Genomic DNA, 60,948 nt, shown 5'->3' with positions numbered 1-60,948 from the left:
ACAAATTTTGGCTAGTGTAAAGATTCCTGGAATTTGAATAATTAATTAAAGATAGAAGAAAATATCACCTTTGTAATCTTAATTCATGAACTCACATACAAAAAACTATGGGTTTATTCTCTACATATTTAGAATGATGAAATCTCTCCAGTTCCAATGAATGAAGGAAAACTCATCTCTTTTGGCTTCAGTGCCTGGCACTGAAATGCCTACTTAATAAACGTTTGATGAGTAAATGACTGTTTTTGACAGTAGCCAGGCGCTTACAGCAAAAAATGAGGTAATGCAGTGCATTGTGAAGAACATAGGAGGAAACAGATCTGGGTTCCTGTCCTAGATGTGTCACAAACTAGTGGTGTGACCTTAGGTAAGTAATTTGACCTTCCTGAGCTTCAACTTCCTTCATGTAAATATGGATGTTTGAGATGACCTTGAATGGCCTTCTAGCTCCAAAACACTACAGTTCTAAATCTTAAAACTGCCTGTTGTACTTTGGACTTTAGCCTTGTGTCTCTCCCTCCTGTTTAGCCTATAAAACTTTTGTATTTGCAATTATATGTAGTTGCCTCTGGAACTAAATCTACTAAGCGGTTCAGTATGCTAAGGCAAAGCAGAAGAAAGATAGTAGCCTTGAGGGCTCACAAATAAAAGACTTGAGCAAGTGTAGGAAATAAGAGAAGTAGAAGGGAAAAAGTGTCTCAGTAGTTCAGACTAATGAAGTCTCCACATAGCAGGCTTTCTCTACAGGTAACAGTAAGTTTTATTTATGACTGATTAACAGCGATTGATTTATAAAAGGCTTCCCTTCCAAAGAGAGCACCAGGATGCTTTATTTCCTAATTGGATAGTGGCTTTGCACATAAATAAAGGGAGAATCCCGGCCACCGGTTGGGAAGACACTTTGACATGGCAGGTTTCTTCTTGTCTCTGCCCTGATTTACTGTATGACCTTGGACAAGTAATTTATCTTCCCCCAAACAAGTTTCCCTAATTATAAAACGGAAATACAAACACTTGCTGCTGTCACTGAGGATTAATGAGCAAGGTGAATGTCTTCAAGCTGCCAGAGGGGAAAAAGCTGTATATAACGAAGCAAAGAACCCCTCGGTAACACTGTTGGACTTTTCACACAACTGGGGAAAGGAAAAAACCACAGCACTAAAAAAACCCTGCAGCTTTCAGTTTCACAGTCTAAAAACAAAAAGCGCTCCCCTCTTACAACCAGACCAATTTTTCCTGCACGTTACCCAGCACACGCTGGAGACGAGGAAGTTTCCTGGCTGGAAGACAGGCGCTGAATTTATTCCTCCAGGGTTCTGGCCCTTCCTCTATCGTGAACAGTGACATCTTTGGGGTGGGGTGGGTGGGCAAATTGGTGTTTCGGTGCCTCCATTTCCTCTTCTGTAAGATGCTGGATAATAATACGGCTTGCCATATATAAGGAGATATGTGTAGGTGCCTGGCGTATGGTAAATTACAAATAAATAACCTGCTGTAACTTCTGTTCTTAGCAGCATAGTTCAAACTGCTGGAGTATTTTCCTCCTAAAAGTCAAAGGTCCTTATGAAACAGTGTCGGGGTACAAAGGTAAACCTGCTGTAAACATTTGTATTTTAAAAGGGGGCCGGGGAACTAATATAAAGCCTTGAAGCTCACTTCTTTGGCTGAGTAAGTTTGTGGGGAGGGGTGCTTGAACAACTCGTTAAAATTAGGCCGCGCGATCGCTAGGGGGCACTGTGAGCCTGCTTTGGCGAGAGAGAGACGGCGAGCTGCGCCGGGCGGAAAGGGCTTGGTGCGTTCAGCACCTAAGCGCGCAGGAGAAACGCAACCTAGCAGAGCCGGCGACTCTAGGTCGAGCTCCGTCAGGCGAGATCCGGGCGACCAAGCGGGGGTGGGGGACGGGCTACATGCAGCCCCACAGCTCTTCGCGCTCGACTCCCCACGCCCACTAGGCTCCTTCCTGGCAGATCCTTCCTGGCAACTGTTCTTAATGTGTTATCCGCGAGTTCGGAGGCTTGGGAACCCGGCCCACCCTCTCCCCCTGCCCCCAGCTATAGACAATATTTTGGGTGCACCTAGGTGGGTTGTTTTGCCCGCCCAAAGGGCCAAAACTGTCATTTGATTCTTTAAGGGCTCTACGTCCCCAAAGGTGTTCAGCTCTTTTGATTTAGGAAAGAGGATCCCCTCCCTGCCCTGAAGGCTAAATGAGCAGGTCTGGAAACGACAGTGAAATCATCGTTGTCCACCTCCAGGGTCGGGGCTAGCGGCTGGCACGCCCCACGGCGACTCCAGGAAAAGTGTCCAGTTCAGGTCCTGAAATGGCTCAGGTGCGAAACGCCCTTCCGCGAAAAGAGTGGAGGCAGTGAACCTGCCCCACTGAGTACCTAGACCAAAATTCCCTTAGGCCCAAGAAGAGGTCAAGACACTTAGGGAAACTCGGGCGAGGCACTCGGCGGTTCCACCTGCTCCTCGGGTCCCCGCCCCAGGCGCCTGTTCAGGCATTGGGCACGAAAGGGAAAATCGGTAGATTGTGTTCTTCCCTAGAGAGAAAGTGTGGCGGGCGGAGGTCCGTGCGTCTCCTCTAACGCGAGCTGGGTGCTGGTGTATCGATGTCCACGCGATCCCGGGGCGGGAGGCGTAAGCTCTGCTCCCCAGGCTCCTGGACTGAACGCCTCGAAGTGTCGCCCTGGCGGGCAGAGCACCCGGAGAGGCAGGGCAGAATGCTGGGGGCGGGGGGGAACCGGAAAGAAAGCACAGTGGAGACGAGGGTGAGAGGACCCGGCAGAAAGTCGCCGGGGTGGGGAGGGCGGGGCGGCAGGGAATGCGCCAGCCGAGGGGAAATTTCGTACAACCCGTCCCAAACTTTCGCAGACCCGGGGGCCTAGGAAGGGAGAGCCAGGCAGAAGCACCAGGCTCTCCCGCCGCCCAGAGTGCCCAGCTGCAGCGAGGAGGGGCCGCACGCAGCGCCGGCTGGAAACGGGCGGTCTCCGCGTCGCGCCCACCCGCCGAGCCAAAGCGCCGCGGCCGGGCGCCGAGCGGCCGTCCCTGGGAGAAGCCAGAACGCCGGGCTCCGGCCTGCGCGCGGGCTCCGAGCAAGGGGGATCCAACGCGGATCGCAAAAGGAGAAGGGAAACTTGACCTCACAGCCTCGCCCAGCCTGGGGAAGTGCCCGTGGGCGGCCGGCGAGCGCGCAGGCTGCAGCCAGAGAGGTTCGGGAAGAAGTGAGCGCAGAGATTTCCACGAGCTAGAGAAAGCGGATTAAAAACAAATGTGAAAAGCAGTCCAAGGCATCCGCGGGAGCCCGGCAGTTTAGAAGACACCCCCTCCCGGCTAGGAGGACGACAGTGACTCGCACTCGCGAAGACGAGGCGCTCCTGGGCGGCTGCGGATCTGCGCCGAATAGCTGCCTCCGCAGCGCGGGGCGCGCGTTCAGACGCCAACGGCGGCGGCCAGAAACTGAGATGCGGCGCGCAGCCCCAGGACGGTCCGGGCTGCGGAAAGTCCTGGGCGGCGCGACGCGCCACTGACCTCGCGCGGGTCCGAGGGGTGTGCCCGGGCCCCGCCCGCCCGCCTCCGCCCCCTCGCGCGCCCGCCGCGCGCCCCTCCCCGCGGCGGCGGCGGCGGCGGCGGCGGCGGAGAATCTAAGGGCGGCGCGGCGCGGCTCCCCCAGCCGCCAGTGCCTGCGAGCTCCAGGCTGCTTGGGGAATTCACTTTGCCGCTTTTCCGCTTCTCCCTCTTCAGGCTTCTGATGGCTTTCTATTTCCGACCCTATCCTTTTCTTTAAAAGGAAAACTTCACTGAGATTTTTTCTTTCCCTTTGGAGGAGAGGATTAAAAGTTCTCAGAACTGGTGCCGCCCGTGCCGCTCGGGCGCTGGGACGCCGTTTGCCGGCGGGGGTTCCAGTCCCACCATGTGCACCAACATAGTTTACGAGTGGCTGAAAGCGCTGCAGCTCCCGCAGTACGCGGAGTCCTTCGTGGATAACGGCTACGATGACCTGGAGGTGTGCAAGCAGATCGGGGACCCGGACCTGGACGCCATCGGGGTGCTGGCGCCCGCGCACCGGCGCCGCATCCTGGAGGCCGTGCGCCGGCTGCGGGAGCAGGACGCCGCCGCCGCCGGCCTCTACTTCACGCTGGAGCCGCAGCCGCCGCCCGCGCCACCCGGGCCGCCCGCGGTCGCCGTACCCACTCGCCGCCGGGGGGAGCCTTGCGGCGGCCAGGCCCAGGGCCCCCGCGGGGACCCCCGCAGCCAGACGACCGCCCCTCGCGGCAGGGAGCTGGTGAGCTACCCGAAACTGAAGCTGAAGATCATGATCAGGGATAAGCTCGTCCGCGACGGCATCCACCTGAGCAAGCCCCCGTACTCCCGCAAGGTAAGGAGGCGGCGTGGGCGCGCGGCGGGAGGGACGCGGCCCGGCCGCTCCTGCCCAGGCTTGGCAGCCCGTTTTTCCCAGGAAACGACGGGAGGCGAGGAGGCTCTGGGTATTTGGGATTCTCTTCTGGGTTCTTTCCGTGTTCGCTCTTTTATTCCTTGCTTCCCGGTGCCACCAACGGTTGATAAGACAGGATCCCTCACCCAGGTGTTACTTGTAAACTAGGACCAAGTGTCCGCGTAGTCTCGGTCAGGAACTGGGCGCGCGGTGCTTCTCCAGGAACACAGGACAGTCATGGTACCCTCCGTGGGAGTGTTTGTGTCTGAAGGTACCAGAAGACTGGTTAAAACCCACATTGTTCTCGATCTTTCTTTTTCTCACCTTTTTGAGAAGCTCCCAAGGGAAACTGGCCGACTCTTCTTCAAAGAGTGAGAAATGATACCCTGTTGCTTTCAATTCCATAAAGTCGAATCCCAGCTGCAAATTTGAAAAGTGAACGACTGACATGAGCAGTCTAGGGGAAAAGTTAACAAAACACAAGTCAGTCCGCTTGGGATAAATTCCTTCAGCTTAAGTATAGGGAGGTAATGGATGCTAAGGACATTGGTGGTAATGGGGTCACTGAGGGCGTGCTGCTGAGTTCTGTGCTGGGTCACCGGTTTGGTTGATTATTAATCCAGATGAGATGAAGCAGGTACAGCTGTGACTTCTAGAAAGCCTGAGTGGATTCGCATGTCGGAAAGGAGAGCACAACACAAGGAAGTGAGATTTTCCGTCACCAGTGAGGACTTCCCTGGGGAGAAGCTGGGAGAGTATGGCAGCTGATCTGTGAGAAAGGCTGAACTGTGGATTTGGGCCTTTAGTAATTAACTACAGAAAGTCTTAATTTCTTACAAGAGCTCGACCACCAGCTGAGTCTGTTCAGTTCAGGCTTCTGCAGCCATCCAGGTAGAGGGTCCTGACTTGAAAGGGAGAGGTAAACAGTACATGTAATCCTCAGGCTTGCCTGGAGTTGCCCAGGAAAAGGAGCACCTCAGCGGGAAATTCAAGACATAGAGAGAAGCCCAGCGGAAAATGACGGCAAGGATGCTGTAGCTGGAGGGGAGTAGACACAGCACTGCAACAGAGACATGCGGATAATCCAAATGTTGTGTGCTTGTCTGGGGCACTTGCATTGCTTTATAGTCTTAAGTTACGGTCATAATGTCTGGACTTAAGGAAGTTCAAGAGAAAACTTTGTAAAAAGTAGATAAAAATATCTAGGGAAGGTGAGAATAGAAAGTTTAATAGTATCCATAGGTTATCTTGTAAGACAGGCAACTGAGATAACCTGCTTAAGAGTACAAATTTGTTTTATAAGAACTATATAAAGAGGGCAAGTCCGGAGGACAGTTTGCCTCAAGTTAAACACATGTTCCAGTTACCCACTCTGACTGTGTTTCTGATATGTGCCCCAAACAGGGCGATGAAGTGGAGAACAGTTTTCCCAGGCAGGTAGAGTTGGAGATATGTGTAGTGTGTATACAGTGACTCTGACATCAGTGTAAAATAAAGGCTAATTCCTGGAGATGGCAGGTCAAAGGAGTTCAAGGCCAGTCAGACTTTTGTGATTACATCCTGGGAAGTGAGGCGGGCTTAGGCTGAGAGAGTGTGAGCTCCTGGGCACATGGTGAGGGCAGAGGTCAAGTCCTGGCCAGAAAGGGATGCCGAGAACAAGTTAATATCACTAGGGCTTGCTTCTTCTTCAGGAGAAGAGCTGGGTACAGGGCTGGGAGGGTAGAGGAGAGTGTGGGCTGCAGGTGGGGATGATGTAACACATTTTGATTCTGATGCTTAAAAAGGCCTCGATATCAAAGTCAGAAGCTGAAAAGGATAAGTGGAAGAGGATTCTAAGGACATGAATGTCTGGGCATTGGCTTTGGACTGTGCATTCTTGCCTAGATCAGTGTGTGAAATGGTAGTGCATTTGAGTAAGTGCAATTTATTGAAGAAAATTTCGACTTACATTGTAGTACTATTTGCTTGTGTAAATAATAATTTCTGTCAACTTCTATATAAGTCCCATAACAATAATGTTTGATAGTAAAAATATACCCTCATTCACTTTCTATACATATGTAATTTCTCAGACTGATGAAGAATAAAATGGGGCCAGAAGTGTTTTTGTACCTCCTTCATTGATGCTCCAAGTGGGGACCAAAAAAATGGAGCTGACGAATTTAAGTGTAAAAAAAATTCTGTCACTTCATATATTTGTTACAAGAAAAACACACACTGAAATAGAAACTAAAGTGCAATTAACGTACCCCAAACTGAGCATGCACATGTATAGTGCCAGGTCATGTTAGTTTTTTCTGAATTTGTTGCTTAGGTATCTATTGCTTCTTAAATTTTGGATTTTAAATGATCTAAGACGTTTTCTACAACAGTGTTAGGACTATTTTTTAAAAAAAAAAATAAATAATTTAATTAATTTATTTATTTTTGGCTGCATTGGGTCTCTGTTGCTGCGTGCAGGCTTTCTCTAGTTTCAGCGAGCAGGGGCTACTCTTCGTTGCAGTGCGCGGGCTTCTTATTGCGGTGGCTTCTCTTGTTGCGGAGCCTGGGCTCTAGGCACGCGGGCTTCAGTAGTTGCTGCACGCGGGCTCAGTAGTTGTGCCTCACGGGCTCTAGAGCACAGGCTCAATAGTTGTGGCGCACGGGCTTAGTTGCTCCGCGGCATGTGGGATCTTCCCGGACCACGGCTTGAACCCGTGTCCCCTGCAGTGGCAGGCGGATTCTTAACCAGTGCGCCACCAGGGAAGCCCAGGACTCTTCTTTAAAGTGTGATCCACTTTTTAACTTCTCCATATTCCTTGGCTCTGTCATGATCAGAACACAGTGTTCATTCTGTGCATTTGGAATTCTGCTTGTTAGAGAGGGCTCACATCTCCTTTATAGTCTTTGCATGGCTGATCCTTGTAATTTTTTTGTACTTTGGTGAGACTATTAGATGGTTTGAAATCAGATTTTACGTCGGGTGATCAAGGCAGGAATAGTGAATCTTTACAGAGGAAAGTAAGTTGAGGAATTTTCCCAGGAATTACTTGAAAGGACTGCAGGATTGTGGTATTTGCCCCAATAACAGTTAATGTTACCAGAAATTGTGCTGCAGTGCTGTGTTCATTGTCTTATCAACCGTTGCCACTTTCCTCTTTTAGGTGAGTTAAAATGTAAGAAAATCGGGCTTCCCTGGTGGCGCAGTGGTTGAGAGTCCGCCTGCCGATGCAGGGGACACGGGTTTGTGCCCCGGTCTGAGAAGATCCCACATGCCGCGGAGCGGCTGGGCCCGTGAGCCATGGCCGCTGAGCCTGCGCGTCCGGATTCTGTGCTCCGCAACGGGAGAGGCCACAACAGTGGGAGGCCCGCGTACCACAAAAAAAAAAAAAAAAAAAAAAAAGGAAGTTTCTCTTTGTACCAAGGCAATCCAGCTTTGGAAAACCAGGAGCTTGGAAAGAGCACTGCTTGAAATCTAAAAACATTGGATGAATCCCTCTTCTGCCCTGTAGCTTCTCCGACTGCTGTGGTTTCTACCTTGATGAAGTGGGGATATGTTTTCACAAAATAAGGATTAGGAAAAACTTTGTGTACATGTTCTCAATACTTTACCAAGCTTCTCTATGCTGAGGCTCTGCCAGGCTCCAGGTTACTGTGATCGGCAGGGTGCCGGAGCCCTGCCTTCAAGGAACTTGGGATCTAGCGGGGAAGACATAAAATGGAATGAACAGCAATGATAAAGTATAGTGATTGCTTCCAACCCAGTTTGCAGGGAGGGGGGATCATGGCAGACTTTCTAGAACTGGCCTTTGGTGTGAGAACTGAAGGATGGAGGGTTTAGCCTGAAGGAGAGGAGGGTCCTAAGGGAACAAGTGTTCTAGGTATAGAGAACAGTGTGTGCAAAGGGCCAGGAAGGGAAGAAGTGCAGCAGGGCACCGGGAGTTTAAAGGAATTCAGTCTGGCTGGAGCACAGAATGCTTGGAAGAAGTGGCAAGAGATGGCGAGACAGGCAGGGGCTGGTCCTGGATGGCCTTGGAGTAATATGTAGGCGTTGGAGTGTATCTCGAGAGGGGAGCTATTGATGGATCCTGACCAGAGATAGGGGAAATGATTAGGACGAGGTTGCAGTGTCAGGAGAGATTTGCTGGCAGCCTGGACTGCGTGGCGACAGGCTGGGAGGTGCCATGGAGGTAACTGAGGGGTAGAATTGCCAGAACTGGATGATCGTTTGGATGACAGGGATGAGAGAGGAGAGAGGATGGGATGACGTTTAGATTTCAGATTTAGGATTGTGATGCCCTTTCCTGAGCAGGAGACCCAGGAGAAGAGCAAGTTTGGAAACAGAGATGTTGCCTTCAGGTTTAAATATACTGATGCCAGAGGCATATTTGAACATATTTGTCTAGTTGGCAGTTGGAAATACAGTTGTGGAGCAGCGGAGAGATGCTGGGACAAAAGATACAGATTTGGGAGTAGTCTGCACATTGAAGCCACAAATATGAGTGATCGGTAGAGGGAGAAGGGAGAAGGGACCAGGACAGACCTCGGGGAACACCAGGATTTGGGAGATGGGCAGAGGACGAAGAACCTTCGAGGGAGGCAGAAAGCGTGAGTCAGTGGAAGCAGTGACGCTTCAGGGAGGAGGGACTGGTCAGGAGGTCAGAGACCCATCAAGCAGGACAAGCACTAGATGTATCCATGCCATGGGAAGTAGCAGCCATGCCAGTGGGGACCTCTGAAATAGCAGGTTCAAGTGCTGGACCAATGAGAGGACGTGGAAACAGGGAGCATAGACAACTTTTTTTTTAAGGTTTAATTTTTTTTAAAGAGCAGTTTTAGGTTTGCAGAAAAATTGAGAGGATGGTCCAGAGAGTTCCTATATACCCCTGCCCCACACATGCATGGTGTTCTCACTCCCACCAGAAGTGAGACATTTGTTACAATTGATGAACCTACCTGGGTACATTATAATCACCTAAAGTTCATAGCTTACATTAGGGGGTCACTCTTGGTGGTGTGCATTCTTTTTTTTTTTTTTTTTTTTTTTTTTTTTTTGTGGTACGCGGGCCTCTCACTGTTGCGGCCTCTCCCGTTGCGGAGCACGGGCTCTAGACGCACAGGCTCAGCGGCCATGGCTCACGGGCCCAGCCACTCCGCGGCATGTGGGATCTTCCCGGACCGGGGCACGAACCCGTGTCCCTGCATCGGCAGGCGGACTCTCAACCACTGTGCCACCAGGGAAGCCGGGTGGTGTGCATTCTTGACTTTGAACAGATGTATAATGAATGACATGTAGCCATCATTATGGTGTCATGCAGAGTATATTCATTGCCCTAAAAATCCTCTGTGCTGTGCCCGTTCATTCTTCTTTTCCCCCAACTCCTGGCAAGCAATGATTTTTTTGTTCTCTCCACAGTATTGCCTTTTCTAGAACGTCACATATTTGGAAAGGCTACATAGTATATAACCTTTTCAGATTGGTTTCTTTCACTTGGTGATAGGCGTTTATTATTCCTTTGTGTCTTTTCATGGCTTGATAGCTCATTTGTTTTTAGCGCTGAGTAATAGTCCATTGTCTGGATGTACTATAGGCAACTTTTTAATGAGGTCAGACTGAGAAGAGAGAACTATAGCTGGAGGAAGAAGGGAGAATTTGAGTCAAGGGAAGAGTTTTGTGAATAAGTTTTTTTTTTTTTTAAGGATGAGAGAAGCTACAGCATGTCTAAGTGTTGGTGGGAGGGAGCCAGAGAGAGGGAGCAGATGAAGATGTGGGAGAAGGGAGACCACCCAAGAGATCAAGGAGGTGGGAGGGAATTGTGTCCAGAGCACTGGAAAAAAAAGGGGGGACACACTTCCAGTGGGGGGGATGCCTTCTCCATGACAGAGGGGTGGAGAGGAAGGACGGATGAGGAGACTGGGAACTTTGTGGGGATGGCATTGAAGAGCCATCATTTCCCTGTCTGCTCACATGATACCAGTGAGGGGGGAGTTGGAGAGATGAGAGGTTTACGGAGCGTATTGTGTTAATATACAAATACTAGGTATTATGCATCTGGTGTTTATAGCTATGCCTAAATGTAAACATTATACAGTAATGCTTGTAGGATGTATATAGCTATACGTGAATAGAAAGTACCATCACCATTCCTGTGTTTGCACTGCAGGTTACAAGCTATGTGTGATGTTGTATTGCGGCCTATGTTTGGCAGTGCTTGTGCATGGGGGTTGTGGTAGATGTGGATTGTATGAGACTGTAAAAGTATCCTGTTTTCTAGCAGACTTGGAAAAGCGGAAGGCAGGCTCTAGGGTAGATGGTGGATGGGGAGGGTGTATAGACTTCTTCACTGGAAAATATCTCCTTGCCACACACTACCAAGTAGAGCTGAGTTAATATAATGTTATTTAACAATGCTGTAGGAGTGTTAAGCATCATTCACGCCTCAGTGTGAATTTAATTACTGTAAGTAATAAGACTCTCATGGTAATAGGGTTATTCATGGATTTGGGGGAGAGATGGCTTGGGATGGAGGTGTTTGGAGAGACAGGTGGCATGAGGGCTTCTGTTTTTTGGGGCCAGGGTGAAGGATATAGAAAAAATATTTAGAAAGGAAAGAGAGAGGTTGGCAGAGAATATGCTACATTCTTTGGAGTTGTGCCTTGGGTCCTGGCAGAAGCTGAAATGACAGTAAATATTCCTTCTCCCAAGAATTCCTCTGCCTTCATGGTGCTATCATTGTTTATTTTCAGTCTGTTGTTTAACTTATTCATGTAGTATCATGGGAGACATGACAACTTCTACAAACTTATTTTAGAAAATGACTCTTATAACCAAGTTTGTGGATATTAGCAGGCATTGAGCAAACAACATTTGCCAGATGGGTAGCCTGGCTCCTGTCACCCCGTACCTGTCCTTGCTTGTACATTTCAGCCACCATCATAGTGGTCATGTCTTGGCTGTGTACTGTTGGCCCAGGTCTTACTCCTGATAATAGGGGGATTTGGTAATTAATCAGCAGTACATTTTTAGTACAAGTGATACCCAGTCATTTCTGCAGGCCTGAGGATACAATAATGAAAATTATTTGTAAAAACTTCAAAAATTAGATTTTCAAAATTCAGTTGTAATGTTCAAAACTGTCACCTGGTAGTGAGAGATTGACATATATACTATTGATACTGTGTATAAAATAGATGACTAATGAGAACCTACTGTATAGCACAGGGAACTCTACTCAGTGCTCTGTGGTGATCTAAATGGGAAGGAAATCCAAAAAAGAGGGGATATATATATATATATATATATATATATATATATATATATATATATATGTATGTATGTATATATATATGTATAGCTGACTCACTTTGCTGTACAGTAGAAACTAACACAACATTGTAAAGCAAATATACTGCAACGAAAATTTTTTAAAAAACGGAAGATAAAAAAGAGCAAAAAAAGAGAGAGGTTAAGCAACCTGCCCAAGGTCATACAACTTGCCCAAGGTCACACTCTTAACTACTGCCTCTGTGGATGGGAAGAAAAATACAGCTATTCCTTCTTGGTATGTATTATTACTTTCATATTTTTATTAAAATTAAAAAGGTGAAAAAAAAAAAAGAAAGCTCTTTTCTCTGCACTGGCATCTCCAGTCTTAAAGGGGTCTCAGTTGTGCTTCTTCTTCCTTCCTCACTGTTCAATGAAAAAAAGATGCTCAAGGCAGCGTTAGCAGTACTAAGGGCAGCCTCATGAACCTTGTCTGCTCTTAGGTAGTTGTCTAACGCATGCCATGAAAAATAAGAAAGAAATTTTGATTAAAAAGCACATTTTTTCAGATTATGTAAGTAATTAGATTCCAGTTCACCAGAAATATGTTCTGAAATGAATTTTCTTGAAGTAAGGTAAGTCAGATGACACGGACTCAACCAACGCTGGTGCTTGAAATTAACAAGGGATATCCTAAGGTATTTGGAAGAACATTGACCATGGTAAGGGAAAGTACACCCAGGACCATGATCGGTATAACTTTTCAAGGTTATAGTCTGTGCAGAGCTAGAAACAGCATCGAGTCCTTAGCTATAGCTAAGGCTTATTATACTGTTGCTAGCACTTGAGTTAAAAAGTTTTTAACAGTTATTTTCTAAGTTTTATGAAAAATGCTATTTCAGTCTGCTGATTTGAACTTGAGGACGCCTGGGAGAAGTAGGAAGGGAATCCTTGTTTTCAGTCAATATAAAAAGTATTAAGGGCAAATAATTGTGGATCATGCCAAAAGGCATTAAGCATACAATCCGTTTTACATAGAGACTCAGTGACATCTAATAGTTTAAAGAGATTTCATTACTGCTTCTAATTGAAATAAATGGTCTGATGAGCTCTTAAAACCTTACTGTTATGTTTCCATAAACTTATAAATACAAACAAAATAAGACCTACTTCATTTGGAACATGTCCAAAAGATGAGGAAAACAATCAGCATGTATTCTTTAACAAAATCCAAATTTTAAGATATTTTCCCTAGAGCATACCATAATTTTATGATAAGACTAGAAGTGTACCTGTTGTACTTGACACCCATATTTTTTAACACCCTACCTCTATTTGACAAAACTATTTTAAGTAAAAGTCATGGAATAATACACAGCAATTATTTTCTTGATTTCTTCTGTAGTTTTAAACAGTTAACAGTTAAAATAAGGAATATATTTCAGTTTAAAAAAATTCAAATTTAGTAAAAACATTTCATCTATAAAATAGAATTTGCACTTAACCAAACTAACATATTGCACCTTGTGGTTTGTACTCTGTTTCACTGTTTTGAGTTTTCAACACATATAAAAACTCTAAGTGGTCATAAGTATAATGGAATTGAACTAACTCAAGTTTCACGTTTTTCTGTTTTGTTTTTACAAATCACGATGCTATCATTGTTTATCTTCAATCTACAATTTAACTTATTCATGTAGTACCATGGGAGAGACATGACAACTTTTACAAACTTATTTTATTTATTTTTAAGTTTTTTTTTTTAATTAATTAATTTACTTTTGGCTGTGTTAGGTCTTCGTTGCTGCACCCGGGCTTTCTTTAGTTGCAGCGAGCGGTGGCTACTCTTCGTTGTGGTGTACCAGCTTCTCATTGCAGTGGCTTCTCTTGTTGCAGAGCATGGGCTCTAGGCGCACGGGCTTCAGTAGTTGTGACACACAGGCTCAGTAGTTGTGGCTCGTGGGCTCTAGAGCGCCGGCTCAGTAGTTGTGGTGCACAGGCTTAGTTGCTCCACGGCATGTGGGATCTTCCTGGACCAGGGATTGAACCCGTGTCCCCTGCATTGGCAGGAGGATTCTTAACAACTGCACCACCAGGGAAGTCCTACAAACTTATTTTAGAAAGGACTCTTATAACCAAGTTTGTGGGTTGGTGCCAACCATATAACCAGGAGTTCTGTGAATTAACTCCCAGGTAGAACACAATGCCTATAAAAGCACAGGTAATAAAAGATGCTAATTTGAAGCGAATGTAAATGCCATTGAAACTCGACAGTAACTGTGACAGCTAGAAGTTAGGCCAACAAAAGGATTTTTTCAGGGAGAAGTGTTTTATCACTGACATTGTTTAGAGTTTCTATAGGTCTTGTTAATAATTAAAAATTTCCTTTTGTTTTAAGGACCCCTTCTTTGCCTGCCCTTTCTCTCTGCCCTGTCCTTGGAAGACATAAGGAAATGTGATCTTTTTAGTTTAAGAAACATTATTTCGGGGCTTCCCAGGTGGCGCAGTGGTTGAGAGTCCGCCTGCCGATTCAGGGGGCGCGGGTTCGTGCCCCGGTCCGGGAGGATCCCGCGTGCCACGGAGTGGCTGGGCCCGTGAGCCATGGCCTCTGAGCCTGCGCGTCCGGAGCCTGTGCTGCGCAACGGGAGAGGCCACAACAGTGAGAGGCCCACGTACCGCAAAAAAAAAAAAAAAAAAAAAAAAGGAAAGGTTATTTCTTCTGTAAAATAATGCCAGTATTTATCTCAAAAGGTTGTAGTATGAATTAAATGGGATAATATTTATGAGGTTGTTTGGTAAATTCTAAAAGAACTTTACAAATTTGAAGTGTTCTTACCGATAGTGAATAAATCATTGTTTCTAATACAATTTTGAAAACATTTCTGGGTGAAAAGTAAATATACTGAATTGAGAAAATTTGGAGAACACTGAGGCAGACTGAGAAGAAATTTAAAATGGTCTGTTTTACAGTTTCTAACACTACAGCGTATTTCTTTAAAAATCACCTATGAATTAGAATTTCTGTCTTGTACACATGCATAAATCTGGTATTGGATAAGAGTAAGGATAAGGCTAGTCCTATGTTGGCAGATATCATTTGAAAAATGATTTTAATGCTAAGACATATTCCATCTTAGTTTAACACCATAATTAATTTAACCATTTTCTTATTGGGTTGAAACCTCACCCATGTTATTATTGATTATTTTAATTTCTTCATAATTTGAAAATGTCATGTTTGAGAAATAGTATTTCATCATTCTTTGAATGACATTTCTTAGATTATTGATTTACATAATTACATGTTTGTGGCTTTTATAATTATGTATTGCTTGTTCACTGTGCTTGCCTGTTTTTTCTGTTGGTCTTAGACCATTTCCAGTTGCTTGGCAAGAGCTCTTTATATATTAAGGAAAATAATCATTGTTGCATAGAGGTTGCACTTTTCAGAGTGTGGTTTACCTTAGATTTTAATGATTTATTTTTGGATGTCCAAAATTTAAAAACTCCTATGTATTCCACATTATCAATAATTTTAGTTGTTTCTTCCAGACTGGAGGAATATAGAGGGTACAGACTTAGATAGAATTGAAGTTACATTCTTTTTTACCATTTACTTGGACAAATTATTTAATCTTTCTAAAACTGAGTTGTCTCATCTATAAATGAGTATAATATTACCTACTTCTTAAGGGTGTTGAATCAGAGAGACTGTATATGAAAAGTGCCTCAAAGAATAACTGACAGTAACTCCTCAAAACATCTGGCTAATCTTTGTCGTATAATACAAAATCTTGTGATTATGAAGTTATTCTCAATATGAAGACCTATCTTAAACTATTAGTTCATGTCCTTATGATTCTGTTGAGGCTAAATATTCTTTCCATAATTTCAAAAAGCTCTTTAAGTAACAACAACATACATAATTTGTCTGTTATAATAATTGAAAATATTTTACTCAATTTACCATTTGCCTTTTAGGTTTTCCTTTCTCTTTTTTTAAATTATTTTTTATCGGAGAATGGTTGCTTTATACTGTTGTGTTAGCCTCCACTGTACAACAAAATGAATCAGCCATACATATACAGATATCCCCTCCCTTTTGGACTTCCCTACCACTTAGTTTACCACAGTGCATTAGGTAGAGTTCCCTGTGCTAGACAGTATGTTCCCATCAGCTGTCTATTTTATACATAGTACCAATAATGTATATGTGTCAATCCTAGCCTCCCAATTCCTCCCACCCCATCCCTTTCCCCCTTGGTATCCATACATTTGTTCTCTATGTCTGTGTCTCTATTTCTGCTTGCAAATAAGATCATCTATACCATTTTTCTAGATTCCACATATATGCTTTATTATATGAGATTTGCTTTTCTCTTTCTGATTTACTTCACTGTGTATGACACTCTCTAGGTCCACCCACGTCTCTACAAATGACCCAATTTCATTCCTTTTTATGGCTGAGTAATACTCCATTGTATATATGTACCACATCTTTATGCATTCATCTGTCGATGGACACTTAGGTTGCTTCCATGTCCTGGCTATTGTAAATAGTGCTGCAGTGAACATTGTGGTACATGACTCTTTCTGAATTGTGGTTTTCTCAGAGTATATGCCCAGTAGTGGGATTGCTGGGTTGTATGGTAGTTCTATTTTCAGTCTTTTAAGGAACCTCCATTCTGTTCTCCATAGTGGCTGTATCAATTTACATTCCTACCAACAGTGCAAGAGGGTTCCCTTTTCTCCACACGCTCTCCAGCATTTATTGTTTGTAGATTTTTTTGAAGATGGCCATTCTGACTGGTATGAGATGATGACTCATTGTAGTTTTGATTTGCATTTCTCTAATAATTAGTGATGTTGAGCATCTTTTCATGTGTTTGTTGGCCATCTGTATGTCTTCTTTGGAGAAATGTCTAAGTCTTCTGCCCATTTTTTGATTGGATTGTTTGTTATTTAGATATTGTGCTGTATGAGCTGTTTGTATATTTTGGAGATTAATTCTTTGTCAGTTGCTTTGCCTGCAAATATTTTCTCCCATTCTGAGGGTTGTCTTTTCATCTTGTTTATGGTTTCCTTTGCTGTGCAAAAGCTTTTACGTTTCATTAGGTCCCATTTGTTTATTTTTGTTTTTATTTCCATTTCTCTAGGAGGTGGGTCAAAAAGGATCTTGCTGTGATTAATGTCAAAGAGTGTTCTGCCTATGTTTTCCTCTAAGAGTTTTATAGTGTCTGGCCTTATATTTAGGTCTTTAATCCATTTTGAGTTTGTTTTTGTGTCTGGTGTTAGGGAGTGTTCTAATTTCATTCTTTTACATGTAGCTGCCCATTTCTCCCAGCACCACTTATTGAAGAGACTGTCTTTTCTCCCTTGTATATTTTTGCCTCCTTTGTCATAGCTTAGGTGACCACAGGTGCGTGGGTTTATCTCTGGGCTTTCTATCCTGTATCATTGACCTATATTTCTGTTTTTGTGCCAGTACTATACTGTCTTGATTACTGTAGCTTTGTAGTATAGCATGAAGTCAGGGAGCCTGGTTCCTCCAGCTCCGTTTTTCTTTCTCAAGATTGCTTTGGGGACTTCCCTCGTGGCACAGTGGTTAAGAATCCACCTGCCAATGCAGGGGACACAGTTTCGATCCCTGGTCCGAGAAGGTCCCACATGCCGCGGAGCAACTAAGCCTGTGCACCACAACTACTGAGCTTGTGCTCTAGAGCCTGCGAGCCACAACTACTGAGCCCGCATACCACAACTACTGAAGCCCGCACACCTAGAGCCTGTGCTGGGCAACAAGCGAAGGCACCACGATGAGAAGCCCGCACGCTGCAACGAAGAGTAGCCCCCACTTGACACACTGGAGAAAGCCCGTGCTCAGTAATGAAGACCCAATGCAGCCATAAACAAATAATATAATTAAAAGATTTAAACAACCTAATCTTACACCTAAAGCAACTAGAGAAAAAGAACAAACAAAACCCTAAGTTAGTAGAAGGAAAGAAATAATAAAGATCGGAGCAGAAATAAATGAAATAAAAACAAAGAAAACAATAGCAAAGATCAATAAAACTGAAAGCTCGTTCTTTGGGAAGATAAACAAAATTGATAAACCTTTAGCCAGACTCATCAAGAAAAAAAATGGAGAGGACTCAAATCAATTTAAAAAAAAATTGCTTTGGCTATTTGGGGTCTTTTGTGTTTCCATACAAATTGTTAAATTTTTTGTTCTAGTTCTATGAAAAATGCCATTGGTAATTTGATAGGAATTGTACCTTTTTGTTTAATGGAGAAGTATAATCAATCTATTTTTGTGGTCACTTTTATTCTTATAATAAATCCCTTCTTTAGTCCAGGATCAGTTAATATTTATCTATATCTCCAATTAATTTATTTGGTTTTAGGTTTACATTTAACTCTAATTCATCTAAAATTTATTTTGGGACATGATATAAGATGGAGTTCTAATGTTATATGTAATCATACACAGGTGATAATTTTATCACCTACTTACAAGAATTACAGCTTTTATTTCTGTGTTCTGGTCCTACTGCATTGGCTAGGATTTATGTAGCATTGTTAAATAATAGTGATAATTAGATGTTCTTGTCTTATTCCAAATTTTAATGGACATGCTACAAGTATTTTGTTATTATTCTGCCATCGGCTCTCAGCTTAAGATATTCTTCATGATGTTGAAAAGCATCTTTGTTTTCCTAATTTTGTAGACATTTTTATTGGGAATGGATATTTGATTCTATTAAATATCTTTGTAGCAACTTAAAAATAATTGAAAGTCTTTTTCTTCCTGGGCCTAATGTTGTGATGTACTGCATGAACAAATTTCCTAATATGAAACCATCCTTAAGTGTTCTCTTTTGAAGCAACCTGAGTGTGAGACGAGGAATTTTGTGATCTTACTCCCAGATTATTGTGACATTCTTTTACATTACATAGCTTTTCTTTCATGAACGATGTTTGACATTTACCTTCAGTTTGGTAACTACTATGGCAGTTATTGTCATGATATTATTACAGTTGACTTCCTGCCAATAGCTTTTTGGAAGTTGCCGTCTCTGTCTAGACAAGCAAGAGAGGGAGTGACAGCAGTGAGACGTGGGGACCAGCCCCGCTCTTGCTCAAAAGACAACAGCCACATAGTCGTGGGTAACGATTTAATTTTCTCGTTTTGCAGACATTTTGTTTTTGAACCAGAGGGCAGAGACTCTGTGGGGGGTGCGGGGTTAACTTGAATCTTTATTGATTTTACTGTTTTCACAGCCAAAATGGGCTTTTTTTCCCTCCTAAGTATAGTTCGGGAAATTGCTCCCAGATTCTAGAATTATATTCTTCTCCTTCATCCTCCCACTCTTCCACTCCCCCCACCCCCTTGTACTCCCTCATCAACTAGTCTGCTCCCTTCCTGCCCTCACCCTACCCAAGGCCTGTTGGTGGAAAATACAGATGGGGGCTGCTTGCCAGATGCCATGTTAAACTGAAAACCCTTATAAAAGAAATTGAAGTGGCGTTCATTTTAATTTGAATGTTTGGCTTTGCATAGAAACAATAGCCCAATTGTAACAAAGATGAAGTTGGAAAACTCTGTAAGAAATATTGTTACAACAAATCCTTGATTACATTTAAACATGTGTTGACAGGTCAAAAAGAATTACTTTTTTAAAAGGTCATTGAAGCAAGGATTAAAGATGGGGTACAGGAATGGTATGTTTCTGGAAGAAATACCTACCTCAGGTGCTGAATTCAGCTCAGTGTGTAGAAATGGATGCACCCAACGCTTTCCAAACTGGCCATCAATCACGCAATAAATATATAGGCACTTTAAAGTAACCATATATCAATGCAGAATGGAACACTGCTGGATTAGGAAGTGCTCCTTTGGGAAACTCTTGATTGACAAAAGTAATACTGCATTAAGTAGCAGCAATATTTTCATGGCCAGAAAGTAATAAAGCAGTAGATAATCTTTATGAAGAGGAAAATATTTTACATAAAATACCATTGAGCAATTCTTAGGGCTTGCTAACTACAAGATCCATTTAAGGTGAAAAATAGCTCTACCTAAATGTGAAAGAAAAAAACGATAATTCAGTGAATTGTTAATTGCATCCAAGTTCAGTGCTCTAGTCACTGTCATTGATAAGGCATCTAAAGAAAAGAGGGGATTCGTTGCTATCTGGGATTGCACGAACCCCCTGTATCTCTGGCTTGCACAGTAGGAGAAAAATTCAGGATATGCATGTTGCATCCATTATAGATTAGAGTGGAGCCAGAGGGTATGCAAAATAATTTACTCTTTTGAGACCTACTTCATTACGGAGAGGTGGTGGAGAGTTGGAGTTAGGTTGATGACATTAACTTTGAGTTTTATTGTTGTGTCATTTTATTTATTTATTTGCAGTACGTGGGCCTCTCACTGTTGTGGCCTTTCCCGTTGCAGAGCACAGGCTCCGGCACCCAGGCTCAGTGGCCATGGCTCACGGGCCCAGCCGCTCCGCGGCATGTGGGATCTTCCCGGGCCAGGGCACGAACCTGTGTCCCCTACATCGGCAGGTGGACTCTCAACCACTGCGCCACCAGGGAAGCCCTTTATTTACTTTTTAATAAATTTATTTATTTTATCTATGTTTATTTTTGGCTGCACTGGGTCTTCATTGCGGTGCGCAGGCTTCTCATTGCAGTGGCTGGCTTTTCTTGTTGCGGAGCATGGGCTCTAGGAGCATGGGCTTCAGTTGCTGTGGCTCTCAGACTCTAGAGTGCAGGCTCAGTAGTTGTGGCTCACGGGCTTAGTTGCTCCACGGCCTGTGGGATCTTCCCGGACCAGGGCTCGAACCCGTGCCCCCTGCATTGGCAAGCGGACTCTTAACCACTGCGCCACCAAACCTGTGCCCACTGCATTGGCAGGCGGACTCTTAACCACTGCGCCACCAGCGAAGCCCCTTGCTGTGTCATTTTAAATCAGAGTCTTCACCGCCACTTCTTGGCACAGCAGTTTAGGCCCTATGTTTATCTCTGTTAATATGGTTCCTTGTATTGATATACTTACCTTGAAAATGGGGGTGAATTGAATCTTCTGATGGTTTATTAAAACATTGTGACAGTGACCTGCTTGACCTGCTGAGGCATATTCGTCCTGCTCCCTGACAGGAAGCATGATCTTCTTTGTTATCCCCAAGATTGCTGTTTTGGGATGAACATGCTAAAGTACATTAAGAGTGGTTTGTAGGGCAACGGGGAGAGGGATGGTGTTCTTTTGAAAGCAGGCAAATTGAAAAAGCAAGAGCTTCCTAGAGTAGGGAACTCACCCTGTAGTCTGAACATCTTTCACTGTACTTTGATTTCATTCACTGTGAAATTTAGACTTATTCTTGATTCAATCTTATATGAATTATTTATGGATATGTCTGATTTTCCTCTTCGCATCAGGGGAGGGTTTCTCTTCTTCCTTGAACCACCTCCCTCGTGCAGGATAATAATAGTGAAAACAGTCTATATTAATTGTTAAGAGTGCTTTATCACATTATTTCATTCAATCCTCATCACAGGTCTCTGAGGAAGATGCTTTTTTTGCTATCCTTGTTTTATAGGTGGGAAAAATGAGGCATAGTTGTGGGGTAGGGAGTGGATATGTCCTAGAGATTTTTACTTTATTTTTAAAATTTAATAGCATACTAGTAAGTGTAAATTTCACAGACTTACGGTAGAATGAATCCATATTTCGTGTTTGATTTAAGATAAGGAGAATTCCTCCATTCTTTCCACATGCAGTACAAATACTGATTGGCAAGAGGAGATTGGAAAGAAAGTCATATATAAATTAAATCACACCAGTTTGGTGACAGAAGTCCTGTTAATCTTGAGCATCCACTGATGAAGTGAGTAGCCATCATTAACTATGTATGATTGTTACTGTGGTACATACTCTGCAAAGCAAATATTGGTCTTCTTTGGTTCTGCTTTTCAGGAGTTTTTGCTGAATTAATGTCTTCGCTAATAAATATATAACTTGTGATTTTAGTTTAAGATAAGTTCTTAAGATCAGGGCTTTTCTTCTTTTAGACAAAGTGGAGAATAGTATTGGAAGCAGGCATTTAATCAAATGATTCTTTTCTTTCTTGGAACACTTCTTGAAGTTAATTTGAGTTGCTTTCTTAGCCTCCAGCACAGTTTTTGAATATCCATAATGGCATATTTGGTGTTTGAGGTGGGATTTGGAAACAGTTGAAAGTCATTTTGGTAAACAAGTTAGTTAGTGGGTAGTCCTATTTTAGTCCCAAATACCAAACAGTCAAATAAAAAATAAAACAAAACAAAAATGTGACTATCATGAGAAGTCTGATTTTCTTAGAACTGTGCATTTTTCAGGAGAAACGATTTATTAATATCTTGATCATGTACATAGCCCTAGTGTTGTAATAAGCATTGTCTCCCAACAAAAAGTATTTTTTAAAAATTTCTTATTTAAAAATGTTTAAAAAAATTTAATTTTATTGGGTTATAGTTGATTTACAATGTTGTGTTAGTTTCTGGTGTACAGCAAAGTATTTCAGTTATACATATATGTATATATTCATTCTTTTTTAGATTTTTTTCTCATATAGGTTATCACAGAATATTGAGTAGAGGTCCCTGTGCTATACAGTAGCTCTTTGTTGGTTATTTATCTTATATATAGTAGTGTGTGTATGTTCATCTCAAGCTCCTGATTTATCCCTCCCCCCACGTTTCCCTTTTGGTAACTCTAAGTTTGTTTACGATATCAGTAAGTCTGTTTCTGTTTTGTAAATGAGTTCATTTGTATCATTTTTTTTAAATTAGATTCCACATATGAGTGATATCATATGCTATTTGTCTTTCTCTGTTTGACTTCATTTAGTATGATAATCTCTAGGTCTATCCATGTTGCTACAAATGACATTATTTCATTCTTTTTTATGGCTAATATTCCACTGTTCATATGTGCCACATCTTTATTCATTCCTCTGTCGACGGACATTTAGGTTGCTTCCATGTCTTGGCTATTGTAAATAGTCCGAAAGGATACATGCACCCCAATGTTCATTGCAGCACTATTTACAAAAATTACTTTTAAAGATACCTTTTGGGGTCATATGTAAGTCTTGATTTATTTGCTTAAAAAATCTATTTAATCATTTGTAATAAGTATCCCCTTTGCTTAGGTTCATGTGTTTTAATGGTCTTATTTTGCAATTGAAATTAAGAATAGATATTTGAAATTGAGTAGCAATTATAAACTTGGAGAAGCAGGCTGTCTTCTAGGCCTTAATTATAAAAGAGGGAATTAGCCTCTTCTGAAGAATTAGTTGACATATTCAATTCCAGTACTCAGCCCATGTTACATCTTTGAACACTGTGTGTGTCTTAATGGGAATATTCCTAGGATACCTTCATATCATTTGAGTCTGGAAAAAGACTCACATGCTGAATATGAGGCTTAATTTTGTTGGAAAGAAGGAAAGGAAAGTTTCAAAATAATGAGAAAGCCTTTGGTTATACTGTAAAGTCCTATAGGATCATTAACTTGTTTTAAATAATATTTAACTCTAGAGTTCTGCTTTCATTTAAGGTGTAGAAAGCCACAGGAAGATGCTGCTCCCACATTAACCATGAGAAAAAGGTGGATAATGTAGAGTATTGTGCCTATTTTTGGTCCCATCAGAGACCTGAGTTCTAAAGGTAGTCAGATGATCTAAATTCCAAGGAGAGAAGGGACACATCATTGTTTTGTCTTTAGCAGGGCCCGAGAAGGTGGGTTAGCAGCCATCAAAGCAGATGTGAAGACAACAAGTAAAATTTTTGTGAATTTTTAACAGCTAGTATGGGCTAGCATGACAATTTTAAATTGTCAGGAACCCCAGATACAAAGAGGGTCTGTATCTATCAGTACTTACCACTTTATACCATAGGCCTTCAACTCAGTACTCATGAGAAAGAATGAGTGGGGCAGGAAACCAGAGGAAGCTTGTCAGTGGTGCAGGCATGTAGGTGATGACAAACTCTACCCCTCGGAGACAGGCACAAAATCCACCAGTGTCCCAGAACTTCTGTCATAGGACACAAAAGCTGTCATAGGCAGGGGATGGGCAAGAAACCTGCCCAAACCTGGATCCAGGCAAAGTTTGGCACATTGTTGGAATAGGGGTAGAAAATATACTGTCTCAGCCCTGCACTGATGCTGGATAAATCCCATCAGCTGGGGAGGAGCAGGCTTGGATTCATGATCCACTGATCCACCAGTGGTGCAAGGTAGAGACTGGCTGTCATTCATAGGTAGAAGAGGAAAGGATGCTGAGAAAGCCTCACTTCTGAAGCTCAGGTGCACAAGGTCTGTCAAAGACAGAGGCTGCAGCAGGAGAATAAAGAAAACTCCTTTGACCCCACCATGTATTGCTGTGGAACAGGAACACTAAGAAGAACCCTCTGTTACCCCAGATCTCACATTAAACATAAGGTGGCTGGAATCCACTGCTAGAAGAGTTCATAGTTTTTGCTGTACCAAAAGTTACTATAGCATCAACAAAACACACACCCACCTCAGTACTCTTAGATTAACTCAAGCACTCACAATAATAGCCTGACAACAGAAGAGATATGCCCATTCCAGAAGTAGATTCATTTACCTCAGTCTCAGCTGCTTTTCTGTATACAGTGTTTTGTATTTAATCAAAATCTATGAGATATGCAGAATAAAAAGGGAAAAGAAAATTAACCTACCAAGAGAAAAAGCAGTCAATAGAACCAGACCGAGGAATGACCAGGATGTTGCAACTATCAGATAGAAACTTAAAAAATGGCTATTAATTATAAAAAATATACCACAGTAATGTAAGATGTTAAAAACGGGGAAGCGGGTATGGGGTTATATGGGAACTCTTTGTACTATCTTCTCCATTTTTCTGTAAATCTGAAAGTTCTAAAAATAAAGTTTATTAAAAACTATATTGTTAAGGAATACATTTAAAATATATTATTAAGGAAATAAAAGTTCAAGCCAGAGACTGAGAGAAAGAATTTGCAAAGTGCCTGTCTGATTAAAGAAAGAACTCTAACAACTCAGCAGTAAGAAAATCATTTCAACAGGAAAATGGACAAACATTTTGACCTTCACCAAACAAGATTTATGGATTGCAATTATGCACATGAAAAGATGCTCAACATCATTAGTCATTAGAGAAATGCAGATTAAAACCACAGTGAGAGGCCATTAGAATGGCTAGACTTAAAAAGCCTGTCAAAACCAAGTGCTGTTTAGAATATAAAGCAAGTAGAACTCGCATACGTTTCTGTTGAGAATGCAGGATGGTCCAGCCTCTTTGGAAAACTGTTTGGCAGTTTCTTATGAAGGTATGTGTAAGCTTACCATACAGCCAAGCAGCCCCACTCATAGCTCTCTACCCAAGAGACATTAAACGTATGTCCATACAAAGACCTATGCATGAATATACATGGAAGCTTTACTTAAAATAGCCCCAAACTGGAAACAACCCAAATCTTCATCTACTTGTGAATGGATAAACAGATTGTCATATACCCATACTGTGAGATACTACCAAGCAAGAAAAAGGAACAAATTACAGGTACTTGGCAATAACATGGATGAACCTCAGAAGACTTCTGCAAGATGAAAGATGCCAGATACAGAAGACTACATAGTGTACGATTCCATTTGTGTGATATTCTAGAAAAGACAAAACTATAGTGACAGAAAAAAGATCAGTGATTGCCGTGGGCTGGGCATGACTGCAAAAGGGCACGTGGAAAATTTTTGAGATGATGAAAATGTTATATATTTTATTGTGGTTGTGATTTCATGACTGTATACATCTGTCAAAACTCATTGAGCCAAATAGACAAAAAGGGTAAATTATTGTATGCAAATTATATTTCAACAAACTTGTCCAAAGACACTATTAAACCATAGACGAACATACAGTAAGTTCTCAGAAAATAATTTAAAATGTAATTTTAAGAACTTTTGGTACTTTCTGTCTACAATAATGCTGTGCTATGTGAGGGGCCTTGAACAAGTTACTTCACTTCTTGGGTCCTTATTTTCCTTATCTATAAAATGGGATAGTCCTACATACCTTATATGAATTTTTTGTGAGCATTTAAATAATACTCATAAAGGACTTAGAAAAATTCCCAGAACATAGTAAGTACTCAAATAATGTTATTTCTGTGCTGCTTTAGCTTCTGTGTCTAATAGGGGACTGAAAACTTAGATGTCCATGTGTTGTTGATAACCTGAAGTAAGGATTTAGAGAAACATTACTATCGTTAACTGAAAAAAATGTGCAACCTAAAAGTTGAGGGTTATGTTTTACTTGATGGACTTACTGAGGACTTAAACCCCAGATATAGCCTCTCAGATAGCTCTGAGGGACTGTTCCAAAGAGGTAAGAGCGGACCCAGGATATATAGGAATTTTTGCCAAAAAAAACCCAACAAAAAACCCCAAAACCCACATAGTCAGAACATCAAAAGATTACTGTTAACTAAAGAAAAAAGAGACATCTCAAGTTAATGAGTTTAATGCTTTTCTATGTATGGGAAGATGCAGGAGTCTGAGCTTACTGAAATTATTCCTTTGATGTGCACCTTAACTATCTAGGGCCAGTATCCTGTTTTTCTCCACCCTGAGTTCCCCTCAGGTGCACCATCAGGGGCGGCTGCAGTGGCTGACGACTTGATGGCTGTAACATCCTTTGTTTACTGAAGTGGCAGGTGACATTCTTTGTCCACACAATTTTACTTCAAAACTGATGTTTGCAGGGCCCTCCCTGGTGGCGCAAGTGGTTGAGAGTCCGCCTGCCGATGCAGGGGATGCGGGTTCGTGCCCCGGTCTGGGAGGATCCCATATGCCGTGGAGCGGCTGGGCCCGTGAGCCATGGCCGCTGAGCCTGCGCGTCCGGAGCCTGCGCGTCCGGAGCCTGTGCTCCGCGACGGGGGAGGCCACAACAGTGAGAGGCCCGCATACCGCAAAAAAAAAAAAAAAAAAAAAAAACTGATGTTTGCTTGTGCTATTGCACAGACTTATTTCTGCATTCATTTGAAATTTTTTAACTGGGCACTCTCTCTCTGTTAGACACTGTTTGTCTTGAAGAATAAGACTCAGTCCGTGTCCTCAAGAACTTATTGTGAAAACAGACCACTCAGTAGGGGATTACAATGCTTTGACTGGGATGAGTACTATGAGTAGGCATGGGAGCCTGTTATGGGACTCTATGGAGTGGGTATCTGATCTGGAAAGCGGGAAGATTTTATGGAGGAGGTGATGATGTGGCTGACCCCTGATGCAAGCTGGTCATCAGTTGCCTGTTTGGGAGTGGAAATACATTTTTAAAGGCCCATGGAACACTGATACAGAAGGAAAAGAAACTTAAAAAACAGAACTGGATCTGTATAAATAGTATTTGACCTTTTAGTAAAATCAGTTGATATCCAAAGTTTAGGTAGCTAGAGGTTACAAGGGATCAAATTCTGACTTTTCCCATTTGTGACATGGCATTGTTGTTCGTCACTATGGAATTGTCACATTTAAACCACAACCATCAAATTCCTGAAGAGAGCAGTCAAGGTTTTTAAACTGAGGCGTGAAACATGGTGGTAGGTTCCTGCATGGACAAAATCATCTGAAGCCTGTGTCTCAAAGCCTGATGGTGAGAGAGACATCTGTCAGCCTGTGTTAGAGAAGCACTGGTTATTGTTAATGTCCCTGAATATGCTTTAGAAGGATCAGTCTGTTGATATGCTTACCTACAGGTAGAAAAACACAACTAAGAAAGCCAGTATGCCATCTGAAAAGCTAGACGGTTTATGATAGTGATAAGCAGCAATTTCTAAACCGATCTTAGGTTCCAGCAAACAGGTACAGGTCCAACCTTTGGGCCATTATCCTTGGATTACCACAGAGACCATACCTGGCTGGCTTTTGTCATTTTGTTAGTGTCACCTACACACCACACTCTAGATGGCCTGCTAGAGATGAATTCCTGGGGCAGAGTCCAGGCATCATGAAGTGGGCTGTGGCAGTTCAGCTCAAAAAAAGTAAAAATATTTGCAGAGGGAATGGGCAACAGTGTTTTGCAGAGAAAACATTGTAAACCTAGAAATTTGGGGGCCTAGATTTGGTGAGTTTCATATTTTTGTTTAGTTCTGTACCTTAGCATATTACTGATTATTGATTACTGATTACTGATTATTGTTCATTAATATTTTAAAACTAATTGACGTTCAGAAAATATTTTTTGAACACCAAGAATGTGCAAAGCACTGTTAGGTGTTATGTGGGGAATTCAAAGGTAACTAAAGTATAAATTAAACTCTAATGGAATTTATAATCTAGAGGACGATCTATATGGATATATCTGTATCTGTATTGATATCTATGTACACACACAAATACATCCACAAATCCATACATAGTAAATATGTATATATGTAAGTATACATAATATTTCAGTATGATATGAATACCAAAATGAAATATAAACAGAATTTTGGGGGGTACCAAAGAGAAAGCTGTCCATTTTGATTGGAGGTTGGGAGGATCTTTGGAGAGTAAATGGTAGGTTTCACTAGGCAGAGCCACAGTGGGGACTAGGGACTGGAAACTGAGGGAAATAGACTGTCCATTTTATAACTTGTCCATTTTATAAACTTTTGAATATTCAGCACCTTGCTACACAACATTTGTTGAATGAATGCATGCATGAAACATCATCACCAAAATTTCAGAGTAAGGAGGGGAATAATGTAAATTGGTGAGTGGTCCACCATGGGTGGTGCTCAGCTAGGGGCCAGTGTTTATATGGTATAGGGTGCAGCTTAGTGCTGGGCTGGGTTTTTGAGGGACTTTGCTATAGTGCTAAGGAGTTCAGAATTTATTCTGCTGCCTGGGACCTGTCAGATACGTTTGACCTGGAGAGTTACCTAAACTTATTTATTTTACAGAGCTCCTTCATGCTTTCACCATTCTTGGTTTTCTTTCCTGTTATCTCCTCAGGAGTTCTGAATCTCTTTATCCACAAGCACTCAGTTTATTGGGCTCCACCCTACCCCTATCATTGGGGCTTTGTTTTAAAAGACTATCTCCGACATTGCTCTAATGGTAATCAATTAATTTTCCTATTTTATTGGTCAAAAGCATGTAATTCAGGAACAAGGTATTCCTGCAGAGGTTGAACATGGATTTAACTGCTGACGGTATTAGTTGGCTGGGACCGCCATAACCAAACGGCATAGGCTGGGTAGTTTAAGCAACGGAAATTTATTTTCTCACAGTTCTGGAGGCTGGAAGTCCAAGATCAAGGTGTGGACAGGGCTGGTTTCATTCTGAGGACTCTCTCCTTGGCTTGCAGATGGCCATCTTCTCACTGGGTCCTCACATGGTCTCCTCTCTGTTTGTTGTCTGTGTCCTAATCTTCTAATCTCCTCTTCTTATAAGGACACCAGTCAATCATATTGGATGATGGCCCACCCATATGACCTTATTATACCGTAATTACCTCTTAAAGGCCCTATCTCCAATACAGTCACATTCTGGAATACCGGGGGTTAGGACTACAACACGTAAATTTTGGACGGGACACAGTTCAACCCATAACACTGACCTAAGGAGTTATATCCGTACTCTACCACCTGACAGGAAATCATACTGTTGGGGTTTAAGGCCATTTGTGTCACATGTGGTTGGGATCTAAGCTTGAATCTAACTAAGTAAGTGGCTAGTTGCTCAGAAGCTGATGGAACTCGACTGTTGCCTAGTGAAAGTGATCCCTTCCGAAGTGCTCAGTCTCTACCAAATCCAGAAGCAGTCCACATTATAATAGTTTTAAGTAAGTTTGGACAGGATGAACATAAATCCAGAGCACAGTTGTACGACATTTACTAGAGAATCACCAACTAAGCAAGTGCTAAACAGTATAGTTGATGAGATGAGTCAAGTCAGGTGTACTGGACTCCCTCATTTTTGATCTGTGTGACCTCAGGCAGGTGGCTGACTCTTTCTCTGCCACTCTTTCCTTATCTATAAATCAAAGATAATGCTTCCTACCTCATAGGATTGTTCTGAAAGGTTAAAGGAGAAAATGTAGGTCAAGTATTTAGCACAGTGCTTGGTACATGGCACTCAGAAAGTTAACTAATCTAATATCTATTCAATGTTAGCTGCTATTAAAGGTGAAAATGGTGGATCTATTCATAGGCATGTTAGCAATAGAACTATATCAAAATATTAGTCTTTGTAGCCATATTTATACAAATAGCAGAAATAATTTTTTATGTTTTATATATTTTAAAAATATAAATATTGTTCTGATACCCTTATTAAATAAATGTACTTCTTATTCTTGTGTACACTATAGTATTATTGAAAAATAACTTTCCTTGGCCTTAATCCAACAATTTGAGTGATACCAATTTGGATGTAACTTAGGTGGATTTATCTTCTAGAACTGAACATTGGATTCTGTTAATAGTATAAACTTTAATTGTCTTAAGGGGTATAGATACAAATAAGTTATTTCTTTGTGTTGTTAAGATACACAAAACAATTGGACACCATTATCATTTCATTACAGATAATGTCATAGGAAGCCTTCCAGGAGGTTTGCATAAAGGAAGGGTGGCACTCGTAGAAAATGCTGAATAAACTCATCAGTAATGATTTTCTTGGACTTTTGTACTTTCTGCCTACTTCTTCCCACCTTGAGTAAAGCAGTTTATTATTAATGCTTTTCATACCACTTATGTTGCTAGTCCTATACTTGTTTTAGAACATTTTGAAATATCCAATAAAAATGAGTCAGGCACTTATAAATACTTTGTAATATATGGCTGTTTTGAATATTATCATAAAATAATTATTTCAGAGGTTGCCCAGTTTATACAATACAAATGATAACTGAGATACTTAAGATCTGTATTGCGTGTTTAAAAGAATAAGGTTAGTGGGAAAGGTTCGTTAGTTTTAGAGACGGGTTGAAAGGACATTTAAAAATATTGTCAACAGTTGGGATGCTTCAGCATCTTTTCTTTTGGTGACCTTTCTTTTTTCTTTAAAGTGGATTAGTCTTTACTACATATGGTGATGGTACGTTTCTAATATTTAGGTTCTGCTTTAAAAAAAAAAAAAACCTACAAGCAGAACTATCCAGCAAACATATGAAGAGGTTCTGCCACAGGAATGGAAATATTTGCTGTTTGTGTTTGGGATTTCTCTTTAGTAATAATTAACTTTTGCTTTTATACTATAAATGCGACCTGGACAGGAATCACTTCAATATTAGTGGAGAAATGTTTTTTGGTGATATGGTTAGTTACTACCATGTTGTAGCCATGTGTGCGCACACAGGTGCACATTTTTCTTGTTGGCATTTACTTTGGAGCAGGGCCTGTGGGCAGTGTGCAGGAGGCAGGTGCAGACAGCTGTTTATGAGTGATAGGGCATGTCAATTCTCATTTCCTTCTGCAGAGAAGTGCAAAGTGAAGCAGCCCACGGTGCCCTCTGGGGCTAGCCCACTCCTTCCTTTAGCTGGCATCCTGGAGACATGCCATCCAGCCCCTACCCCCGCCTTCTCAACCACAGCTGGCTTGTAGTTTTTGTTTTTGCTTTGTTTTGTTTTTTAAATCTTTGTGGTGATTGTTGAGGATTGTGAAATTAATTTAATAAGCAGAACAACCAGTGAGAAGCAGACTTTACAGAGGATTGGCTGTAAACGCTAAGAATCAGCAAATAAAAGGCAGAGAGCTGGGATGCAGAGTGGCTTGGGGTGGAGTTAAGGAACTAGTGAGATGCGTGGCCAGGCCACTATTTCCCAAACACTGGGAGAAAAGTCCTGGGTTCTGAGCCCTGGGCATTTTGCATAATCAGCCGTCTATGCAATTTCTGTCATCGGATGTCTTAATCTGTTTTTCTTAGAACTATCAAATTGTGTTACAGAGATCCAGGTTAATCCAGGTTACCCTCTGAACTTGACCTACTTTCACTTAGAATTAGCCTTGTTTAAAATTGTAAACTACTGTCATGACTATGGCACATTAAACAGTTGTTCTGTTTATAAAACATATGCCTTTTTTCCTACTGTAGATCCCTTCTGGCTTGAGAAATCTCTATAACAAAACCAGAATATGTATTTCAATTACCCCAGGACATTTAAACTTTCAAGGATTTAAAAATAATAGTTTTTTTTTTTTCCTTTTCAAATTTGGAGATCAAAGAGGTTCTTTAGGCTCTAAAACTCTCAATTAATTTTTGTTCTAATGTTTTAGAAAAAACACTTTAATCTTGTTTATGTGAATAAAGTCCAGTCCACATGAAATCTACACTCAAGTCATAATAGTCAGTTATGATTATGTAAATTGTAGAAGTGAATTTGGCTCAGCATTTAAAATATTCTGCCTGGGCCTCCCTGGTGGCGCAAGTGGTTGAGAGTCCGCCTGCCGATGCAGGGGATACGGGTTCGTGCCCCGGTCTGGGAGGATCCCATATGCCGCGGAACAGCTGGGCCCGTGAGCCATGGCCGCTGGGCCTGCGCGTCCGGAGCCTGCACGTCCGGAGCCTGTGCTCCGCAACGGGGGAGGCCACAACAGTGAGAGGCCCGCATACCGCAAAAAAAAATAAAAAAAATAAATAAATAAAATATTCTGCCTGAAATTACAGTATTTAATTGTAATCTTAGATGATTAGCAGGATAATTGCTGTTTTAAGTCTTTTTCGTTCTGTGAGATGTGAAGGCAGGCCCGTGTCTTATTTACTTCTTCAGGCCCAAGGCCGGATACCATGCCTAGTGCTTGGCAGGCACCCACTCAATGGAATGTGCACCAAGAGGACACCTGCCTCCATTTTCATCTTGCTCATTAATTTAAACAAACATAGCAACCGACATTCATGTCAGAACTATACTCTTATAATATGGGTTGGCTTCCAATACAAGAGTTCAGCCAAAATCAACAGAAGCATTCTATGAGAATCAGTTGGGTATTATGGAATTACAATAAGGGGTATTACAGAGTTTATCTTTTTGTAAATTGTGTGCTACACATCATTTATATCAGTAAAATTTATAATATATTTATGAACATGTATGTATGTATACATTTTTCCCCCTGGGGAGCCGGTTATTAAATATTAACAGCACTCCACTGAGGAGGCCTTATTATTAGAGTTACTTATAAGATTTTGGATAGTCAAGGTTAACTTAATTTCTTCTGAGCTGAGAGTTTACACACCTGCCATGCAGCCTAGTCCCAGGAATGGTCAGGCCTTGGGCAGGGTAAGAGTCCCGCAGCTCTGCCAGAGGCGAGGCAGGCAAGTTCAGAGCTCAGACTCCAACATAGGGACCCAGGCCCACACATCCATGGAACCCAGGGGTGGAGCCAGTTCTTTTGGAGATGAGGTTTATCAAATTGAGAGGACCCTTTTTAAGAAACAAAATACACAATTAGGTAAAAGGCCTGAGAAAAGCCCGGGTAAGAAGCCTCGAGGCTTCTACTTCATGGTATACCTGCCTTTGATCAAGCAAAGGGAACATTTTAGAGATCAGGCAAAGCTTTCAGGCTGAGATCAGGAAGATAGAAAATAGGACTGCAAGACAGGTTACACAGGAAGCTCAGTGGTGGCAGAAGACAGTGAGAGACTTACTGCAAATCCAGAAGGGTGAGTATCCTGTATTAGAGGATCAGAATCAATAGGGTGTGTGCATGTGGGGTGTGTGTGTGTGTGTGTGTGTGTGTGTGTGTGTGTGTGTGTGTGTAGGTTTAGAGAGAGAGAAGGAGGCAGTGAGAATGATTTATTTTAAGAAATTGGCTCATGTGATTGTGGGTGCTGGTGTGTCTAAATCTGCAGGGCAGGCTGGAGACTCAGGGAAGAATTGATGTTATGGTCTTGAGTCCAAAGTCAGTCTGAAGGCAGAATTTCTTCATTCTTGGGGGACTTCAGGCTTTTCTCTTAAGGCTTTCACCTGATTGGATGAGACCCACCGACATTGTACAAGAAAAGCTGCTTTATTATCTATTGTTAAACACATCTAAGAAATATCTTCACAGCAACATCTAGACTGTTTTGGGGCACCATTGCCAAACCACACTGACACAGAAAATTAATCATCACAAGCCCCAGTGCAAGTTCTCAACCTGGACCACAACAAGGGGTGGGGGAGGGCAGGTCACCTCCTGCCACAGCAGGACATGGCCTGCTACACCTAGAATGCAGCAGAATGACCACAAGTGGAATATGGGGGTCCAATCCCTGCTTTGCCATTGGCTACTTTAGTTTGGGGTCCTGAGGGAGGTGAGCCCTTTAGCCTTTCCAGCCTGCGTTTTCTTCTATATCAAATGAAAACATTTGTAGAGGCATGCCACGTCAGAGGTGAAAGGCCTGGGGTTTTCAATTTTTTTTTTCTTATAGTACTTTAAAAAAAAATGATTTATTTATTTTTGGCTGTGTTGGGTCTTCGTTGCTGCGTGCAGGCTTTCTCTAGTTGCGGTGAGCGGGGGCTGCTCTTTGTTGCAGTGCGCGGGCTTCTCACTGCAGTGGTTTCTCTTGCTGCGGAGCATGGGCTCTAGGCACTCAGGCTCCGTTGTTGTAGCCCGTGGGCTTCAGTAGTTGTGACGCATGACCTTAGTTGCTCCGCGGCACGTGGGATCTTCCCGGACCAGGGCTTGAACCTGTGTCCTCTGCATTGGCAGGTGGATTCTTAACTACTGCGCCACCAGGGAAGCCCTATGATGCCTTTTTTGAAGCAAAAATCTCATAAGGAATTCCCAAACAGAGTTAAAGGGAGATTGTCTGAATGAACAGTTAGGGCAAGGACTAAGAGTCAGATAACAAACACACAGCAGGCTGGGGAGTTCAGTGGTTTGAGGATCACTGATCCCTGTCATTCTAACCCTGCTTTCCCATCCCTGTTTTCTAAACCACTGAATCAATGTCCCAAGCTTGTGGAATGGCAAAATCAAGATTTGAAGTCACATTCCTTCTGGATGCAAAATTATTTTCTCTGTTTGAAAGCTGTGTCATTTGGCCTGACTTGCATTGATTTGCTTAATGAAACACATGTATACATTCTGACATCTAGAAACATTTTTATGGTTTCAAATGAGAACATCCTCTGTTCACTCCTCTGGAGAAAGTTCTAGTGAGAGCAAGGTCAGAATTATAGAACTTAGTTGAACTTATCTAGAAGTGAGAAAATTTTAATTAAAAAAAATTTTAGCCGTCTGTTTTGCCACTTGTGTGCTTGATTTGCTTGGAGCCAAATCAGATATAATGACCAGAATATACAATATTTAGGTCTAAATAACTTGAGAAAGAACATCTAGTCCTAAAATTATGAAACTCTTGAGTGTTGAGAATTATGGACAATTTTAAAAAATACTTCAGCACTAAGGCATAATTTCTGTTGATGAGCTTATAGTTGATAAGAAAAGACAGAAATTTGTGAAATGTTAAATGCATAGCTTAAGGCAGCAAAGATGGGAAAGCAGGATGGCTGCTAAGTGAACTAAGAGTTTAGAATAAGGAGAATGAATTCTTCAGGATGGGGTGATCTGGGAATTTATAACATAAAGGATGGAGTTTGAGTCAGGTTTAGATATGAGTCGGCAGGAGGAGAGGAGGCGTTCCAGGAGAACATAATAAAATATAAACTACAAATAGAATTACCATATGACCCAGCAATCCCACTACTGGGCATATACCCTGAGAAAACCATAATTCAAAGAGTCATGTACCAAAATGTTCATTGCAGCTCTATTTACAATAGCCAGGACATGGAAGCAACCTAAGTGTCCATCGACAGATAAATGGATAAAGAAGATGTGGCACATATATACAATGGAATATTACTCAGCCATAAAAAGGAACGAAATTGAGTTATTTTTAGTGAGGTGGATGGACCTAGAGTCTGTCATACAGAGAGAAGTAAGTCAGAAAGAGAGAGACAAATACAGTATGCTAACACATATATATGGAATTTAAGAAAAAAATGTAATGAAGAACCTAGAGGTAAGATGGGAATAAAGACACAGACCTACTAGAGAATGGACTTGAGGATATGGGGAGGGGGAAGGGTAAGCTGGGACGAAATGAGAGAGTGGCATGGACATATATACACTACCAAATGTAAAATAGATAGCTAGTGGGAAGCAGCCACATAGCACAGGGAGATCAGCTGGGTGCTTTGTGACCACCTAGAGGGGCGGGATAGGGAGGGTGGGAGGGAGGGAGATGCAAGAGGGAGGGGATATGGGAACATATGTATATGTATAACTGATTCACTTTGTTATAAAACAGAAACTAAAATATACTGCATTAATAAAGGGTAATAAATATGAAAAAATGTGTATATAAGCAAACACATATAAGCAGTGGGCAAGGACTGTTCAAGGGAGAGCAAGATCCTCTCTTTTGAAAGGTAGTAGAAAAGTATATTCAAAAATAAGATACTCAAAGGAGATTAAGGCCCTTCAGATGCCAGTACACTGTGAATAGAAAATTATAGCACATATAATTTATAAAAGCGCTTTCTGTGGTGGCACATCCTCATTGAAAGAAAATTGTTGGTCTTTCAGGGCTGTAACATCTATTGTGGACTTCAGGCAAATTAGTAGGAGTTAGTATATAGGAAATTTAATTTTAATAGAATGATTACACTGCATACTCAGCCATGTGATGTAAATAGTAAATACTGTATCTACATAGATACATACATTCATGTGAACTCCAGCATTTACGGAATATAGTTAAGAGGGAGTTATTAGATCATTAGCTATTAAACTTACACTTAAATTCATAGTATCACCATCCCTCCCAGTGGCTTGGTGGCCGATCCTGTGTTCCTTGCTCATATGCACACAAATAACAATGTTGTCGTCATTACCTTTTTGTAAATGTCCTGACACCCCCTGGTCATTTGTAGTAAGGAGATTAATGCTGATGTTGCCGGGTCTCTTGTAGCCCCCATCACATCCCACTGGGCGAGGGGGGCTATGGAAGTGATTTGGGAAGGGATGCACCATTTAATATCCTTTCGTGGATGGTAGATTCTGTTTGATTTTTCTATTCTGTTTTTCTTTTTGAATATTATGGTTTGCTTTAGAAATGTAAAATCCTGAGTGCTTAAGAAACCATCCACATAGTTTTGCTCCGAAATCAACTCCCCCAGTTTGGCAGTGTAAAATGCTCTTACTTATTGCTCTAGACAAAGCAAATGCTTTCAAAGTTATTTCTGAATAGCTGAAAGTCTTTGGCAACAAAATAATTCTGAATACTAGCAGAAAATTTATGGATTTCAATTTGAGTTTGTAGAGTATCATAATTCCAGTTTTATATTCCATGCAGTTCAGTGTTCTGGATTTTTAATGGGGCCAGTGCAGTAATAATAAAAGTGATTCAAAATGCACCCAGTAATTACAGAGATTTGCTGTTGCCTTTGCATTAAAAATGATGATGATTTATGCTCAGTGAAATTGCGGTCTGTGGCTCTATTTAGGGTATTATTGCTATGAAGCTGCTTATTAGTTATGGTCAGTGATTTAAAGCTTAAGAGCTGTATTAGAGGGCTGTAAAATTATTTACTCTTTAATAGCTAACAGTAAATTTGAAACAGACTTTGGGTTAATTATAATCTTGTACATTAAAGGAATACGTGTTAGCCCTTTGTCTCTTCTTAGGTCTTTTGAAATTCATTTCAAGTAAATGGCAAAATGGGTGATTGGGTTAGAAGGCCTGGTATATTCACTTCTGCCTCCTGGTTTATAAGTGGTTAACACCTTTTCTGAATGTTCAGGAAAAATAATTTGACTTCTCATTGTGAGTCTTTCTGCCTGCTAAACAAATACTAGTTTTCACTTTAAACTTGTCTTTGTTCCAGGTTGACATTGATTGCTTACATTAGGCTGAAAAGATCAGAGCTCTGGGCTCATCTTCTGAGGCGGGGGTGGGGATAGTGGGGGATGGAGATGTGGTTAAGGTTAAGTGTACTTTTTTTGTTGTTGTTACACTAGTTTTATTTTAAAAGTCTTATTGCATAAATAAGTCTCCACGAGGTTAAGTATACTTTAAACTGGCATTGCAGGAAGGAGTTTGGCATTATTCCTATTATTAATAATTACATGTATATGTGTAAATTTGCATGTATATGTGTGCTCCTAATTGTAGTTTTACGTAAGACAGAAATTATCCAGTGTAAATATCAGATGTGTCGGAATGTGAGTGTCTTGTAACAGTAATTAAATTTGATATTCAAATTCCTGTGTTAATGTCCTTGTGTAATGCTTGGGTGTTACACTAAATCAAGAAAAAGTCTAAGATAAAGAGATTCTGTCTAAACCTGTTAATAAATTAAATCCAAGGGAAAATATATTTGTATTATTTAGGATAAGTGAATATCATTAAGCTGCGCTGTAATAAGAATATTACCCTCCCCCCCCATATCTGAAAACCTTAACAGATACTTATTTCTGGCTCCAACAAAGTCCAGTGTACCTTGGTAGAGACCCTCTTCCATGCAGTGACTCAGAGATCCAGGTTCCCTCAACACGTGGCCTCTTCAGGGACAAGAGAACTTCAGATTGGTTCAGGATATTTTTGAAGAGGGTGGCCTGGAAATGACTTCTGATATTTCTACTTACATCCCATCTGCCAGACTCCATCGTATTCCCAACATATTTGTAGGGGAGCCTGAAATGGTAGCCTTCCTTTGTGCCAAGGAAAAGGAAAGGGCATCAGGTGAACACACAGTGTTTCCTCTGCTGCAATATGTAAATACTTCTGAACTCTGCATATAATCATGTGAATTTATAATTGGAAAAATGCCAGAAAGGCATGACATCGTTTAAGCAATTTTGTCATCTCCCCTCTCTCCCACACCCCATGTACTAAGAATTGACAAGAAAAACAGTTGGTTGTACCCAGTGTCCTGTCACTTTGGGCCATGGCACATTTTAGTTTATCCTAGCTGTTCTGCCTCTTTCCTTCCTTTAGAGTTGGTGGCCCAGCACATGTGACACTGCAGCTGGGCAGGGTAAATGACACAGTGTTTGCCATTAGTCTGTCCCACATTGGGTCCTACTTTTCCATCACTGACCCTCCTCCCCCTTTTCTTCCAGATAATTCCCCTCATTTCATTAGAATTAATGGTGCATATTCTGAAGGTGGGAAAGAGTTGTTATTTAGCTGTTTAACAATAGAACACTCAGTTGATAAATCTGGTTACATGTTGTGTTAGTTTTCTCTTGCTGCATGACAAATTCCTACCAACCTAATGGCTAAAAATAATACCCATTGGTTATCTCACAGTTCTGTAAGTCAACACTCTGGGCAAGTTGGCTGGGTTCTCTGCTCAGGGTCTTATAAGGCCAAAGTCAAGGTATCAGCCAACTTAGGCTCTTATCTGGAGGATTTGGGGGAGAATCTGCTACTAAGGTGGTAAGTTGTTGGGAGAATACTGTTCCTTGCAGGAAATTCCCTGGCTGTCCAGTGGTTAGGACTCCACTCACAGCTGTAGATTCGAGGCTCCCAAATCTTTGCTGGCTGTTAGTGGTGGGCGTCTGGATACTGACTGCATTCCTTCTCCTATAACCCTTCCATCTTTAAACCAGCAGTGATGAGCCAAGTCCTTCTCATGCTCCCAATTTCTCTGTCTTCCTGTCTTCTAGCCAGAGAAGCACTATGCTTTTAAATGACTAGGATTAGATTAAGCCAACCTGAAGCATCTGCCTTTTGTCATACAGTGTAACCTAATCATGGGAGTGACATCCAGTATTCATGGGTTTCACCCTTACTCAAAGGGCAGGAACTTGGACAAAGGCAAGAGTCACTGGGGCCATTCTTAGAATTCTGCCTCTTGTATGTGTTTCTACCTGGGACAGGTAAGAAAGGAATTTTTTGTTTAGCAGAACCTGTATTTTTGCCCAAATCCAGACTTGAAAGGTAAGAAATCTTTCTACAGCAAGAATTAAATGCAGGTAGGAGAAGAGGGGGTAATGGAGGGTGGTGAGGAGGGAGGATGCATTTTCTTTCAAAGGCTTCATGATGTATAGAAAACACAAAGCAACTTAATTTAGGTAATGGGGATATAAAATAGCTTACTTCATTTTTAAATTGTCTGTAATCATAAAAGTGCATTTAATAAATAAAACAAGAAAAATATAGTAATGGGCAATTAAAAGAGAGATTTAGTGGGGAATGGGAAGTGGAGGGAAAGTACAGGGGGTAAAATCCATTCCAAGATCTTACTAGAGTAACAATAGCCCTTAAAGGATAATGTTGCTGATTGTCACTAACAACCGGGTTGTGATTTTACATGAATAGGGTCATAATTTTCTTACATGATACCTGCTCAGAGACCACCACTTAACAGATTGGCTTCCCACCTCTCACCATCAAACCACTGTTTTACTGTTTTTAAAGACCTACCCTAATTTGAAGTTATCTTGGTTATTTACATGTCTAATTGTTTATTCTCTGCACCCCCCCACCCCCTCCCCAAAGTGTACACTCCATGAGGGGAGGGACATTGCTGCCTTCTCTTCACTGTCAGCCCAGTGCCTAGAACTGTGCTGTGCACAGGATGGGCGCTCAGTAAAAACAGATTGAATGAATAAACAGATGGAATAGTTTGCCATGCTTTCATCATTGGCCTCTAAGGCAGATCAAATTAGGTAAAGGCTTGGAGGTTACAGTTTTCTCTCCCAAATAGGGACTCCCTTTATTTAAATGAGGCTCGTCTAACCTCTCCCCTCTTCTCTCTTGGTTGTTTCATCTGACAAAATTCTGATGGTTCTTAAGTTTGTACAAAGAACTCGGTATCTCTGGTCAGCAGGCTGGTAAATCAAATGCTCTAACTGTAACATGCTTCCTTTAATTTATTAACAAATTAAATTGAATTTTGTCTTGTCAGTGTAGTGCTCACCTCACTATCTTAAATTGTTTCATTGTTACATTAGGTTGTTAACTTTATAAAAGAAACAGATATTTTCTGTAAAATGTATGTACTTTTCAGGTAATTTGAACATAAAATGATGATTAATGTTTTCTATCAACCCTGTCCTGGAATGGGAATACAGAGAATTGAAGCCTAGTCCCAGGTCTGTCATTAACTTCCTCAGGAGTCACTTCATTTGGGATTTCTTAAAATCATTTGAACATCTATAAAATGAAGAAATTCACAAAACAGGAAGTAGATGGTTTCTTATCCTTCCCCATGAGGTATCCTCCATGCTTTTTTTTTCTCATTGGAAAAAGATTTGCTTTATTTGACTGAGACTTAATATTCCTAAATATTGGTTGCCATGTGCCCAAAGAAAAATGGTGCTATGAAATAATTTTCACAGGATTCCTTAAAGTTAATTGTTCCTCCTACCCTTGGCTTTTCTCCCATGAAAATGAAAGTATAGAGTAATAGGCTGTATTACTGTACTCCAAATCACTCTTCCTACATTACCCCTCCCTGCAGGAGGATTATATATTCCAGCCCTTCGAACTAATAGGCAGATGGCATGTTTTGGTCAATGAAAGGTGAGTAGAAGTGATGTGGACCTCTTCCAGGCAGAAGCTTTATAAAACTGTGCATAGTTCACAAATTTAATATTTCCCCTCAAGTCACAGTGACTGGCTATGCTTTTTTGGTTTTGTCTTTTTTTTTTTTTTTTTTTTTTTTTGCGGTACGCAGGCCTCGCACTGTTGTGGCCTCTCCCGTTGCGGAGCACAGGCTCCGGACGCGCAGGCTCAGCAGCCATGGCTCACGGGCCTAGCTGCTCCATGGCATGTGGGATCTTCCCGGACCAGGGCATGAACCTGTGTCCCCTGCATCGGCAGGCGGACTCTCAACTACTGCACCACCAGGGAAGCCCTGGCTACGTTTTTTGATGGAGACTGATTTGTCAGCTTTGGTCCTGGAGTGAAGAAAATGGCCCAGAGCCATAGCAGACCCACCTTGGATTTGTAGCATGAGTAAAAAATAAACCTTTGTTGTTGTAAGCCATTGAAATTGTGGGGTCATTTGTTACTGCGGCATAACTGGCCCATCCTGACTCATACACATGCCTGATGCTTGTGTGCACCAATTCAAATCATCTTAGCCTTGTTTCTTATTCCACCCACTGCTGAGTGAACACTTCTGCACAGGCTTAAACAGGTAGCATATAAGTGTAGCCTAACGGCTCATTGGCTCAAGCCTGCGCTTCTTGCTTTACAGCCAGGAGCTTCTTTGATTTTGTCATTCACTCCTATGGGAACTGACTAGGCTCTCACCGTGTGTAAATACAAAGTGCAGAAAAATTGCCACCCACCAGGAAAACCTTGACAAGTGGGTAATAGAAGATGAGGTCTAAATGTTCCTCCTTTCTTCTTTCACATGCATGGCTCTGAGATGCATTTCCTAAGGCTCCCCTGAAGGTCTTACAGAATTGAACAGCACATCACTGAGTGGCCAACTCCAGATGCATCCTTGTGTTGGCTTTCCCTTCTTTATTTCACTCTCCCTGGCCCCTACTTTGGCTCTCTGGGATCACATTCCCAAATAAACGACCTGCACCTAAGCTTTTGTCTCAGGCTCTGTTTGGTGGGGGAACCAGTCAGACCTTCATTTAATTGAAACAATCAGAACATTATCTAACACCAGAGTGAATTATTTAAGTAATTCAGCAGTGTAAAGGATTATACTATGCATTTATAGAAACTTGCAAAGCATAAACACTTCGTTACTCAACCTGGAAGTTATTGTTAGATTTGCTGATCCAAAAATAAGACTTTCCCCTTCCCCGCTACAGAGGTTAATTTTCTGTTACTAGTTCTCAGTCCATTCTGATGCCGTGACACAGACCTTAGTTGGGAGGAATCCATGTGTTTTTTTTTCTTTTTTTTTTCTTTTTTTGAGGTTCAGTGATTTATTGAATGGCATATTGTTAGGCAAATGTTTATTTGTTTCATTTTTATTTACTTATTTTAAAAGCCAATACTCAGTTGAATATTTTGTTTTTTAACAGGTGTCATAGAGATCCTTGCATTAACCATAGAATGGATTAAATAAAGGGTGTAGGCAGGTGTTTAAATGTTAATGTGGAGTTGAGGTTTTGGTGAAACTGTTGTTCTGTGGTAGCTTCAAGTTGCCAGTCCACTGACAGTGCCCAGTGAGATGTGTGTCTGCATCGTGGGAAATACTGCCTTGTTTAGGAACTGAATTGGCCGAGTTCCCATAGCATCTTGGCTCTGTTTCGCCTTTGCCTCCTCCTCAGACTATTCCCTAGAAATCTTAAAATCACAGCATGATAGAACCAGAGGGCATCTTGAGATCATCTAATCACACTCGTTATTTCCTAGGTCAGAAAACAAGCCCATAAAGGTTAAGAAGAATGACCCACTTTGGTGGCGGGGGAGGAGAGGAATTGAGGGGGATGCACTTCTGGTTGTTAAAAAGATACCGTTCTTTTTTTGACATAATTAAATTCTTGATCGTGATGCTCTTAAATGAACCATGAAATTATAAGTGCTTCCAATGCAAGTGTGATTTTTAACTAAGGCTTTTCTTCCCCCCAATCTGAACGTTAAGGTGGCAGATGCATAACTAATCTTAGCTGAATCTATATTAAGAAATCAGCAAGGTGTCTTTATTTAGCTTGCATGATCTGTGAATATCATGTAGTGTCAAATAACATGATTTTGCACATTATGTCCTAAAATAAAAACAACTCTGCCTTTAAAGTGATAGCAAAATGCAATTATGTGAGAGGTTGTTTTACATTTGCTCTCAAAGGGAATGAGAAGCACAGAAGAAAATAACTGAAGAACTTGTTCCTAAACGTAATTTCAGCAGACGTTTATACCTGTTTCAAATACTATTTTGTCTGAGGGACAAAAAGTCAGCTCTTGGGATTGCATTCCATGTCATACAGAGCAAAGTCCTATCAACAGCAGGGAGTTTCTAAACTCTCTTGTTATCCTAGTTTTGAATTGTCTGAAAAATGTCCAGTCCACTGAGCTTCTCTGTTTTTGCCTGGGGATGTTTCCATGGATCTGTATTAGTTCCAGGAAATTTGGGTCCTTTCTATTATCTCTGGAACCAGGCATGTTTCCTGTAGAAACTACATGGTATTATCTGTTTCTCTGTTTAACATCTTTGCTGCAGAGGGTCAGATTCCTGAAGGAGTAAACAGTGAAAAATTGTGAGGCTCAACTGTGGAAGATTGTGTGGAGAGGAAAGCAAGCTATTCTGATTTAAGTCATAAAAAATGTTGGCCTTTAGCTCCTTGGAATACGGCTGTATTCAGATGTACTGAAATACTTCTTGCCTGCCGTATGCTAAACAATGCAAGCCTGGAGTGACCACTCGGTGTTAGATTAAAGTCGGGATCCTGGGGTTTGACTTTCACTTGGTTAATCAACTTTTATTTTAATATATTTGAATTTCTTCAAGAACACGATCTTAGCTTCTGATGATTCCATTCCTCTGTGAAAGCGACTTCTAATCTGAGAAACCAAGACCCTTGAGGAATTAATACAGGAGTCTTGGAACCAAGTTCCCTGGTTGCCTACTGGTTAGGATTCTGGGCTTTCACAGCTGTGGAATCCCCGGTTCAATCCCTGGTTGGGGAACTGAGATCCCGCAAGCTGCGCGGTGCAGCCAAAAAAAACCAGTTGGAACCTACTTGGGGACCAACTATCCTCAGCAGATCTGTACATAAATAATATGTTTCATATACATTTATTTGAAGGTATTCTTATATTCTTGATCAGTTTTAAAGCAACAATTTTTCTCAAAGAGTGGTAGGAAAGTAAGAAGAATTTAATAGTGAAGTTACTCTCTTTTGTGCGTGCGTGTGTGTGTGTGTGTGTGTGTATGCTTGCACTCACACACATGCCCTGTGGCGGGGGGGTGTGACTTACGTTTTAAAACAATTAAAGGGGTCTTTATGCTTGAACAAGCTGAGAACGACTGCTATGGCAGTTATGTTCTATAGGGCATGCTTCACAAAGCTAAATGAAAATTTTCAAACTTAATGGCTAGACAGTGCTTAAAGCGTACACACTATTCATGATTTATTCTAATAACATTTGTGGATGACTAACTTAATAATGTTGCTGCACATCCATTATGTTTTTGTTCTGAAGATGTGCCTAAGTATCTATGCCTCCTTAGGGGTGGGTTTATATCACTCGGTGATTGAATGAAGAAATAGAATTCCATGCCTTTTATGGGGTGCGTGTTAGAAGAAACATCCACTTGTATAGGCTTACACTGTGCCAGATACTGTTCTAAACAGTCTTGCAAATGTTAGCTCGTTCAATCCTCATAACAGGTCTCTGAAATGGTACCACTGTTGTTCCCATTTCAGATGGGAAACTGAAGCACAGAGCAGTTAGGTTAAGTAATGTGCCCAAGGCCACCCATCCAGAAAGTAGTAAACCTGGGTTTCCTTCCAGAGTCTGAGCATGGGTCTCTAGCCCTACACTGCTTCCCGCCAGGGGCTTTCACTTCTGTCCCGGCAGGAAGGGATGCACTGACTGCTGAGGATACCTGGAGGATAGGCTGGTTTGGTTGGAGGAGGTAGACCCAGATGTCCTCCATTCCCCGCCCCCAACCCTCAATGTCTCTCTGTCTCTCTCTCTTTGTCTCTCTCTCTCTCTCTCTCTCTCTCTCTCTCTCTCTCTCTCACATACACACACACACACACAGAGCCACTCTGGGCTCACTCTGGACACAGTGACATTAGGCTACCTTGAACTGTAACCATGTGAAGGGCTACGATTTGGGTTTTGCTCCCAAACCTTCTAAAAGTGTCACTTCATAACAGCAAGTGTGTGTGTGGTAAAGACCTTCAGTGTATGATGAAACTCAGTCCTATTTACATATTTTGCTACTTCAGGTAACCCATTTACATGTCCTCAGAGTTTATTTGGACAAGGCCAGCATCTTGAGGATTATTCAGATGACTTCATAAGTACTGTTTCTTTCTTTATTTTATTTTATTTCCTTTTTTTGTTTGTTTTTAGCTGCATTGGGTCTTCACTGCTGTGCACAAGCTTTCTCTAGTTGTGGCGAGCGGGGGCTACTCTTCCTTGCGGTACACGGGCTTCTCATTGCGGTGGCTTCTCCTGTTGCAGAGCACGGGCTCTAGGCGCCCAGGCTTCAGTAGTTTTGGCACACGGGCTCAGTAGTTGTGGCTCGTGGGCTCTAGAGCGCAGGCTCAGTAGTTGTGGCACACTGGCTTAGTTTCTCGGTGGCATGTGGGATCTTCCCGGGCCAGGGATCGAACCCGTGTCCCCTGCATTGGCAGGCGGATTCTTAACCACTGCACCACCAGGGAAGCCCAGTACTGTTTCTTTAAAGCAATTAGCTGATGGTCCTTAAGACCCAGAATGATGGCATCAGAGCTTGTGGCTTTCTTGAGACATTTAAAAATGTCCCTCTTTTCCCCTGCCAAACCAGAGAAGAGGTAGAGTAATGGAAAACAGCACAGATCCCCTGGGTAGTGCTTCACTCTGGCTGCCACTATACATGCAAATGTGCTTTCCAAGGAATTGCTAAAAAGGATTATGACAGTTGTCTTGCTTCCCTGCCCATTCCAATTTGGCAGGTGAGGTTAAGGCCCAGTGGAGGCCACGCTTCAGTGTTCAGGGATCTGGGACTGGATGCCAAGAGACCACGGGTTATTTTTGATCAGAATTGCCTAAGTCACATGAAAAGCTCTTGCTTTCGTCAAATCTGGCAAGCACTGTCCCTCCGAGAAGCGTTTGCCCCCCTATCCAGCCCAGCTACCTTTGCAAACCCTCTCCTGACAGGAGGAAAGTCAACTCACCTTCATGGCAGGAAGGCTGCCGACTTTCTAGTTTCATGGGGCTGAGGCAGGTGGGGAGCCAGGAGGGTAAATACAGAGCGCTTGTTAAGAAGGAGTTATCATTTCAAATGGCAGAATTATATTCCAGACTGATGAGTTGGTCTGAGATCTCCTGGTGCTGATTTTGTGGCCTGTACCATCTAGAAGTGGTTTAGACAGTGGTTCTCAAAGTGTGGTCCACAGATCCTTGGGGGTCCCAGGGGTCTTTGAGGTAATAATTATTTCATAACAATACTGTAACATTATTTACTTTTTTCACGTTGTGGACATTTGCATTGGTAGCACAAAAGCCACAGTGGGTAAAAATGCTGGCACATTAATGCCAATCAAGGAAGTGGCATCAAACTGCATTAGTGCTTATGGCATTCATCACCTGCACACATGCCAAAAAATAGCTGTTCTCCTTAAAATATCCTTGATGACGCAGTAGAAATTAGTAAGTTTATTAAATTCTCAACCTTTGAGTACATTTTTTTTTGATATTCTGTGTGACAAAATGAGAACTACTCACAAAGACTTCTGTTGCAAATGGAAGTGCATGTGAACCTTGCCTCCTCACTAACCACTTCTGCTGTTAAGTTACTAGCTGAACTAGCTGCTTTAGTCATGGAACAGCATTCTGCCTTACAAGAACAACTGAGGAACAAATTGTGGTTACTGATTGGGTATTTGGCAGCTAAATTTCTTTCTTTTTTAATATTTATTTTATTTTATTTTTGCCCACGCTGCGTGGTTTGTGGGATCTTAGTTCCCCAACCAGAGATCGAACCTGCACCCACTGCATTGGAAGCCTAGAGTCTTAACCACTGGACTGCCAGGGAAGTGCTGGCAGCTAAATTTCTTGAAAGTGAGTAAAGTGAACCTTATATTTCAAGAAAAGTAATGGATAATATTTGTTAATGATAAAATTTGAATATTCAAGTAAAAATACATTAAAAAAAAAAACCCTGTGTCTGCCACAGTGAGCTTGACAGTTTCCCAAGACTTGAAGGCTTTTTTGATGAGCTGGGTGGTGATAGTAACAAATGTTACTTTTTTGATATTGAATGATGATATGTGTTAACATTTAGAAGATCTGCATAGCTCAGGACCCCTAATGTTTTCCAAATGATTAATGCATGATGTTGCCAAATCACGTATGACAAGAGATCTGTTAATAGTAGAAGACAGACCAAAGATTTTCATGTAGTTGATGGAGTACAAAAAGTTCATTGATATGGTTTCAGATTTCACATGGTAACTGATTTAAGAATCTATATGTTGTCAAATTTTGGCATGGTAGCAAAAGAATATCTACAATTATCTATCTTAAAAAGCTATTAAAATATTTTCCTTTTTCTAATGGCACAGATTTTCTTCATCTATTTCAACTAAAACAACATATTGTCACAGTTCAAGTGTGGAAGATATGAGAACTCAGTAGCCTATGAAACTAGCCATTAAAGAGATATGCAAAAATGCAAAACAATGTCATGCTTATTATTAATTTTGAGGGAAATATATTTATTTTTAATAAAAATGTTATGTTAACATGATACATGTACTATTTTAATTTTTAAATGAATTAAATAAATATTTTAAACATTTCTCAGTTGCAGTTTCAAATATGGTAAATGTTGATAATTATAACCCATATAAACAAAAGCTCTTTGGAATCTTCAGTGTTTTTTAAAAATGCAGTTTGCTCCTGGAAACAAATGTTTGAGAACTGCTAATATAGAAAACTGCCATGTTATCTAGCTGGAGGTTTCTGAGCTGTCAAAAGAGTCAAGAAAGTTTTCCAGGTTGGGAATAGTAACTGTTTCATTATATATCTTTAAGTATATCAATGAAAATTATTTAAATATTTTCCTCTGTAAAATGAGAGCTTCATTAGAGTTCAGATATGCTTACATTGAACATTAAACTCACATTCTTCAATGACTGATATCAAAACAGAAAAATACTGGTGTTTACATTCAATTTTAACTTATTGGAAATAAAAATGTCCATGTATATAGAGTGTTATTTGTAGAGAAATGCTTACAAATAGTCACTGTAACCTTCCCTCTGGTCTTGCAACTTAAAGCAAATCATAAATATTCAAGTAAATAAACTAGTGGACATCAAGCAAAATGAAAACAATCATCCCAACTGCTGATTGTTTTCTTTCTTTTTTTTTTTAAACATCATAAGCCAATCTTTTTATTTATTTATTTATTGGCTGAGTTGGGTCTTTGTTGCTGTGCACGGGCTTTCTCTAGTTGCTGTGAGGGGGGCTACTCTTCGTTGTGGTGCACGGGCTTCTCACTGCAGTGGCTTCTCTTGTTGCAGAGCACAGGCTCTAGGCGTGCGTGCTCAGTAGCTGTGGCTCGCAGGCTCTAGAGCGCAGGGAGGCTCAGTAGTTGTGGCGCACAGGCTTAGTTGCTCCGCGGCATGTGGGATCCTCCCGGACCAGGGCTCCAACCCATGTCCCCTGCATTGGCAGGTGGATTCCCAACCACTGCGCCACCAGGGAAGCCCTGATTATTTTCTATTTTTGATGCTGTAAGAAATAGTTAAATCTCAGTCTGCATCTTAATATACATGGAGGATGCATAAACACAGCATAAAGTTTTTAATGTATTTTTTACAAATCATATAACAGTTTGCATCATTTATTTAATAGGACAAAGTTAAAATGTTCTTATATATTATGAATGACATTAAATATAATATCTAAGTAAGCATTATGCGCAACATTTTGTATCCTGAATAAAAATAAAATAACTTTTGCCTAAAATCACATTTGCATGTATTGCTAAAAACGATGGAGTGATTAAAAATACTCCCAAGAGCATTTGAGGAATTAAGTATTTCTGTGAAAGGCTTCCATATTAGTTTATGAGAGCTGCTGTACAAAGTACCACAAACTGAGTGGCTTCAAGCAACAGACGTTTACTCTCTCACAGTTCTGGAGTCCGGAAATATGAAATCACGGTTTGAGGGGGCCATGCTCCCTCTAAGGGCCCGAAGGGAGAAGTCTTCCTTGCCCCTCCCAGTTTCTGGGGGTTCCTGGCATTACTGGGCTTGTAGCTGCATCACTCCGCTCTTGGCCTCTGTCTTCACATGGCCTTCTTCTCGGTGTGTGTCTGTGTCTTCTCCTCTTCTTAAAAGAACACCAGTGACTGCATCTAGGGCCCACCCTAAATCCAGGATGATTTCATCTCCAGAGTTTAAACCATCTGCAAAGGCTGTATTTCCAAAATCACATTCTGAAGTTTCAGGTGGATGTGAATTTTGGAGGATGCTATTTAACTACTATACATTCACAGTGAAAAATGATGGGGGGAATTCCCTGGCAGTCCAGTGGTTAGGACTCTGCGTTTCCACTGAAGGATGCACAGGTTCCATCCCTGGTCAAGGAAGTCCTGCATGCTGCATGGACCAAAATAAGTAAATAAATAAATAAATAAAAACAAAATTGATGGGGAGTGCAGACATACTTTTATTTTTTTTAATTTTATTTTGTTTTTGTTTTTGATTTTGTTTTTGTTTTTGATTTTTGAGATACACGGACCTCTCAGTGTTGTGGCCTCTCCCACTGCAGAGCACAGGCTCCGGACACGCAGGCTCAGTGGCTGTGGCTCACGGGCCCAGCTGCTCCGCGGCATGTGGGATCTTCCCAGACCAGGGCACGAACCTGTGTCCCCTGCATTGGCAGGCAGACTCTCAACCACTGCACCACCAGGGAAGCCCAGACATACTTTTATAAGGTTGGGCATTGCTGTGGGACAGGACTGCTCTGCCACTGATTAGCTCTTTGACCCTCTCAGGGCATCTACACTTTAAAACCTCAGATTCCCCATGTGTAAAACCGAGTCCATGATAGCCATCACGCTGGCTTGTGGTAAGAAGTAAAGGAGATTATGTTTAAATATACTGTGTCCTTAGCACAGTGCCTGGCACAGAAGAAGGTCGCTCAGTTACTGTTCGTAGCTGTTTACTGTTGGCGGGGTAGGCAGGTAGTAATAATTGTAATATGTACTATAAACCTACAGTTGATGGCAATTACATTGGTGATAATTGTAATCAGAGTTAGCAGGTTAGTGTTAATGGTGGTTTCAAGCACCATTAGTACATAATAAAGGATGATTTTACTGTGAGTATGTAGATGAGAGAGAAGGAGACAGGGAGGGCCAGAGAGGTGAGAAACCCTTAAATGGGTAGCCAGGGAGCCTGGTTAGAGACAGATGATGCTATAGACTGAATGTCTGTGTCCTCTCAAAATTCATATGTTGAAACCTAATCCCCAGTGTGATGGTATTTGGGGGTGGGGCCTTTGGGAGGTGATTAGATTATGAGTAAAACCCTCAGGAAGGGATTGACGCCCTTAGAAAAGAGGCCTAAGAGCTCTCTTGCCCCTTCCTCCGTGTGAGAACCCAGTGAGAAGATGGTGTCTGTGAACCAGGAAGACGGGCTCACCAGACACTGACCCTGTGGGCACCTTGACCTTGGACTTCTCAGCCTCCAGAAGTGTGAGAAATAATTCTGTTGTTTATAATCCAGCCCGTCTGTGGTATTCTGTTATAGCAGCCCAAACAGACCAAGCTAGTCATCAACAGCACTGTTTCATTCAAAGGCATATCAAATATGCCTTAAAGAGCTTTACTGGAAGACAGAATGCTCATATACAACATACTGTAGCATTTATCATTATTTCTATTCTGGACTTCTATTGCGCGTTTCCAGGCCTGTGTCTTGATCCCTATTTTGGGTAGTATTTGGAGACTTTGAAGCATAATACAGAAACACTCTAAAAGCTCATTTCACTGTAATTTTATGCAGTCCAGCCCAGCTGAATCTGCCCTCCTGCGGCTGTCAAACGGATTTCATGTCCCAGTTCAGGCCCCCCTTACCGCCTCTGGGCGCCTTAAAACTGTACCCTTTCTCCTCTCTCACCTCCTCTTCTGCAGATGACCTTGGCTAGGTCGTTCCTGAGAACTGCATGTCCGTTGCACACGAGCTACCTCCCTCGCTCTCTCCTTCATCTCAAAGTGTGTTGACATGTTTGCCCATCTGTTCTCCTTTCCCTCTGTTTCTGATGAGGAATTGCCTCTCTCCTCTCTAAGACTGATCCCTCCTCTGGGTATCTACCCTTGGCCCTGGTCATAATTATGGTCCATAATTACGCCTTTATTTTCTTGCATTTGGTCTCTCTCCATGGAATCCTTCCACTCCATCTGTAAACATGCTCAGAATCCCTCTTTGCTCTTCAAAGCACTGTCCCCTCCAGCTACTATTTTGCCTCCTTAACAATATTATTAAACTTCTTGAAAGTGTGGTGACCTGGCCCCAGTTTCATGTTGTGACCAGCTGTTAATTATTATAAAATTGTTGAAAGAAGAATTCAGAATTCCCAGCAGTTAAACTCCTGATCATTTCTTTCTGGTAGAGATAAGACATGACCCAACTCTGGGCAGTGAGGAGGTCCCGGGCCTCTGAAGCGTGGTCTCCTGGAGTTTGCTGCCACTTGCTGACCACAGCCCTGTGGGCTGTCCTCCATGTGGGGGGAATTTAGCATATTCAGAATATGTCAACGATGACTATAACAAAGTGCTTTTAAGAAATGAGGAATTTACATAGCTATTCAGTTGGAAAAATTATAAAATCGGTGAATGCCCTGAGGAGAGCATAAATAAAGACGCTTTTGTCTTTTAACCTCTGAATTTGTTCCTGAGAGTTTTCTGAACAATAAGGGGTAGGAAATTTTCCATCTTCTCCAGTATACTTTCCATTTGCTTAAAACCTGCAGATTCAGTCCTGAGTGAAGCTTAGAACTCTTGTGGGTCCAGAGAAGGTGGCGAGAAGCCGCTCAGTTTATTATAACCTGTTTAATTTGTTCCAGGAATTAGATAGTAAATCAGTACTTACCAAGTACACACCATAGATGGAGGCAGGATGGTTGTACAGAATGGTTTATAATGCGTCTGGGTATTTGTGTTTAAATTCAGAAAAAGAAAATATACGTGGATCATTCTGGAGCAGGCCAAACATTTTTCTATAGAATCCCTGGAAACCTACCCTGTAAGACTCCTGTAGAAAAAAGAACATATATGCCAGCTCATTGTGTAACATAACATTGCATCCTCCAGCCTCCTGAGGGCTGGGAGGCAGCTTCAGCCTTCCCAGCAGCTGAGAGGTGCCCCCCCGAGAGGCCTTTCGAGGAACTGAAAGATGACTGTGAAGATGCAGGTGGGTTTAGTGAACATATTGCTATTTTATTCTCTGTTGTGTAGGCAAAGGAAACTATACTCCTATCTGACTTGCTAGACTAACATTTCTCAATAGCAACTTAGTTTACTGAGAAATTGTATGTAAAAATTATACTGTGGACAGTTGAATCAATCAGCAGTAGAAGTGTGTGACATGCTCTATATAATATTCCTGAGGCAGAAAGAAGTGTAAAATGTGGTTTCCGCCTTTGGATAAATTTACAGCTAAAATGAGGCTGTATTTACACCCACCCACCTCCTCTCTTATCAAATTACCAACCTTCCTTGGTTCCATAACAGTAAGTAGTGTGACATGGCTGAATGTTGAGAAAGTTATGCGGCAAAAAAAATCTTGTCTTATCTCCAACCACCCAAAGGTTCAGATTTGTGTGCCTTGTGCCATCCAGGAGGAGAGAAGGCAACATCTGCACCATTGTTCTTTATTAATTCTTTCCTATGAGACAGTCGTCCCCCTCCCTCCCCGCCCCCCCCCCCCGTAAGGAAATTGCACGGCCTATTATTGTACAGTCACCAGTTTTATTTTTTTTATCTCAGCCACCACATGTGGAGAATTTATTGGTTCTACATCTGCAATGGAGCTACATCCTTTAAACTAATATCACAATAGAGAAATAACTTCTAAATGGTTTAGCCTGCATATAACTCCGATTGCCTTTTAATTAGGGGGAAAATCACAAGCTGAAAAGAGCAACAGACTGGAAGCCAGTTAAAAATCAGAATAATCAACTGAGAAAAAAATGTAATCTCGTTAACACTTAATTTTTAACCACAGGATAATAGTTTCTTTATTCCTTAAATAACTTTTTCTGCACCCCTGCCCACCCCCTCTGTTTCTCTAATTGGAACTCTAAACGTAGATTAGAATTGCCAAATACCTGTGAAATGAAAGACTGTCCCTGTACCCCTCCCATCCCCCATAAGAGCTTAGAACAAATAAAACTGAGAAAGTCACAGTTCAGCCCAAGAATTAGGTTTGTATGGCCCTGATGTAGGACTATTGGAGAGTGGGCTCAAAGGCAGATTGGGGAAGAATTAGGCCAAACCAGAGTATAAACCTTTTAGTAATGTTTCCGTAGACATAGATGATAATTTGGCATATTACAAACCACTGGCATTCAATTTTCACAAACTTTAAAAACAGGAAAACTTCAGGAGCATTAGTAGAACCAAAAATATAACTTGCTATTTATTGGTCCAGAGGTTGACTTTTATGAATTTTGAGAAAGGACCAGATTTGAGGCAATTCCTTTCATGATTTGTTAGGTCAGCCTAGTCATATCCAAAGACGGCTGTAAACACATATAACCAGATTGTTATTTTTCTTGGTGGAAAAATAACACCAAGAAAGGGCTTTTTTCATTGTAGGAGTATGCCAGATTATTTAGGGGGGAAAATGAAAGGAAAAAATGTGGGGTGGTAGGAGCAGCTCTGTGAAATGAGGCTGGACCGGCATCACTTGTTTGCCCATAAGATGTATTTCTAGCAGTTATCTCCTTAAAGCTGGTCAGAGTTGTAAACATCTGTTCATTTCTATTCGGCTTGAGGGCTGCGGTCTGTAAGGAAAAGGATCTGGGATGTCACAATGCATGCCAGGCGCCAGAGCTCCAAGGAGCCTTCTTAGCATGGAAATGACTCACGTTTCCTATGATCATGAAGCAACATGTGCTCAGCTAATGACTGTTCTCTGCAACTGCTATCACATCTTGAAACTCTCCATGACCCAACTGTGGAAATCCTGTTTGCCTCCCACCCCCTCCACCAAAGAAGGAAAAGTAGCAAATTGCACGGCTGGGCTTGTTTAATGAATGCGATTTATTTTTGTTGAACCAAAGACACAAGAGGTTTCTGAGGCTGTTAGGTTAATGCTATATTTGTGAATGACTTCGTGGTCCACATCTTTAGATAAGTTTAAGGTGGAGGGTGTCTGCCCATTTACTAGATGATAGTCTGTACAAACCTGTTCCACAGGTTCCTGGAATAAAATGACCTTTAACAGCAGACAAGTTCATCTTGCTGACTTCAGGCAGAGCCTGTCAGGTGCAGTGCAGACATCTGAGAATCATTTTAATAAGAATGTCCTCAAGATGCTTCCTCCTTCCTTTGTGACCCCTTCAGAATTCAGCTGTAGTCTTCCTGAGGTCTTAGTAACCCTAATGCTGTAACCTGAGGCTCTTTCTGTTTTTTCAGATAGAAATAGCAAGTTATCTTACACTCTATAGCAAATACAATTTTTGTTGCAATGCTTTTTCATTCATTCATTCACTAGAGCATTAAAAATGAAACAGTTTTGCCTTCTTCATGTTAAGGTAACTTTGATCACTTCCCCCTCAAAAAAAAAAAAAAAGCTTAGTTTGTCAAGATAGATTGAACATTACTTTTACATAGTTTATAACAGGAGTTTGGTTTTCATAGAGGCATTGATTGGCTTGGGTATGGGTTTATCTGAGTAACTATGTGAATATATTAGTGAGTAGTAAGATATTATTACTTGGTCTTACAGGGGCGAAAAAGGCCTGAAAACAGCTTGATTTTCTGGAGAAAGAAACTTCCTGAGCATGGCTAGTAATACTTCCTATCCATTTAGATGCAACTGCTGAATGATATTACCCAAAGTAATTAATGGTGACCTATTAGTTAACATATTGCCATCGGCAAGTTTGAGCAAGGGTGAAGATGGCACATGCTAAAACAAATTACTATGCCCTAGAGAAATATGCAGAATTGTTTCTTAAAAGTCTTAATAACGCCTGAAGTATGATTCTTTTTTGCAAGAGATAAAACTGGGGGTACCACTGCAGAGATATAGACTAGAAAAACAAAACAAAACAAAAACAAAAGAGAGCAAAATTGATTCAACCTTTTCCAAAAGCTTTTCCCGTTAAAACACAACAACAAGAAAATCGTTGAATCCAAGCAGCACAGCCTGCCTGTCATATCAAAAATCATAGGAGAGACCCAGGTATCCTCCGTCTTCCTTTGCACTCTTTTTTTCTTCCTTCTTCTACTTTGTCCATTCTCGATCTGTCAAGGGATTCTAGGCCCAGGGCATAACTATGACAGATGGGCAGGAAACTGTAATCTGTTGCTGTCTTTCAATTTTGGAGGAATCATGGTGACCACGAAGGGGTTAAAACTGTCAACACGGATCAGAGCTTGGAGATAATTAGTGTAATATCAATCCCAGAACACTGGTGCAGATGACCACACAATAGCAGATGAATTCAACTAGGTTACTGCTTTGTAAGAAATCCTTCTTCATCTCTTTCCACTTCATGCACAACTATGCTTTTTAAATGCCTATGTGTTAAAGTTATGTGCATACAAATCATGATTAAAGATGATTGTGAATCTTTTTTTATTTTGGAAAGCACATTTTGAATTAGCACTTGCACAGACAAGCTGGATAGATATGTACCCTCTGAGCACGAGCTAGGTAGCCTCTGAAATGTTTTGCAGTATGTTGATTGTTACCTATGACTAAGGCTGCCAGAATGTAGAATTCAGTGATGTGATTTAGGAAGGCAAACTATTACAAGATATACTTTTATTTATTTATCTTTTTTAACTTTCCTTTTCTTATAAGAAACATGAAAAGAAAGAGAAGTAGACCTTTTTTTTTAAACAAAACATAGGCTTGAGAAGAATAAAATACATTTTCCTCTTATTAGCTTCAAAGAGAAAATTGATAGATAAAAAGCAGAGACTGAAAGCTAGTTTTCAGAAGTCCATATGGTAACCAGAAAGGGACAAGTATGATTTGAAAATTGGAGCAGGAATCCATGATGGACTAGGGGAAGAATGGGTAAAGGAGAACTTAAATAACCCCGATATGTTCAAATCCACAGGTCCCAATGGCTGGCATCCTAGAGTTCTTAATGAATTGGCCGAAGTCATCACAGAACCGCTAGATATCATTTTTGAGAACTCGTGGAGGACTGATGAGGTGCCTGAAGACTGGAAAAGGGCATATTTAGAGCCTTCTTTCAAAAAGGGAAATGGATGATGACCCTGGAAATACTCATCAGCCTAACTTTTTGCTTGGAAAAATTCTGGAATAATCAACTTAGTACACTGGGTAACGAACTTATAATAGCTAGACAAAAGGCAGTGAAATATCACACATAAAGAAGTACTGAGTTCATTCTTTAAAGACATACCATTGTGAGATACAGTCTTCTACATATTTTGGGATTCTGCCCTCGGTACTATGGATTCTTGCTGCAAATAAGTGAGGTTGGCTAAGGCATTTGGGTACTGACTAATTTTAAGTGGTAATACAAGACAAAAAGATTTCTGGCAATAGCTAGAAACTACATCATTTCCAAATTAGCCTTTAACTTGAGAATAGTCCTTTTTTTTTTTTTTTTTTTTTTTTTTTTTTGCGGTATGCGGGCCTCTCACTGCTGTGGCCTCTCCCGTTGCAGAGCACAGGCTCCGGACGCGCAGGCTCAGCGGCCATGGCTCACGGGCCCAGCCGCTCCGCGGCACGCGGGATCCTCCCAGACCGGGGCACGAACCCGCATCCCCTGCATCGGCAGGCGGACCCCCAACCACTGCGCCACCAGGGAAGCCCGAGAATAGTCATTTTAATTTTGTATTTTAACATATTTTTTCACTTTATATAGGACTGTTTTCATAGGTGAAGTATTTTATATAATTCTCTATAGAATAGTTTGGTGAAGGAATTCTTATTTTAAGGTGCTTTATATAGTTATTTCATATGTAGGTTCAATGATAAAGGTGACAAATTCAGGAACATCTGCAAAGGAAGAAACTTTTTCTAACTTCTCTTTTTAAGTTTCATCTGGCTGAAGCTGAGGGTTAGGACCAGTAAGAGTGTCTTACTCTGATGTACATGGAACAAGGGTCAGCTGTGTGACTGGATGGCCAGCTTTCCTCAGCCCTGGACACTGCCATGGCCCAGATTCCCTCCCCAGATTCTGATTTCAGGCCTTTGGTGGTGGGGGGTGCAGAGAGGTGGGCCGTGGCAGTGGACATTAAGAGCCCTGTATAACCACAGCCAAAAAGGAGAGTAGAAGGAGGTGGGAGGAAGAAATTAAGATGAATCTGGAGTTCTTCTAATTCCTATTGTTTTTGCCTTTGGATGTTGGCAGTTTTCTTTTCTGCTTAGAAAATGCAGTCATGTTGACCAGACCCAAAACTTAGTTAAAAGGAGATCATCAAAAGAGATCTAGACATGCAGCAAGCTCCACGGTCAGACAGATTCTGAGAGCAGCTAGGCAGTACTGTATTCCAGAATCTGCCCTGCACTACTTAGAAGTACAAAAGAGATTGAAGCTTACATCACATTGTAATGCTCAAGAGTAGGAACCCTCGGAGAAAAAGAGATAGATGTACATTCATTTCTTCCTAGTGCATATGGGAATGGTAGGCAGTTAAGGTCTCCAAGGGCTATTTGAATTACAATACTGCTTTAAAAATCTAAGGTTGACATAGTTAGCTGCTTCTAGAGATTAATTTAGATACTGGGTAAAGTCAGTCTCATTCTTAAGTACAAATGCAAGGAAATTAAGCTCTAAAAGCATGTATACGTTGTCTTTTAAACTACATGTTTTAAAAAAAACTACTTGCAGTTTTGTAAGAATTATACGCCAATCAACCTTTCATCATTTTTTTTTCCCAAGTGAGTCTTTAAAATTTCCAAGTTAGGTTTTTTTTTTTTTGGTTTTTTTTTTTTTTAAGGAGTGGGGGTCTCTATAGATTATAGGTATAATTTATTGTGATAATAAATGGCTTCCTGTTCGAGACCTCATTTCCAGGTGCAGGATCTGTGGCAGATTTATTTCACAGATGTACATTTACATGCATTTGTTGAATTGTTGCTAGAGAGGACCCTATTTCTGAAAAATCTAGTATTTTCACTGTGGATATTATGATGCAATCTACTGCAACCAAAAAGGGGGCTCGGTCATTGAAAGTTTTATTTTCTATTTATATAATGTCTAGCTTCAATTATTTTGCCAAATTTAAATCTTCTCTTTGTGTTTGCTATTGGAATTTGAAAATAACAATCCTCTATCACAATCTAGAACGGTGAAATAGCCCATGGATCTTAAAGACTTCTTACCTAAAGCTAGAGGAAGAAAGCTTTAAAATAAGTGGAGAAACATTAAAGGAAGCCCATTAATTCTTTTGCATTAAATGAAGATGAGTTAAGAGTTAGAATATAAGACATAAGAGAAAGGAAGTAATCTTACCATGAATTATATCTGGAGATAATTATGCTTAAGAAGAGTAATTTTTTCATAGTATTTTTTTCTGTTATCTAACATTCATGATATCCTTAATTTTTTAAGGTAAAGGAAATAGCGGAGGGACAAATAAATATATTATCAAAACTAGAGGATTATCTTGATTTGTATTTCCTAGAACATCAAGAGACATTAATTACAGACTTTTACTTCATAATATTGAGGAAATGGGAGGATTATAGCAATGCTTTCTTCATTTCATCTTAAAACAAAATTTTTAAGGTGAGGAAAGAAAGATCTTACGCACATATTCTTGGCATAGGGAATGCATGATTTTAAGGGCTCTTTCCTCACAAAGGAATTTACAGCAACATAGAATAGCTGTTCTCAAGCAGTTTTTCAATCCAGAGAAATTTACAGCATCTTGGTGTTGTGAAATTAATAACAGAAACCATAAGTATTGAATTTTTATTTTGGAGTTCCTCAGATCTGAGTTCAAATTCTAGAATCACGTTGATAGCTTTTTCCTGTCATGAATCTGTTAAGAACATAAGCTAAGAATGTAGCATGAGAAATGATCTTGAACAATTATTAAACTCTTCAAAGCTTTTTATCCTTGTCCATAAAATGGGAAGAATACATACCCTCCCTTAGTTCTTAAGAGGCTTAATAATTCTGCAACATACACCCACACAGTTCTTGGCTCGGTGTTGACGCATAGTAGGTGTGCAGTGCCTCGCTCCCTTCCCTTCTTTTTTTCCCTCTTATATGAAAGAGATTACCTTAAAACTGACCAGAACACTCAAGAATAAATTGACTCAAGCATAAATTGTCCTTATTGATGCCTTGAACCCACTGAATAAGGCCCTTTGCTTTCTTTTAGGAAGGATAAAGGAGAGCTACAGTGCCTGCCCATAGTACGAGCTGAGTAAATGTTTTTTGATCGAATGAAAAGAATGTGATTTTTAAAAACAATGAGTGAATAGCTAAGGCCAACATTTTTCAAGTCTGGGGAAATTGTTACATAGACATATATAAAGGTATTCTTTAAGTTGCCCCTTTTTAAAACAGTTTTAGATTTATAAATTTAGTGTGCAAATTAGAGAGGGGCAGATATGCATTTCCTCTGATTTTATGACTGTGATTTACAAATTAAGAGTGCAAATGGGCATTCCCCCATAGCCTTTTCTGGGATAAATCCAGCCAAGACATGAAGCAGATGATGGTGGATGGCAAACTCTTTTCTGTGCAAAGAGAAACCAGATGCGCAAGTGACTGGGATGCACCTGCCAGCAAACTGAGATAAGCCTGTCTGGATTGTCCTCTATGAAGAATCTGGATGTTGTAAACAGGTCCTTTGCATGGGCATTGAACAATAACAAAAAGGAAGGTTGAAGAAAATTAAATTCTTCAACAAAATAGTTAATTTTTACGTGTAATATTTAATTACGTGTCAAAATATGTTCAGACAGGTGGAGGATTTCTGCATTTCAAAGTGAATAAGGAATAAAGAGTAGAAAATTATATCCAGAGACATATGCAAGAAATGAGCAAGAGCTACAGCTCTAAAATGGCCAGTTCACCATTCAGACCAACGACAGAGCAACAGAATTCTTAGGAGACCAGCTGGCATCTTATGCTTAGAATAAAATCATCATAGATGCTGTATTAAATTAAACCATATAAGTTGTGCAGAGCAAAGTGAATCAGCTAGGCTTTCTCTTCTAGAATTTTCTAATTTTATTCTTATTAGCAGTCTCAGTCGTCATCAATTAAGTATTCCTACATTAGATGTTTTATACTATCAGATTCTTTGATTAGAAAATCCTCTTCAGTTTTCTATTATTAATCTCTAAGGAGATAAAAATCTAATAACTTTCTACTCCATGATCACTATTTTAGATATTTCCATAAAAGGCAAAAAAA

At 41.1% G+C, this 60,948-nt stretch overlaps 1 protein-coding gene across 1 annotated transcript; it reads left to right on the top strand.

Annotated features, from left to right (window-relative positions):
- Positions 1-3,910: 3,910 nt before the first annotated feature.
- SAMD5 (sterile alpha motif domain containing 5) lies at positions 3,911-56,718 on the top strand. Its single transcript, XM_060114288.1, has 2 exons — positions 3,911-4,375; positions 56,656-56,718. The coding sequence occupies exons 1-2, from the start codon at positions 3,911-3,913 to the stop codon at positions 56,716-56,718; spliced, it is 528 nt and encodes a 175-aa protein (XP_059970271.1).
- Positions 56,719-60,948: the final 4,230 nt, after the last annotated feature.

The sequence above is a fragment of the Mesoplodon densirostris genome, chromosome 12, assembly GCF_025265405.1.
Source record: "Mesoplodon densirostris isolate mMesDen1 chromosome 12, mMesDen1 primary haplotype, whole genome shotgun sequence".
Taxonomy (NCBI): domain Eukaryota; kingdom Metazoa; phylum Chordata; class Mammalia; order Artiodactyla; family Ziphiidae; genus Mesoplodon; species Mesoplodon densirostris.
The sequence above is the reverse complement of the archived record's forward strand: the minus strand, read 5'-3'. Positions and strand labels throughout refer to the sequence as shown.

Bases quoted from the DNA above. Each gene is read 5' to 3' on its own strand.
- SAMD5 (XM_060114288.1), top strand. From the start codon at position 3,911: ATGTGCACCAACATAGTTTACGAGTGGCTGAAAGCGCTGCAGCTCCCG. The intron at 4,376-56,655 runs GTAAGGAGGCGG...TCAAATCCACAG, and splicing joins AGCCCCCGTACTCCCGCAAG to GTCCCAATGGCTGGCATCCT.